The sequence below is a fragment of the Dipteris shenzhenensis genome, chromosome 7 (genome assembly GCF_047967505.1).
Source record: "Dipteris shenzhenensis isolate YYH24624 ecotype China chromosome 7, Dip_SZ_1.0, whole genome shotgun sequence".
Lineage (NCBI taxonomy): Eukaryota > Viridiplantae > Streptophyta > Polypodiopsida > Gleicheniales > Dipteridaceae > Dipteris > Dipteris shenzhenensis.
This window is the reverse complement of record NC_141602.1, coordinates 38,868,105-38,940,193: the sequence shown is the minus strand read 5'-3', so window position 1 is coordinate 38,940,193 and position 72,089 is coordinate 38,868,105.

Here is a 72,089-nt window from a genome sequence, read left to right as displayed (position 1 = left end):
CTATATCTTTGATGTCTAGTACATAGAAATTGATGGTGGTGGTCAACCCATTGATAGTGATGGGCAAATCCTCAATGACTCCCAGGGTGGCAAGTCATCGACCATCTGCTACCTTGATTCGAGTGGAGGAATGCCTTGTGCATTTCAAATTCAATTTCTTCATGATTTGGGGCACCATGATATTACATGTAGCTCCCCCATCAACACACACACTTTTGATGATGACATCTACTGTATGTGGGTGCCAATCAATTTCTTCAAAGATAGAAGAGACCTCTCCTTCCTTTCCCTTTTTCTTGCTCCTTGTTGAGAGCCCTTGCTGTAGCTCATGTCTCACGGGCTTAATGCTATTAGTTGAGGGAGCGTGATGCCCAAAGACCGATGAGCAAGGTCCTGAATGACCGAATAGTCCTCTTGCACCGAGCCGATGGGAAAATCCAATGGCGACCACTTACTCTTGTGAGATATTTTAGTCTTCTCTGTTGGTGGGTCTACCATCTCAGCATCTGAGGGCTCTGAGAAGGACACCTTCTTCCTGGGGCAGCCCGGTCCACGGCTTGGAGAGGGGTCCAAGGTGGTACGACTTCTTTTCCCAAGGTCAAGCATCTCTACATTAGAATCCTCGGTGCCTGATTCACTCAGAAGATTCACCCTTGGAATATTGGGACATTCCGTGCGATAATGACCCTTTCGGTGGCACTCGTAGCACACAACATTGGCATGTTCTCTTGGAGGGTGATTGGCTTGATTTCTAATGCCCACCATCTCAAGACGAAGATCAATCAGGGCTTTAGGTAGGTCATTGACTACAGGTTCCTTAGCAAGAGGGGCCGGGGGAGTAGGAAGGAGGGGGGCTCATGGGTGAGGCTAGGGAAATCTTCCAGGAAAAGGTTGAGGATATACTCCTCGGTGAGGGTAAGCATCTAAGGGAGGACCATACATTTGAGGTGGAGACGGTGGATACATCCCTAATGAGGGGTGGGGGTATGGCCCTCAGTTAGACCCCCCAGGTTGTTGTTGCAAGAATTGAGGGGGTTGCGGAGGGACAATCCTCTTCTTTGAAGTGGGGTCAGACTGAACTTTATTAAACTTTTAAGCAATCTCATGTGCTAGCACCATAGTTTCTGGATTCTCCTATTTAAGCTTGAGGCAGAATTTGTCTTTGACCATATAAGCAATATCTTTACACTTTCATCACTTCCTATTTGCTGGCCCATTGGTAAGTCTTCCTTTTGTGAATAGGGAGATCTTAGGTTCAATTCCCACTCCTTAATAAAAAGATAGGAGAGGAGAGGAGAAGAGAATAGAAAGAGAGAAGAAGAGGATAGGGGCACGAGATCTTTTACAGGAGCCTGAAAAGTCTGTCCGCGACACGTAGGTGCACCAAAAGACATAGGAACCTAGGAAAATAGTCGCGATCTATTCGCGATGTGCAGATGTACCAGAAGATGCAGGAACTCAGAAAATAGTTGTGATTCATGATGTGTCTGTGACACACAGATGCACTAGCTGCAACCAAGGGGCATGTGGGTGTTGTAGATGCGCATGAGCGGTTTTGCAGGCACAGTCGACTAGAAGATGCATGGCGCTGCAAAGGAACCTAGAAGATGCACAAGAACTGTAGGATAAAGGCACAAAAACTAAGAAGTTTTACAGCCACAAAGATGGAGAACTACAAGCAGAAGATATGTGGATTGGAGGCATAGAAGCAAAGGACCGCACACGGAAGGTGCTGCAGAACTACACCCAGCCATAGGAGCAACGAATTTTACACCACTAGCCCTGGAGATTTTGCTCCCAGTAGCCACACAAGTTCTATTAGCTAGAAAAGAATTCGAGACAAGGGGCTAGATGCTAGGCATGGCGATGCTCGAGGGCCATGTAGGAAAAGGGAACATGAGGGGAGAAGCATTAACATGGGTGGGAAAAAGGGATTAAGAGGGGTGGGAATGAAGAGGGAGACTATGGCACAAGGGGAGAGGGAGAGGGGAAAGAGGAGCATGTACATAATGGGATGAGGAATGTAGAGATGGAGACATCAAGGGAGGAGGGTCATGCTTTATTTGAAAGGAAGGATGGGGGGAAGAAATCAAGTACTAGCTAGGTGGCTTTACAAGAATGAGCGCATTCCATCAAGGAATAGCCCCCTCCTTTTATAGCCAAGAGAGGGGGTCTCTCCCAATAAATGCATTCTCCCACATGCATGGTGTGTGTGGAAGAGTGTCCCATGTGGGCTAGGCTGTTACACACTCTCAATTGTGTGCGACAACCCTTTGCCTCATTTTTCCACATACATCAACCCCCATATCCCAAGTCTAAGATACTCCCTTGGCCTCTTCCCAATTTTATAATATGTTCAAACATCTAGGAGGAAAAGTGGAGGCTTGGCACAAGGAATCTTTCCACCTCATCCTACTTTCCCATTATTTAACTCGCATTCTTGGACTTTCTACACCCCCCCCTACATGGGCCTATCCTACATGGAGGGAATAATCCAACATAATATCCATCTCCACCTATTTTATATTACTTCTCCCATGGTCCTTGGGCCATATCTCACTAAATGCAGGCATGGGACTGCCTAGGTGGAGGGGTGGTGCATGGAGGACCCATGCCACCTTATCATTTTATATTATTACTACCATGGATTATGTACAACACACCTTATGGGTCCTCTTACATGGAAGGGTGGCACATGGTCATGCCTTGCCACCTCAATCCTGGGCCTTATGCACACCATATTTTATTATACTATTTCCACACATACAAGCACACACACATATTTATGCCTTTTACTTTGGTCAAATTTATACATAACAATGTGTGACGGTCATAACAATGCCTCTCTCTCTCTCTCCCCTCCAACCTTCTGTGTGTGTGTGTGTGTGCATAATAGTGTACTGAAAAGAAACCGACCGATGTGGAGGGTTGGAATTTTCCAACCCCCCATATTGCTTTCTTTTGTACAATCTCTCTTCTCCCTCTCCTTCAACTCTCTCTCTCTCTCTCTCTCTCTCTCTCTCTCTCTCTCTCTCTCTCTCTCTCTATGTTTGTACACACCAAAGCGTGTATAAAAGAAAGCGATATGGAGGCTTGGGAAATTCCCAACCCTGTATATCGTATCCTTTTGTACAATCTCAATCTCTTTCTCTCTCTAGCTCGATCCCCTCCTCTTTCTCCCTTTCCCTCTCGTTCACCTCTCTCTTTCTCTCTCTCTCTCTCTCTATCTCTCTTCCTACCCCCTCTCCATCACCTCTCTATCTCTCTCTCTCTCTCTCTCTCTCCCCCTCTCTCTCTCTCTCTCTCTCTCTCTCTCTGCCTCTCTCTCTCTCTCTATCTATCTATCTCAAACACATTTTCTTATGTGTGTGTGTGTGTGACAGTCGTAACAATGTCTCTATCTCTCCCCCCTCCAATGCTTTGTGTGTGTGTGTGTGTGTGCGCACACAATAGTGTGTATAAAATAAACTGATGTGCAGTGTTGGAGATTTTCCAACCTGCCATATCGCTTTCTTTTGTATAATCTCTCCTTCGCCATCTCCTTCAACTCTCTCTCTCTCTCTATCTCTCTCCCTCGTACACCTCTCTCTCTCTTTCTCTCTCTCTCTCTATCTCCTACACCTCTCTCTCTCTGTCTCTCTCTATGGGTGTGTTTGTACACACCAAAGCGTGTATAAAAGAAAGCGATATGGAGGGTGGGGAGATTTCCAACCCTCCATATTGTATCCTTTTGTACAACAATCTCTCTCTCTCTAGCTCAATCCCCTCCTCTCTCTCCCTTTCCCTCTCATTCACCTCTCTCTCTCTCTCTCTCTCCCTTCCTCCCTCTGCCTCTCTCTATCTCTCTTCCTAACCCCTCTCCTTCACCTCTCTCTCTCTCTCTCTCTCTCTCCCTCTCTCTCTCATTCTCCCCCCCCTCTCTCTCTCTCCCTCCCTCCCTCCCTCGCTCTCTCTCTCTCTCTCTCTCTCTCTAGGTGTGTGTGTACACACCAGAGTGTGCATAAAAGAAAGTGATATGGATTTGAGTGAGTGTGCAACATTGTATGAGTGATATAATTAAGCCCTCTATCTCCAGTTGAATGTCCTACCATCTGTCTCCACCTGAATGTCCTCGCATAATTATGCGAGTGTGCAGAAAATTGAGAGATAGATAGAGAGGGAACGAGAGAGCATTGAGAGATAGAGACAAAGAGAGATTTGAGAGAGATTTTAGAGAGAGACAAAGAGACAGAGAGCGGGAAGGAGGGAGAGAGAGAGAACTGAGAGAGAGAGAGAGAGAGAGAGAGAGAGAGGGTGGGAGGAGGGAGGGAGAGAGAACTGAGAGAGAGAGAGAGAGAGGCAGAGAGAGAGAGAGAGAGAGAGAGAGAGAGAACATAGAGAGAGACAACGATGGAGAGGGCAAGAGCACCAAGTATCTTCGTCAATTAATGGTAGAAATTCCCTCAAATGGTCTACTGGATAATGTACTAGGAGCTGTGAGCTGAAAGGCAGGATGTGCTAACTTTTTAGAATGCATGTTGGAAAGAGTGGTTTAGAACTACGGCCTTCCATTACATTTTGGGCCAGCTTTTGGTCTATCCATCCAACTACATTTGTTCAATTAATGTGGCGAGCTTGGTTGCTTCTTTATTGCCTTTTCTATGCCCCTTTTTTGCCTTGATTTTGGCCCTAGCCTTGCCGTGCATAAGCTAGCCCTAGAGGACCGTGTAGATCTTCTACGACTTGCTTATGGAGAGCTTCAAACTTGCACATGGATGAGAGAAATACACAAATAGTCATTGTATTCCATGAAACCTCAAAACAATTTTTGATGTGTGTATAAACCCTTTTCCAAGTTGCTTTCTAGTCTTCCCTGGACATGATAGGCATTCACATCTGATGATCCTCCAATTGAGCATATCTAGCATTATTCTTGAATCTCTTCTCGACTCATGAAAGAGCCCATGCTTTGTATCGTCAGTGATATCACATTCCATTAGAGCACTTCACCATGTAGGCTAGTGGTGTTGAAATAGCACCAACTAGCAGGATAGTATTGCAGTCCCATGAAAGGCTAGGGTTGGTGGGTGAGGATGCTCGGCAAGCATGGTAGCTCCAGCCTAGCATCCACAAATTCCCAAGTATTTGTCATTGGCCCAAGCATGTTGACTTTGATGAATGAATAAATCTAGACTAATTGCACAGTTTACTCCATATTATCTATCAATAGTTGCATCAAAGGATAGAGGGGATAGAAAACTACATAAACCTTGATCATAGGATTTTAGTGAGAGAACTGAGAGAGAGAAGAGAGAGAGAGAGAGAGAGAGAGAGAGAGAGAGAGAGAGAGAGAGAGGGAGAGTTGAAAGAGATAGAGAATTGTGGTCTTTCATGCCTACACTGTGTTCCATCATGCCTTTCATGAGAGAGACAGAGAGAGAGAGAGAGAGAGAGAGAGAGAGAGGACTTATGACTTATTTTTAATGATCTTCAATGGTAATCCTATTGAGCATCACATTTCTGAAGAGAATAAAAAAGTAACAAATCTGTAGGCTTCTGGGCTTCTTTTAATGTCTTCCCATTGAATGGGAATGTCTTTTTTACAAAAGACCTACCTTGAACACTTTCTAGCTCAATTTTATCATTTCTCTCCTTCTTGCTTAAACTTCCCTCTCCCTTATAATGGAAAGATTGTACTTGCAACCTCCTTTTCATTGATAGAATTGATGATTCTTCTGCTAGCTCTTGCACCCAAAATTGAACTATCCCTTTCAATTTACTATCTTCAATTAAAAAAGAAATTTCAATAAAGTTACACAATCCAATTTATAAAAAGTAATTTACTCTCTCTCTCTCTCTCTCTCTCTCTCTCTCTCTCTCTTTCCACTTTTACCCTCCATGAACAAGAGGATTGGATGAACAATGAATGAAAATTAGTGGGCCTCGATGAAGCACCAACAATAAAATTACCCCACGATCTAAATTCTAAAATGTAGATTTCCAATTTATCATGACCTTAATGAGAAGCAAAGCTAAGTGGACACATATTACACAAAATATCATAATGCATATTCCACAAAAATATTTATATCATTGTTGGAAGTTTATCTTATGAAAATAATAAGGAAATTACATGCCTACATATGTCAGTTATTGATGGGAAATAGTAACCAAAAATACTTTTTCTTTGGGAATTGAAAGAGGGAAGAAGAAGGATTGAAAGAGGGAAAAAGAGGGAAAGAAAAGAGAGATTGAAAATGAGAAAGAGGGAAAGAAAGAGAGAAGAAGGGTGAAAGGAAAGAGGGAAAAAGAGACATATGCTCATGCTTATGCTTATGCATGAGCATATGTCTACTTATCTTATGCTCATGCATAAGCATAAGCATGAGCATATGCTCATGCTTATGCTTATGCATGAGCATAAGAGAAGGGAGAAAGAGAGAAGAAGAGGGAAAGGAAAGAGGGAAAAAGAGGGAAAGAAAGAGAGAAGAAGAGGGAAAGGAAAGAGGGGAAAAGAGGAGGAAAGAGATTGAAATATTGAAGGAGAGAGGGTTCCTACGCCCATCACTGCAGCTAGCGCTTAAGCAGGCCAATGCAAATAACAAAAATAACAAATGGAAAAAAAAGGAAGTACTTACCTAAAATAGTACGTCCCGCTTGGTGTTGTGGACTGGCCCTACAAAAGAGAGGAAACATACCATTTTTCAAATAAGATGTTAGAGGAAGGAGGAGATTACAAAAGTAACTTCTTGAAAGGAGGAGATTGAGGAGACAAGGAGAAAGAGAAGGAAGAGAAATACAAAAAAGGGAAAGAAGAGGTGAGTCTTCTTTCTTTCTTGAAATCTAGTTTTTTGTTTCAATCCTTTGAAAACAAGCATGAAAACTAGTTTACAAATTTAGCAATACAAGGAGAAGCACTCACAAAACTAAAGCTAACAAACAAATAACCTACATTGTTGAAACAGACTCACCTCTTGAAGAACTTCCTTTCAAGAAACTAAAGAGGGAGAAGGGTGGAGAGGGAGCACAAGAGCTAGGAGAAGGGTGAGGAGTGGAGAATAAGTGGGAGGTTGTTGGAAATAGGTGGGCGGTCGTCGAAAATAGGTGGGAGAAGAGATTGCCTTGCTTACTTGAAAGATTAGAGAGTGCTAAAGAAAGCATTGTGCATAGTGTCGGGTTTCGATTTTAACCCATAGCATCGCTATATAGCGATGCTTTTCCGTCGCCATGTAGCGACATTTTTAATTAAAAGCGTCGCTATATAGTAACGGAACAGAGCAAAACGTCACTATATATAGCGATGCTTTTCCGTCGCCATGTAGCGACATTTTTAATTAAAAGCGTCGCTATATAGTAACGGAACAGAGCAAAACGTCACTATATAGCGATGCTTTGAGACACTTTTTGTTCTAAGTTGAAGGGAAGCTCATAGATGCTATTTTATAACTGTTAATATATTTTCTTGCAACTTATGTTGTGATTTTATAAGTGTAGATGGAAGGGACGAGTGGAAGCTCGTCCAATGATGCGCCAATGCCCAGGAGCACAAAGTGGCTTACGGAGAGGTTATACTATCATTGCACTCATTGCAAGCGAGAAGTATGACATCAATGTAATATTATCATGCGCCACTTGTAGATGTATGGGGAGGAGCCCGAACCACTACCCATTGTTGGTGTTGCACGTGTTGATGGACTATCGGTAAGTCAAAGCTATTTAAGTTCATAGTCTTATTGGATAGCAGGAAATACAAGATCTTATATTTACACGAAATCTTAAAACAGGATGAGGAGGCTGACGAGGGTATGCATATACCTTCACACTTTGAGCAAGACTGTAGTCTCCCAAATGATGACGAGGGTATGGTCGACATGATGGATTCTATTTTTAGGAGCACTACATCCCATGTACACGTGATGTCAGAGTCTGAGTTCAAAATGCGAGAGTTGCAATCAACACAATTGTACGAGGGTGCTAAGATGTCTAAACTACGTGCTTGTCTCTCAATCTTGAATCTACAAGTAAAGTATGGGTGGTCGGATACAAGTGTCTCGACCTTAATGAGGTTAGCTCTTGCTTTAATTTGACTCATTATTTGGATATTGTTTGTTTTGAGAATCATCATGTTTGTTTTGAGAATCATCATTTGGATAGTGTATACCGAATCATCATTGTTTGAAGCCTATGTATGTTTGAATTGTCAAGATCTATGGTATTGTGAGGAAAGGAAAGAGGGAAAGGAATTAGTGTACCGATAATCGTGATACGTTAGCGTAATTATGATTATGTTATATTGTTGACATGACTTCTTTGTTGCTTTGATAGTTCATCCTCCCAATTACAATAAAAGGGTGCCTACACGAAGATGTTAGAAATGAATATTCAAGATCTGTGGTATTGTGAGGTATGCTTACTATCAAATCGGAATGATTGCATTTTCTTCAATTTAAGCTGATTAATCTGTAGACTGATTATGAAAATATCTTACATGGACATGTGAAATAGGTGGATATCTCAAAAAGAGATCTCCATATCAAGCATCGAGAAGGCCAGGGTGGAATCCATCGAAGCCATATGCTTGCTTGAGAAGCACTTTCCCTCGAGCATTATGACAACTCAAGTCCACTTGCTTGTGCACATAGTTGATGAGGTGGCAATTGCAAGTACCGTTCATAGTCGATGGATGTTTTTTCTTGAGCGGTTTATGAAAACTTTAAAGGGATTTGTAAGACAAATGGCAAGACCAGAAGAAAGCATGGTAGAGGGATGGCTTGTGCAAGAGTCATTGGTATATATCATAGAGTTTCTTGCATCCATGGATCCCAATATGCCGCAAGCTTGGCATAACAAGGATGATGATCGCATCGTTGGCGAGGTTCCCCAAGGAAAAGGGATTGAAAGAAAGATGAGCGAAGAGCAAATGGACAAATTCAATAAGTTTTGTATCCTCAATAGCCCTGAGATGCAGAAGTGGATTGAGAGATATGAAGTGGCCAAAGCAAAAAGAATAAATGCAAGGACAAGATTCAGAGTAATGTACAGGCGATCGCAACCATATCCACGGGGTCTGGCTCTTCTTGTTGAGAGTTGTGGTGCCATGAGCACATGTAGAGCAAAGGTATGAGCAAAGGGTAAGCTGCCACATGGCATGGAGGAGATATCCCACATGTGAGCAAGCAAAATGGATGTAAGTACCCTCACCTATAAAAGGGAGGTTCATTTGAAGGAAATCAATCAAGCACTTTGCACTATCTCAAGATTCTCTTTATGAGTCCAAGCTAATCTATCTTGGAACCTAATTGACTTGAGATACATGTCATGAGCACTCTCTTCATCATGTTTCCACATAGGTTCCATCCACCTTAGAGCGCTCCATAGATCCTGAGGCACTTTTGTCATGGTATCAGAGCGTAGGTTTAGCTCTCCTAGTTTAGCTCATTAGTAGCTCACTAGGATTGCTTCCATTCCTAGATTAGTTGTAGGCATGCCTTAGGAGCACATATTTTCTCATAGGTTAGTTTTAGTTTTAGATTGAGAGAATTCCGTCCATTGAAGGAAAATTCTGTTCACTGCTTTGAGATATTTCCGTCATTCTTGCTTAGAGAGAGAGAGAGAGAGAATCAGTGGTGACCTCCTGCTTTATTACATGCCATATCCTACACATCTGCATAAACCGAATTTCTGCAGCAACTCTGATAGCCTAAGCAACTCCAGCTCAACAATGGTGCTGCTTAAAGAAGTGTCGCAACTGCAAATTGTGTTGTTGCAATGGCAAAGCTCCAGGAAGGTGACAATCGATATTGAGAATGGAGTTGCGATACTGTTGATGCAGCGAGAACTCTGATGAGGGTCGCCTACAAGTTCTTAAGGAGAGCTGCATCAAGAAAGGAAGCAAGATGGAGTTGTGGAAAAGCTGAAGCAGTCCGTCAACGAGCTCTTATGAGCGCCTCTCAACAGTCGCAATAGACGGCTCACAGCAGCCTCTCCATCAAAGAGCTCCTTCCCGGGGCTATAGCCTCGACCTTATGCTCTAGAGAGCCATAGCTAGCTCCATCTTCAACGAAGCATCAACAAAGCTACAGCCCATGCACGGCTCATTCTGCAATGCCTTCAGCCTGGTAGATTTTCAACCCCTGCGACTCAACACAACCGTTGTACCAGTACGAATCCAACAACCAGGGCTCCGGGCAGCAGCGACCAAAACTCTACGTCTCCAGCAATGAACCTTCCATCAACGAGCGAACCAGCGACTTCTCCATAATGACAGTCTACAGCCTCCTCGTAGCGATCTCCTACAGCAAGTGCAACGGCTAGAGCTGAGGCAGCATCGAGAAGGCTCTCTGCATCGGACTGCTCCAAAAGCCAATACCACCATCGTCCTTCGCATCGCACGTCGTCGTCGCAAGATCACCGCAGAGAAGCTTCAAGCTTCTTCTTCCTTCTCTAAAGTCTCCAAAAAAAGACACGTGGCAGGATAAGAACTAACCGTGGTTAAGTTAATCTAACTACAGTAAACCTTGGTTGAGTTTGAAATCACTATGGTTAAGTTAACCTTGGTTAAAGTTAATGGTTAGTTGGACCATGGGAAAGTTAATGTAACCTTGAGTTTAACCAAGTGAGGTTTAAGGTCACCACAGTGCCACCTAAGCACACAGAGCCTCTTGCTAAGCACAGTATGGAATTCAGCATGTGAATCCCTGTGCCACATCATCAAAGGCCCCTCTTCTTCACAAAAGCTTCAACAAGCCATAACTTGCAATCCAGGAAGAATTTGGCCACGCTCCAAAAAGGAAAAGTGATCGTCTTTTTGAGCTCTACGCGCCTGTCTGATCAGAATCATTGTATGCAATTAGACACTGCCAATATTGAAAGATATCAATTGGTAAGACCTTTGCAACAAATGGAAAAGCAAAGCATGAATGCACAAATCATTGTCATAAGCATGCCAAAAGCACAAGTGCATGAGATGACCATAGCACGAAGCATGGCATCCACACAAAAAGCATTAAGGCACATGGAAGAACAAAGCATCATGCATCAAGCTACACCAAGCAAAGAAGCAAACGACATCGTCATCAAGCCATGAGCCAAAAGGTGACATCAATGAAATGTATTGAAAAGCAAAAACCTTGCCAACCTTGCCTATGTTTTGTAATCAAACCTGACCACCTGAGAGTAGCTATGAAAGCACCCAGGGGAGGTATTGACATGTAGAAGCCACACTTGACCACCTTAAGTAGCATGCATGCACTAAGGGGAGGTGATGGATTTGTAACTCACATCTGACCACCTTGCAGTAGCCAAAGAATTATGGCACCAAGGGGAGGTGTTGAGAGTTGTGGTGCCATGAGCACATGTAGAGCAAAGGGTAAGCTGCCACATGGCATGGAGGAGATATCCCACATGTGAGCAAGCAAAATGGATGTAAGTACCCTCACCTATAAAAGGGAGGTTCATTTGAAGGAAATCAATCAAGCACTTTGCACTATCTCAAGATTCTCTTTATGAGTCCAAGCTAATCTATCTTGGAACCTAATTGACTTGAGATACATGTCATGAGCACTCTCTTCATCATGTTTCCACATAGGTTCCATCCACCTTAGAGCGCTCCATAGATCCTGAGGCACATATGTTTTGTCACTTCTCCCCACTCACATGTCACTTGATTGGCTACAACTGGCTCTATGTAAAGCCAAAAGTGACGGAGAGACAATAAACGAGCACGAGCGAGAGTTATCATCTGGATGTATGGTGCATGTAAGTTTCTTACCTTTTGACGTAATTAAGTAATTATTTGTGGCAATATACGCTATAAAATAGATGCGTCTTCATTGTTATAATGATGCTCTTTTACAATACAAAAAGTACAGTGCATTATGGTCATATGGACAACATTTTCATGTGGAATGCATCGATTCAAAGAGAGTCACATATGATTGTGGAGTCATGGCTAACTTCACACAAGATAGCCGAGCAAGTGCTTCGGATACCAATCTTCTCTCCTCACAGTTGGATTATTGTGGAACCATACACGATATCTATGAAGTTGATTTCAGATGATTTAGTATTTTCATTGTTGATGTAAAATGGTTTAGAACTATTTACAACGGTCCCCATGCGATAGTGAGAAAAGATAGTAGTGATTTCTTTGCAATAGATTCCACCAAACATTGGACGATGAAAGTGATACTTTTGTTCTTCCCAAGCACTGTGAGTAGGTGCATACTAATGATTTAATTAATCAAAGCTTTCGTTTTTAAAGAGCCATTGATACATGTACTTGAGCATAATTTCATATATATAATTGACAACATTTGCCACCCATCTTCAATATAGGTGGTTTTTCATCCGGATCGTTTTGATCCAAGATGGTGGTACGTGATCCAAGTTGCACCACAAAGTAAGAAAATTTTTGAAGATCGAGATGTGGATATGGAGATGCCACTACCAATGCCGAATCCAATTGATCCCAATGAATCTAGCCAAGAAGATGAATATCACAATATGAGCCAAGAGGAATATGCGCATAATGACATCGCACGGGAGGAAGATGGAGATCACGATATTGAGGAAGAAGACAACGATCATCAAGAATCACCACACTTTATTGAAGAAGATGATCAAGTACTTTTAGGTGAACGTACGATGCTAGAGTACGATGATGATATAGGAGATCGACTCAATATAGAGCTGGAGATAGACTTGTTTGGCACCTTAGAATTGGCTCAAGATGAAACAGTTGATGTAAATGCTCTTAATTGATTTTTTTCATCTCAAACTTGGACATGAATATATGAGTTTCAAAGGCTTGATGTACATGCTCTCATATTTTTATTCTCTATGAGATCAAACATGTATGAAAATTTAAAAAAAATTGTCATTGGAAAAAACTAACTTTTAAGGCCTATATGAGTAAAAAACCTCTCCAGAAAATGTCGCTATAACCTTTTTTCATAGTCGCTATATAGCTACATTTGTCTAGCGTCACTATATAGCAACGCTTTACGGAACGCGCTTTTCATATCGATGATTAGCGCCCCGCGCGCTAAATGTCGACATGTAAACGTTGCAATAGGATCCATGTGTAGTAGTGAGAGGAGATTCTCAACTTATTATAAAGCAAATGCAAGCGCATTACAAGACAAGAAGTCCTCATTTGAAGGAGCTTAATCAAAAGGCTATGGCACTATGTAGTTAGTTTGATTTTTGCAAGTTTGTTCATATAAACAGAAAAGAAAATCAAAGGGCAGATGAGTTAGCTACTCAAGCCATTGTAGTACAAGCCCAATAATTCTAAAGGTATCTATGAAGGAGGTGCAATGTTTCCCCGAAACCTATCCATCTGAACCAATTAGCCCCTTCAAACTCTCGATAGATATCAGTTCATGTCATGTTGAGCCGCAAGATCTTCTTTCAACGACATATCGCTCTTCTTTTTGGTGTAGACTGCCGGCTTGCTAAGATTACAGCCTCTGCTGATCCTTTCCTTCTCCCTATGCTTGAGTACAACATCACTTGGGATGTTACTATCTTCAGTCTCATGTAGGAAAGTATGGTGTAGTATCTTGGCATAAAAGCTTCTTTTTAATGTCCCTTTCTCAATGATAAATATCTTTGTCACTGAGTTCAAAAGCAGTAGGAAGTGAAGAGGTGCGTGAAGTTTATTACCCCCAACTTCATGTCACAGTAGTATTTAAACTTGAAGGAAACATGGCCCTTGAGGGGTCCCATTTAGGGGCAAGGGACATATTCCAACACAGCCCTTGTCCCTAGAGGGGACCCCTCAAGGGCCATATTTCCATTGGTTGTGTTGGAGTCCAGATGTAATTGGTACTAAATAGTAATAAGTGGTAAGTGCTACTAATAGTGCTAAATACTGCTAATACTGCTAAGTACTGCTACATAGTACTAAATACTACTAATACTGCTATAAGTACTAAGTAGTACTAATGCTAATCCTAATACTACTAGATAATACTAAGTGCTAACTAAGGTACTAAATACTACTAATACTAAATAGTAATAAGTGCTAACTCGTGCTAACTAGTGCTAAATACTACTAAATGCTACTTATTAAATAGTACTAAATGCTAACTTAGAGTGTTGAATAGTAGATGATAAATAGTATTAAATGCTAAATAGTACTAAATGTTGAATAGTACTGTGACAACAAAAAATGATACTTTGTTTTAAAACTTATGGGAGGATTTGTGGGGCGCACAAGGTGACAAAAGCTAGCCATGGAGACAAAGAACCAGGAAGTGTGATGGAGAAGCTAGTGGTGAAAGACGGCTCTTTGTGGCTACTCTCATTGCGGCTTGTCAATCATTTGATGTCGACTACTTTATTTCATGTAATCATTAATGTGGATTTGATGCTAATTAGAATAATTATTAAAAATGATTGCAAATGTGATTATGAGTGGAGTGCATCATTGTAAATACCACAGGTATGAATTATAAATACCTTGGTATAGGGATAGAATGGTTTGGGAGATATATTATTTGCTTTGTAATTGGGAAATAGAAATGAGTCATATATTTACTCTATATTTAGAGTGGGCCAAAAGCCTACACAGACTCAATAATGTACTAAAATAATAGGGAGTGCACATGGAGAGCATGTGGAGGGCATGCAAAAAATTAGTGTGGAGGAGTGTGGAGTCAAAAGGAATCCTTCTAGAATTCTTATGTGGAATGTGGAGGATGTTGACATGTGGAAAAGAGGAGTGTCCTCTTGGGCTCCATATGGGAGGACTATTGATTTTTCTACCCAAAAGGATAAAGAAGCATCTTGTGATGGGACACTTGTCAAAATCCTCCTAAAAGGACAATTGATGGTGACCCATGCCCTTATGTCATGAAGAGGTGAAAGAATCTACTACCAGCAAATGTAATAGGGTGAAGGTGAGAATTGCACTATAAAAGAAGCCACTCCCCTCTCTCTCAAGCATCTCATTTTCTCCTTGTAGCCTTGTCATTGCCTTGTATCTAGCTCCTTCTATGCCTCTCCTTTCCCTTGAGCCTTAGCCCTCTCTTCTTTACAGTTCTCTCCCATTGGGAAGCTTTCCTGGCTTCCAGAACCAAGATCTTCCCTTCTTTTCCCATTTTCTCATATTTCTTTCCTCTTTGCTTGGGAGCTCCGTTGGTGCTCATGTATGGCTTGTTTTAGGATCTGTTTTGAGGGGATTCTCTAACCTTTAGGGCGACCTCAATCCAATATGTACTGTGGAAGCAACCCCTTTAGTAAGAGAAATCCTTGCCTTTTCCTATTGCTCAAGTCGCTCTTGGACTATTTTAGTACCCTATCGTAAAATGGGCATAACTTTTTTCTCCCTATTCCGTTTTGGTCGAAGCCTATATCAAAATCTTTGTCTCTTTGAGCTCTATCCATTTATGTCTTTACTTCCATGTTCTAATTTACTGAGAAAATGTTATAATGTGTAGAACAAGGTAGACTTGGATTTGGGATAGTTTTGGAGTCTGTTACTAAAATGGTCCTAACTTCTCATCAATTGTTCCATTTTTCATGAACTATATGTCAATATTCTTGTCTTTTAAACCCTACAAGCATGTGTTCTTTGTTTTGAATTTTGTTAAAGGAAGAGCTATTCCCATGCTATCATAGCTGTATTTTTATTTCCAATAATTGTGGGTTCTCTTGTGTTGAGCTTTATCAAAATGATGCGACCCAACAACCCCATACATTAGAATGAGCCCTATCAATTCATCCCCTTCACTTCCATCCATGTAGTTCTTAGTATGAAAATTTTCTTCCAACAGAGGTTTGCTCTTACATTTGGCACCGAACGCTTGGTAGAAATCAATGCTTCCCCTCAACCTTTCCTCTTTCCCATGTTGAACTATGATCTCACCTTTGATGTTTATATCTTTATCTTGCTTTGATTCGTCTATTTTCATTTCCCTCTTGTTCTTTTGACTCTAATAAGTGACTAGAATTAAGCCCCCAAATTCTGTCACATCTTTTGGTGGAGATGCTAGGTAGGTTTTGCCTAGGATTTTCCTATCATAACCTCATGATCTCAGCTTGTTTACAAGCAAAGACTTTCTTCTTTGTGCTCATTTTTTGTGCAAGATGTTGTACAACATTTTAGTGTTCCATGGATCAGAAGGAGAAGTCTCGAGGAGTTACCTTCGAGAATTCAATCGAGCATGCCACTTGACTGGTTGGTCATCTATGAAGGAACGTGTTGAGATACTTCCAGATTTCTTGGAGGGTGTGGCCTTAACTTGAGGCCTTGCCAAAAGATACCAAGGATGATTGGGAAAGCTTGGTCAAGGCAATGAAGGAAAGATTTGGGACAAGTCACCAAATTCCTTGTTATTGTAGCTGGAGAAGATTTCCCAAAAGGAAGGAGAGTCACTTTTGACCTTCGCTACTATGAGATATGAGGATTTATTTATCAACAACCAACAAGTTGCTTTGCATGTGGTTGAGACTTCTTCATCTTCTATGGGAGATTCTAAAGGTTCATTCATCTCAAGATGAGCAAATTTGTTTATGGTTTGGATTCTACCTTGCGTGGAAAGGTTCTAAGCAAAAATCCCATTAATTTCAAAGAGGCTCTTTGCATTGCTTTGAAGAAGGAGTGGGGGGGTTAAAGGTCTTTGTGCCTTTACCCCGGTTATGTACAATACTCAAACACATATATAAATGAATGAAAAAGAAGATTAGGGTCGTTTTGCACCCACCAAAACATGTGTGGCTCTCTATTTCTCTCTCTCCCTCTTCCATTCTTGCTTCCGTTGAGAGCATTCTCAACTGGTATCAGAGCCCGGGTGATCTAGCTGAGCATGCATGAATGCTTGAAGCTCAGCAGCTCTGTGGGAGGAAGGAGAAGCTCTGTGGGAAGCTTTGTGGATGACTTTACTTGCATCCAAGTGTGTAGAGACCTTGGAGGAACCTTTGGAAAAGTCACTTTGGTTTTCAAAGTGACTTTTCCAAGAGACTTTGGAAAAGTCACTTTGGTTTTCAAAGGAACCTTTGAGAGCCTGTTAAGTGTTTTCAAAGAAAAAGTCATTTTTTGAGCTTTTCCCTGTTCCGCCGTTCGATGACAGAGACTCCGTATTGACTTGTAGATGAAACTCTGTGTATTCAATTTCGTCTCTCTATTATGCATTTTTCATTCTAAGGTTTTGAAAACTTAGATTTATGCCACATGGAAGTGGATAAGTGTTGACTCCCATTTCTCACTCATCGGTTGGGATTTTGGAGTTCTAGCAGAAGAGAGATATTTGCAGATTTTCTTGTTGAGTCCGATTATGCAATGGCACCCATGTTTTGAGGCATCTCAGGTTCTATTTTCAGTAGCGGTCTTTTCCATGGGACCATGATTTCTTGAGCATACCTTATGTAGATCACTCTGGTTGCAGTTTGAGTAGTGTGCGCTCATTTGTGGTGTGCATTGGGTTGTAGTGTATGATTGATAGGCCATTTGGATGCATTGTAGTCCTTATTGGATGCGTTGATAGGCCCAAATTGCCTTGTGAGATGCTATTTTTATGGACGCTTTGCACATGGATGCTATTTTATGCTGAGAGACAGCTTTGACACATTGCAAGTGATGCACTGATAGTGCTATGCTCTCTTGGATGAGATATTATTAATGCATATGCCATTGGACGGTGTTTATGCTTGAGTTATTTGGCACTTATTGGCATTTTGGATTGCCATTGCAGTTTGCATTTTCTTTTGGGCTAGATTTGCTCATATGGATGCATAGTATATGCACATGAGTCAGATGCTTTGAGACATGAGTTTTGGTGATATTTCACTCTATTGTGGCATACACATTTGGGTGCACCTGGTATTTGGTGTGATTCTCTCTTGTAGGCACTAGCATTTGGGCTTTTTGCTTCATTTGCATCATGGCATCCTCTTCCATGTCTGAACAGGAGTTTTTTTAGCATTAAAAAGTTTGATGGGACAAACTTTTCTTTGTGGAAAGAATAGATAAGGGATGTGCTTATTCAAAAGAAGCAGATTAAACCCTTGGTAGGGATTGAAGCTAAGCGTGCAAATATGTTTGAGGATGATTGGAATGAGTTGGATGCATTTGCAAAGTCTACTATTAGACTTCATCTTGCAGAGTCAATTTATTTCATAGTATTAAATGAGCAGACTACGGAAGATTTGTGGAAGAAACTGTGCGCCACTTATGAGAAGGAAAAAGCCTCTAATAAAGTTTACCTCATGAAGAGGTTGTTTGAGCTGCAAATAAAGGAAGGGGTCTCCATTGCTTCTCACTTGAATGAATTCAATATTATTTTCAGCCAGCTTTAGGCTCAGAAAATGAATTTGGATGCGGAGACTAAGGCAATATTTCTCTTATGTTCATTGCCATCCTCATGGGATACCTTCCGTACAGCTGTCAATAACTCTGCACCTGGTGGAGTACTGAAATTTGATGATGTTGTGGGTAGCTTGTTGGCCGAGGAGATTAGACGGAAGTCTATGGATGGCAACAAGCAAGATGCAGCCTTAAATATGCAAAGGGGCAGATCACAATTTAGGGGGAAGTCCCAAGAAAGAGGGAAGTCTCGTAGCAAATCCAGGGCATGGAACATTGAGTGTTACCACTGTGGCAAGAAGGGCCATATGAAAAAGGATTGCTACAAGCTGAAAAGAGAGCAAAAGGATAAGAAAAAAATGCAAATTGGGGTGCAAGTCAAAAGGAAGAGAGTCCAAGGGAGAACAAAGGAAAAGTGAAGATCAAGGAGATCAATGCAATCACACATGATAGTGACAATGATGTCCTCTTCATGTCTAGTTTATCTATAGAGTTGCTTACCACTTCAGATGATGCATATTCCCAGGATTGGATTTTGGATTCTAGTGCTTTACTTCATGTTACTCCCCATAGGGAATGGTTCTCCACTTATGACAGTGGAAAGATAGGTTGTGTGCATCTTGGAAATGACTATGCATGTGACATAGTGGGAGTAGGTGACATAAAGTTTTCTTTTGCAAATGGGTCTGCATTTATTTTGAAACATGTGAGACATGTGCCTAAGTTGACCACGAGTCTTATTTCAGTGGGTCAGCTAGATGATGCTGGTTTTCACACCACTTTTGGCTTTCAGAGTTGGAAAATTCAGAAGGGCTCTATGCTTTTGGCCAGGGGTGCCAAGTGTGGGACTTTGTATCCCTTACATGTATCAGGGGTATTTTATCATGTTATTGCAATAACCGAGCAGCCAAGCACTTCTTTGTGGCATTGTAAGTTGGGGCACATGAGCCAGAATGGAATGAAACTCTTATGCCATTTGGGTTATGTACTGCATTTGAGTTTCTCTAATTTTGAATTTTGTGAGCACTGTCTCTATGGGAAGCAGACTAAATCAGCCCATAAAAGAAGGGGAAAGAAAGAGTTTGAAAAGCTTGATTTGGTGCATTCAGACGTATGTGGTCCCATGCCTACACGCACGGTCATTAGGCAGGACTGAATACTATGTGACATTCATTGATGATGCAACTTGGAAAGTGTGGGATTATGATATAGCTCGGAAGAGTGATGTGTTCTAGGTATTTCAAAAATGGCTGGCCTTCAGTCAGGTAGAACGCTTAAATGTTGATGGACTGACAATGGTGGAGAGTATCTCTCTCATGACTTTCAGCATTTCTGTGATACATGTGGGATTAAGAGGGAGCTCACATCCCCTCGTACTCCAAAGCAAAATCCAATTGCAAAAAAGATGAACCGTACCATTCAAGAAAGGTTGCAATGCATGCTTTCCAATGCAAGTCTTTCTGGTGGTTTTTGGGCTGAGGCAATGAAGACTGCAGTGCATGTGATCAATAGATCACCTAGTAAGAGTTTGGATGGTGGTATTCCTGAAGAGGCATGGAGTGGCAAGAAGCCCTCTTACTCTCATTTGCGTATATTTGGGTGTGAGGCATATGCACATGTGCCAAAAGAGCTTCGAAAGAAGCTAGATCCTACGATTCAAGAAAGGTTGCAATGCATGCTTTCCAATGCAAGTCTTTCTGGTGGTTTTTGGGCTGAGGCAATGAAGACTGTAGTGCATGTGATCAATAGATCACCTAGTAAGAGTTTGGATGGTGGTATTCCTGAAGAGGCATGGAGTGGCAAGAAGCCCTCTTACTCTCATTTGCGTATATTTGGGTGTGAGGCATATGCACATGTGCCAAAAGAGCTTCGAAAGAAGCTAGATCCTAAGTCTAGGAAATGCATCTTTCTAGGTTATGGTGAAAGTGGAGAGATGGGCTATCGTCTCTGGGATCCAGAAGCAAAGAAGATCATACGCAGCCATGATGTAGTCTTCAATGAGAAGAAGATGCATAAGGCACCCATGAGGATGTGGAAATGAGGAGAATCACTTTTCAGAATGTGAATCCACCTGCATATGTTGATAGACAGCAAGCTGTCCATGCATCAAATGTGCAAGAAATGGTACCACCAAGTACTCCCACAGGTATACAATCAAGGGTAGATGATGGATCATCTATTGGTGGGAATGATGAGCCAAATTCGGTTGATATGCAGGTGGGACAACATGCTGAAATGCCCTTGAGAAGATCATCTAGAGTGTCTAGACCACCTGATAGGTTTGTTCCAGGGGTAGAATATGTGATGCTTACTGATTGTGGGGAGCCTTCTTGCTACAGAGAGGCTATGATGCACGAGGATCAATGCAAGTGGGAGTATGCTATGCAATCAGAGATTAGTTCACTTATGAAGAATAAGACTTGGGACTTGGTTTCTTTGCCACATGGAAAGAAAGCATTGCCATGTAAATGGGTCTATAAAATGAAGGTCACAGGTGATGATGTGCCTAGGTACAAGGCCCGTTTGGTCGCTAAAGGGTTCAAGCAAGAGAAGGGTGTGGACTTTGATGAGATATTCTCTCTAGTTGTGAAGATGACCACACCTAGATGCATGCAGCTTGGACTATTGGCAGTAAAGGATATGGAGCTTATGCAGATGGATGTCAAGACAACTTTCTTGCATGGGGATTTGCATGAGGAAATTTACATGGTGCAGCTGGAAGGATTTGAAGAAAAGGGCAAAGAGCATTTAGTTTGTAAGCTGAAGAAGAGTCTCTATGGTCTTAAGCAAGCGCCTAGAGAATGGTATCAAAAGTTTGATGCTTTCATTCAGTCCCATGGTTTTAGAAGGAGTGAAATTGATCACTACCTCTACACTAAAAGGGCTAAGGATAATAGCCTGATAATCTTGGCACTATATGTGGATGATATGCTATTGGCTAGCAAGAATACTTATGAGCTAGATGCATTAAAGGCCAAGTTGCATGAGGCCTTTGATATGAAGGATTTGGGACTTGCAGGTCATATTCTTGGTATGCGCATCATGCATGATTGGAGTAGGAAAGTCCTTTGGCTTTCACAAAAAGAGTATGTTACAAAAGTATTGCAGCGTTTCAATATGGAGGGGGGAAAGGCAGTGAGTACTCCATTGCCTCCATATGTGAAATTGAGTCATACAGATAGTCCCAAATTAGATGAGGAAAGGGCCATGATGCCCAAGGTTCCTTATGCATTAGCAGTTGGGAGTCTTATGTATGCTATGATAGCTACTAGACCAGACATTGCATTTGTAGTGGGAGTTGTTAGCCGGTATATGGCTAATCCAGGAAAGAGGCATTGGGAGGAAATTAAGTGCATCATGAGGTACATGAAGGGTACCAAAAAGATGTGCATCTGCTTTGGTAGAGGAGACATGGGTGTACTTGGGTACACAGATTCAGACTATGCAGGGCATGTGGATAGTAGGAGATCCACTTTTGGTTATGTGTTCACCTTTGCAAGTGGTGCACTGTTGTCGATGTCTTGTGCACAGAAGTGTGTTGCTTTGTCTACCACAGAGGGTTGCAAGGAGGCTATATGGCTTGATTAGCTAATGGGAGATTTGGGGATTCATATAGGTGTACCGACATTGCATAGTGATTCCATGAGTTCTATTCAGCTAGCACGGAATCCGGTCTTTCATGCAAAGACCAAACACACTGAGGTCAAGTACCATTTCATCAGGGAGGTACTTGAGGACAAGCGTATAGAGCTTGCCAAGGTTCATACAGATGATAACCCTACAGATATGCTGATGAAGTGTCTACCTAGTCAACGGTTTGAGTATTATCGTGTATTGATGGGCATTGGATAGTATGCTCACTAGTTGTTCTCCCTTAAAGGCACATTGTCCTTTAAGTGGGAGGTTGTGGGGGTTAAAGGTCACTGTGCCTTTACCCCAGTTATGTACAATACTCAAACACATATATAAATGAATGAAAAAGAAGATTAGGGTGGTTCTGCACCCACCAAAACTTGTGTGGCTCTCTGTTTTTGTCTCTCCCTCTTCGATTCTTACTTCTGTTGAGAGCACTCTCACGGAGGCGGCCCATCAAATTGAGTCCGCATTTCAACCATCTACAAGTGTCATGACTCCGGCACATCGAGTAGAGGTAGCCACATCCCAAGTATCGGCTCCCTCACTGGATCATAATATTGCACAATTGATGGTAGAATTTGCTGATTTGAAGTTGCACTTAGTGAATGCCAAGCCACCTAGGGCTCCATGAGCTGAGGATAAGCCTAGGGATAAAAGAAATGTTACCTGTTATGAATGTCAAGAGAAGGGACACTATCATCCCGAATGTCAAAAATTGAAAAAAAAAAGAAAACAAGAGTGTAGTACTCTTAGAAAGAACATGTTCAGAGGAGGAAGATGAGGAAGAAACTTTGATGCCATTGATGACAAGAAGTCATAAAACTAGGAGTGACGAGGAAGAGGAGGAAGAGAAAGAACAGAAACATAAGAACAAAAAGTCATCCCGAAGAAATATTGGACAATCTAATTTTCCTCATGGACAAGGGACTCTTAGTTATGATCTATTGACAGACCTTAGAGAGAATACTACACAAATCACATTCGGGCAACTTTTGGCACTCTCTCCAAAACTTAGGAAGGAATGGCGTAAATTGGCCAACACTAGGGAGTCTAAGAAAAAGAAGAAAAAGGATAATGGGACACCTATGGCACAAAGGTAGACATCGATGTGGGAGATGATGTACCTGTTGTTGATGTTATCATAGATGGCTAGACTATTTCTAATGCATACATTGATGGGGATGCATCGATAAATGTCATGAGTGAAATGATAATGAAAGATGATGATTTGAAGTTATCTTCTCTTAACTCTCCTTATCATATTAAGTTGGCTGATAATACTAGAGTGAAAACTCTAGGAGTGGTGAAGAATTTGGCAATGTGGATGTGTGTGGAATTTCTGTACCTATAACATTTCAGGTTATTCCTACAAAACTAGATGCTAGGGCTTACCCATTGATCTTGGGAAGGCCTTGGCTCTGTCAAGTGAAGGCAGTACAGAAGTGGGAGACAAGTGATCTTATTCTCCAAGGAGGGAATAGGAAGGTGTGCTACAACATCAAGAGTTGCCACAAGAAGGTGGTAAAGGAGGAAACTTCAACTTTCAAGAGATCAAAGTCCGAGTCATCCGATCACGAGACAAGTGGCGCCTCCAAGGAGTCTATATCAACAGAAGGAGAGGTGGAAGGAGTGGTGTTTGGTCTTTGCCTTGATGTTGATTGGGGGGACAATCAAGGAAATGGAGCTTCAGAAGGAGAATCATCTTCAACCATGTATGAGGAAGTGGTGGATCACACTAGTCTTCACCAACAAAATGAAATTCTTCTTGATGAGACTATAACAGGTACTGAAAGAGATGAATACCTAGAAATTCTTGATGGGTTTCCTAATATGTTTGCAAATAGTTACTCATAGGTGCGCCAAGTTACCTTAGTGGAGCACAAAATGAGCACAAAATTGACTTGAAGCCTCAAAGCAAGCCAGTGGTGCAAAGGCTTAGACAGTTGGGAGTGGTACAAGAAGAAGTATTTAGGAAGGAGGTAACTAACTTGCTCCAAGTTGGATTTATTTTTCCAGTTGCGAATTCAAAGTGGGTTTCTCCAGTGGTGGTTACTCCCAAGAAAGGAAAGAAATGGCATGTTTGTGTGGACTTTCACCCTCTGAATGCATGCACAAAGAGGGATTATTTTCTTCTACCATTTCAAAATGAGATATTGGATCAAGTTGCAGGCCATGAAATATATTCAATATGTGATGGGTACTCCAGATACTTCATATTTGTGAGGAAGATCAAAGGAAGACTTCATTTGTTACACCATGGGGGGTGTATGCATATAGGGTGATGCCATTTGGTTTAACTAATGCACCAGCAACTTTCCAATGTTTCATGAGCCAGGTATTTGCACCCTACTTGGGAAAGTTCATAAGAGAGTTTTTGGATGAGTTTTGCATTTATTGAAGCCATGTTGATCACTTGGAAAAGTTGAGGATTGCATTGAAAAGTATTGATGATGCAAAAGGTTGCCTTAATCCTGCAAAATGCCATTTGGCTAGGAAGAAGGTGGCTTTGTTAAGACATGTTATCTCGGAGGAAGGTATAGAAATGGATCTGAGAAGGTACAAGCAATCATGGCCCTTCCACCACCTAGTAATGTCAGAGAGGTGAGGGGCATTTTGGGTAAAACAAAGTATTACCAGCACTTTGTTGATATGTTTTCTAAAAAGATGTATCCTATAAATTTATTGACAAAGAAAAATGTATCTTTCCAATGGGAACTAGAGCAAGATAAGGCATTTTGTTTGCTTAAGGAATGCATGAGCCAAAGGCCAATTATGCAACCTCCTAGGTGGGAGGATGATTTCTATATGAATCCAAGTGTGTCAAGTCATTCAGTGGGAGCTATACTACTTCAGAAGGGTAAGCAAGGATGCATGCAACCAGTGTATTATGCAAGTTGGCAACTCACGGAGGTTGAGGAGAGGTACGATGAAATGGAGAAATAAGGTATATCTTTGGTCTTTTTAGTAGTGAAGAAGTTTAGGTCATAGCTGCCTTTCATCTGCAGAGAGGGGAGAGATGTAGAGGGGAGTGGGCCTGAGTAATGCAAGGGGGAGGGGGGGGAGAGAGCGTAGTAGCTCCACTGAAACATTCGAAGACCAAAGCATGGAGGGGGGGGCAACGGTGAGGGGGGGGGGCTAAGCAGATCATAGCATAGCAACTCCACTGAAACATTCAAAGACTAAAGCATGGAGTAGATCATAGTGAGACGAACGGGACTCGAGAGAAGCGAGCGGGTGGCGAGGCGGGGGGAGTGAGGTGGAAGGGGAGGGTTACCTCATATTAGTTTAGAGAGGGTTAATGTAGATTAGATGGTTAATTTATATTAACTTAGATTAGGGGGTTTTAGCTTAGAGTAATGTTTTAATTCTATCACCAATGAATTTTTTCAATGAATCATGCAAAATTTCTAACTTTTATTAGTCCAATCCAGCTTCTGAATGCCAAGACAATTGATTGCAAAAAATTACAAACACAATGCAAAAAGTTTGATGCAAACCAATGCTCAGGCACAAAGTTAAAGAATTTGTAGAATTAGTAGAGCCATTTAGTAGCTGCATTAGTCAACCCGAAATAGAAAAAAGCTGACGCACTTTTTCAATCCACACCCACAAATCAAACACAATTCATAGGTTATAAAGATAAACGTTTAAGATTATGACACGTGGCTTCATGAGGGATCCCACGATATAAATTTTATTAAATTTTAATATATTTAATCACCTCTAATTCAAATAATACAAGTTTAATAGTGTTTGATGATAAGTAAATATTTTTTTGAATTTGTAGATTTCAGTCATTAGATTTTGCATGCAATTGGGGTTTTCATTTTTGCTTGGTTTGATGCTTTTCTGAAACATGTCATGTTTGTATATTATTTGTTGATGTCAATGTTATATTATATTAGGTGGAAAGTGCATGAAATCATGCAACCCACTTGGAATAAAGAAAAGGTGGATATCCATTTTCAAATAGATGCAAAGAATGCACCATTTTTGAAGAGAAATGAATCCTCCTTAGCAAGTGAAAGTGATTTAGTAGCTCTTTGAAATCAAGGAAAAGCACATATGGATTTGTGGTTAGAAGGGAAAATATATCCAGTAGATCCACAAACTTGTCAAATTGCTCAATTCCATGGAATGACCAGCTTAATAAAGTCCTTATGTAAGGGTGAGAATGGTTTGTTAGGATACTGTCGAAGTTGATTGGTCATGGAGCAAGTAGCCTTCAGAGCCACCAATATCAATCTTTTCTTAATGAAAGAGACAAAAGGATCGCAACATTGGAGGCTTGGAATCAACATTTGGTATCATCTATGCAAGCTACAAGTGTTCAAATGTCTGCATATGATGGCATAGAGAAGAAAAATCAAGAATTACAGGTAAAGGTTCAAACATTAGATGCTCAATTGGAAGAGAGCACTATAAATGCAATTCACTTATAGATGCAAAACACATCTCTGAAGGATGATATCAAGAAGTTAGAAAAAACATTATCATTCATGAAGGATACTCCAATGGGTCCAAGGCTATGTAAGAGGAAATTGCATCCAATGGATGAAATATCCAAGAAAAGTGGTCACTAGAAACGTCGAGTGAGAGCTTGTAGGAGTGTTTCAGAACTCATATCTATCCATGATGAAACCGTGGTGCTATGGGTGAAGTGTTTAAAAAAAAATGTTGGAGTCTGTTATACAACATCCAAAATTCAAAAGTCTAAAATTAGAGATAACATCTGAGTCAATAAAAAAAGTTGTGGAGCATTTCAATGCAACTAGTGCACAAGGAGTTTGTGATACGACAAGGATAAGTACAAGGGCATATCGGCTCATATTTAAGAGCTTAAAAATAGAGTGTCTTTTTGTGGGAGCAAAAGTTAAAGCCTCGCTTCCTAAACCAACTGATGTTGATAAGGCCAGGCATGCAAAATTTTTGGGCATACTTGATTTAGTCGGTGAGCCCTAGCATGTATGTAGTACCTTAACTTTGAAAACAAAGGTTGGAGAGACTAAAGAATTGGAATTGACAATCAACAATAACTTTGTGATGGATGTTCAAAGAGTTATGCAAGCCATGCCAGTGAAGTTTTATGATATGACTATGGGGGAATGCAATGGTACTCTAAAGATTGTACTAAAGCTTGATGAAAGTGAGGTGGTCAAAGGTCAAAAATTAGAAAGAGTTAGTTCGACAATGATGAATAGAATACTGGACAATTCAGTGTGCAATCAAAACAGGAGATTTGGTGGTTGGCTACCTTTGAGGTATGATGAAAATTTAAATTTTAATGCAATAATGGCAAAAGACTTATAATATTTTGAAATAACATGTGAGTTTTTTTTGTAGGTGCCGAAAGAGTCACATTTTATTTTGAAGTGGTTTTTTGACCAAACCGATATCCCAAGTGTGATCAAAGGTCATAACTATGTACTAAAGCTTTTGTTACATCAAAACTAACTATTTTTTTAAAGGACAAGTAGGTTTCCAATCCTTGCCCTTGTTTAAAACAATTAGTTTTGTGTGTGTGTGTGTGTGTGTGTGTGTGTGTGAGAGAGAGAGAGAGAGAGAGAGAGAGAGAGAGAGAAAGAGGGAGAGAGAGGGAGAGAGGGAGAGAGAGAGAGAGAGAGAGAGAGAGGGAGAGAGGGAGAGAGAGGGGGGGATCGAGTCGGAGAGGGAGAGAAAAAGAGGGGGGGGGATGGAGCTAGGGAGAGGGAGATAGGAACACACTATTCAAAAATTTTGGACTTTCTCTCCTAGTTTGGATTTTTTTTTGGAGCATATCCTCTCCACTCAACTTCACTTTAAAAATTGGGTTTTTGAGAGCACTAAATGGGTAAGTTATATACAAATATGGCCTTATTAAGTGAAAAAGTCAATTGTTGACCTCTAATCAAAAAAATAATGGCTCAATGAAGCTATAAAAATTGGGTTTTTTAGAGCACTAAATGGGTCACTTATATAAAATATGGCCTTATTAAGCATAATTTGGGTTTTCTAGATGCTAAATGGGTCACTTATATACAAATATGGCCTTATTAAGCAAAAAAGTCAAATTTTCTTTGCTAAAAGTTATGATATTTTGTACAGTGTTTTGAGATAATTGTAAAGGTATCTATGAAGTAGGTGCAATGTTTCCACAGAACCTACCCATCCGACCCAATCAGCTCCTTCAAACTCCTCGATATATATCAATTCATGTCATGTTGAGCCGCAAGGTCTTTTTTCAACAACGTATCACTCTTCTCTTTGATGCAGACTGGCTTGCTGAGATTATGGTCTTAACTGATCCTTTCCTTCTCCCTATGCTTGAGTACAACATTACTTGGGATGTTACCATCTTCATTCTCATCTAAGGGAGGAAATTATGGTGTGGTCTCTTGGTATAAAAGCTGCTTTTCAATGTCCCTTTCCCAGTGATAAATATCTCTATCATTCAGCTCGAAAGGAGTAGGAAGTCAAGAGCTGCATGAAATTTACTACCCCCAACTTCATGTCACATCTTTTGGTGGAGATGCCGGGTACATTTGGTATTGGATTCATCCCACCTTACTAAATGGGGTCTTGGGTGTACTTGATTGCATGTTATGCCTAGTATAGGCATGTGTTTTCTGATGTGATAAAGAAGATTCCTGGAAGAACTCCGTTAGAAGAGATTGCGGCCCGTTTAAGAGAACTAGAAGATTGTGAAGGTGATGCTCAAGCTATTCGCATGGTCATCATGACCATATATGTTTGCACTCTTGAATATGTTGGTGAATCAAGAATGCCAGAAGCAATCACAATGATAGAATGGGGATTGTTTCATGCACTGGCAACTTGGTGTGAATAAGAGTTGAGTCTTTGGGTAGTTTTTGACTATAACAGTGGAGTGGTGATTCTCAATGTTTTCTTCTTTTGCTATGCAAATGATGAAGAGTAGAATATCTTGAAGCTGTTATGTGCACTTCCAATTGTGACAAGGGTGATTCTTGAATACATGTATACATAGTGTTTTCATGGTACTAGTTGGTCACTTAATTTTTGAAGATTTTATTGACGATCACATTGTGGAGGGTTTTCAACAAGTGGTTATGCATAATAAGTTGTTTTTGGTATACTAAGGCTATGTGGGATCTTGTTTGGGATATTATTTGGATCTTGGTGTTTCCTTTTTGGGTTTCATCATGGTGAAGATTCTAGTGTTTCGAGGGACCGAAGGGGAAGACCCGAAGTCTTATCTTCAGGATTTTATTCCAGGATGCCGGATTTCTAGATGGTCCATGAAGGATTGGACGGAGATTTTACCTGATTTTCTTGAAGGTGTAGCCTTGAGTTGGCATGAGGCCTTGCCAGACTCTACCAAGGAGGACTGGGACCAAGTGGTGGCTGCAATGAAGCAGAGATTTGGGGCAGTGGAGTCGCCAAATGCCTTGATGTTGTAGTTGGACCGGTTAGATCATAATATCTCCGAATTGATGGCAGAGTTTGTTGATTTGAAATTGCATTTGGTTAATGCATGACAACCTAGAGCACCAAAGAATGAGGATAGGCCTCGAGATAATAGTGGGGTCACTTGCTATGAATGTAATAAAAAAGGTCACTATCACCCTCAGCATCCTACATTGAGAAAGAAAGAAGAAAAACAAGTATCCTTGTTAGAAGCTTCTTCAAGGGATGAGGAAAGAGAGGTAATGATGGCTAAACAGGGGCATGGCAAAGCAAAAGAAGAAGAAGAAAGCAAGGAAGAAGTAGATGAGGAACATAGGAAGAGGAATGTGGTAGTAAGAAAAAGAAGGCATCTAGAAGGAGAATTAGGACAGTCAAACTTTCCTTTAGGAAAAGGCATTGGAAGCTATGACTTGTTGTTCGAACTTAAAGAAAAGGAAGCTCGTATCACCATGGGTCAATTACTTGCTTTGTCTTCAAAACTATGGAAAGAATGGGGAAAGTTAATAACAAGCACGAGTGTCAAAGAAGAAAAAGAAGAAAAGTTCCATTCCTGTTTTTCAAAAGGTAGATATAGATGTTGGTGATGATGTACCTGCGGTTGATGTGATCATTGATGGTCAAGTGATTTCTAATGTTTACATTGATGGAGGTACATCGATTAATGTCATGAGTGAGAAGACCATGATAGATGCTGATTTGAAATACTCTAGTACTACCTCTCCTTATTGCATCAAATTGGCTACTGACAACACTAGGGTAAAGACCTTGGGAGTTGTGAAGAATCTAGAAGTGGATGTATGTGGAATGTCTGTGCTAACTACTTTTCAACTGATCCCTACCAAGCCAGATGCACGTGCCTATCCATTGATTTTGGAAAGGCCTTGGCTACGCAAGGTGAAGTTTGTTCAAGAGTGGGATACTAGAAAATTGATTTTGCAGATAAATGATAAGAAGGTGCGCTACATCATCATAAGTTGTAAAAAGGAAGTTGTCAAGAAAGAGTCTTCAACATCAGAGAGTTTGAGCTCTCTGAAGAAGAAGAGACAGGATGTAGCTCTGAGGAGTCCAGCTCAGAGGAAGAAGAGACAAGGTGTAGCTCTGAGGAGTCTAGCTCAGAGGGTGTGGCGGAAGGAGTGGCCTTTGGTCTTTGTCTTGGTGGTGATCGGGATGAGTCAGGAGGGAACAAGGTGGTGGTACAAGAAGATCCTATCGAGACACTTCATGTGGAGGATGTGGGCTCGGGGGGGTCACTATGTATAAACCCTCTATATCACGTGCGTTCAAGGCCTATATTTGAAGTCCCTTATCTGTAAAAAATTTCATTAATAAAATGTACCCCTTTTCTATACAAATCTGTGAATTTTTTCCAAAACTATTTTAAATAGTCCCTTATGTATATTTATTTCTGTAAATTTTAGAAATTAAAAAAATCCTTCTGTTGAACTCACGTGATAGGGTTACATATGATGAGTGACCCCCCCGAGGATGTGGAGCACACTAAATGATGCCAACACAATGAAGAGCTTCTTGGTGATTCTGTATCAGGTAGTGAGAAGCTCCAGTACTTGGATATGCTAGATGATTTTCCATATCTCTTTGCAACAAGCTTTTCATAGGTTTGATGAGTCTCTCTTGTGGAACACAAGATTGAGTTGAAGCCCAAAAGCAAGCCAGTTGTGCAACGCTTAAGGCGATTGGGGATGATCCAAGCTGCGGCACTAAAGAAAGAGGTAGTAGCACAACTACTTGAGGTGGGATTCATCTAAAGTTGATGATTCAAAATGGATATCTCCTGTAGTTGTCACACCAAAGAAAGGAAATAAGTGGTGGGTTGGTGTGGACTTTCGTCCTTTGAATGCATGCACTAAGAGGGATCATTTTCCTTTGCCATTCCAAGATGAAATACTAGACCAAGTAGCAGGGCATGAGATATATTCTATATGTGATGGGTATTCTGGGTACTTTCAAATTCATATTCGGGAGGAAGATCAAAAGAAAACATCATTTCTCACACCTTGGGGAGTTTTTGCTTACAGAGTGATGCCTTTTGGGTTGACCAATGCACCGGCTACATTTCAAAGATTCATGAGTCAAGTGCTCGAGCCTTACTAGGGAAAGTTCATAAGAGTGTTTTTGGATGATTTTTACATTTATTCTCAGTGCATAGATCACATGGAGAAGTTAAAGATGGCCTTAGCTAGGATTAATGAAGCAAAAGGATGCCTAAATCCTAGCAAGAGTCATTTGGCTCAAACAAAAGTAGTATTTTTAGGGCATATTGTGTCTGAAGAAGGCTTGCAAATGGATCCTAACAAGGTTCAGGCAATCATGGTCCTGAGATGGCACACCGCCAACTAGGCTACATGCAAGTGTGGGAAGGCATCCCTTGACTGACTGCACTGAGGGTAGACGAGGGGTAGATAGAGCATTTCCCGGGGCAGCCCACTCTCGGGTTGCGAGGCTTGTTTGGAGCCTCAGAGGATCTCGGATGGCTCTGGGTCAAACAGAGACCATATTGTGTCTGAAGAAGGCTTGCAAATGGACCCTGACAAGGTTCAAGCAATCATGCTCCTGAGAGTGTCACTCGTGTTCATAGAATTCTAGGAAAGAGCAAGTATTATCAACGCTTTTTTGAGATTTCATAGAGATAGTGCATCCCATGAACTTGTTGACAAGAAAAGGAGTTTCTTTCCAATGGGATTGGAGCAACGAGTGTCTTTTTAGCAACTTAAGGAGGCCATCAGTAAGGACGACTTTTATGTAAATCCAAGTGTATCTTTGCATTCAGTTGATGCTATATTGCTACAAAAGGGAGAGGCAGGTAGAATGCAACCCATCTACTATGCCAGCTAATAGCTTACAGAGGTTGAAACAAGGTATGAAGAAATAGAACAACAAGCTCTCTCTTTGGTGTTTTCAATCAGAAACCCCCAACTTAATGTCACAGTAGCTCAATTCATATGAGAAGTTATGAAGATGTTTATGTAGACCACCTTTGTAAGAGATTTGGTGATGCATTGACGTTCTTAGTATGTAAATGTAGGTCAATATGTACACCATCTTTTAAAGAGAATTGGTGATGTATTGATGTTCTTAGGTAATAGTAGTTCAATGTAAACATTGAAAAGTTTTTGAATGAAGGCCAATACATGTACACCACCTTTCAAAGAGAATTGGTGATGTATTGATGTTCTTAATAGGTAAAAGTAGCTCAATGTACTCACAAATACTTTAATAGCAAGATTTTCATGATCATATTAAGCAGTAGAAGAGTATACTATCCATCCTTTAGTAAGATATGCATCATAAGAAGTATGTGTTAAATATCAATGCTCCACTCTTGTGTAACTATGTGGGAACCATCTAACTCTACTTCTAAGCCCCCCATGTGAGGACAAGGCATTTGAGTAGCTCGGTTATCTGGTAGGTCCTCGTTTGGACACCAGATGGGGGCCATGTGTGGCCTGATGGCTGGACGGCTTCAGATAGAGTTGGCACACCGCTAACTAGGCTACATGCAAGTGCGGGAAGGCATACCTTGACTGACCGCACTAAGGGTAGATGGAGCATTTCCCAGGGTAGCCCACTCTCGGGTTGTGGGGCCCCTTTGGAGCCTCAGATGATCCCGGATGGCTCTGGGCCAAACGGAGACCATATTGTGTCTAAAGAAGGCTTGCAAATGGATCTTGACAAGGTTCAAGCAATCATGCTCCTGAGAGTGTCACTGGTGTTCGTAGAATTCTAGGAAAGAGCAAGTATTATCAATGCTTTTTTGATGATTTCACAGATATAGTGCATCCCATGAACTTGTTGACAAGAAAAGGAGTTTCTTTCCAATGGGGTGTGGAGCAACGAGTGTCTTTTTAGAAACTTAAGGAGGCCATGAGTAAGGGCCCAATATTGAAGCCCCCTGATTGGTGTCAATACTTTTATGTAAATCCAAGTGTATCTTTGCATTCAGTTGGTGCTGTATTGCTACAAAAAGGAGAGGCAGGTAGAATGCAACCCATCTACTATGCCAGCTGACAGCTTACAGAGGTGGAAACAAGGTATGAAGAAATAGAACAGCAAGCTCTCTCTTTGGTGTTTTCAGTCGGAAATGCCCAACTTCATGTCACAATAGCTGAATTCATATGAGAAGTTATGAAGATGTTTATGTAGACCACCTTTGTAAGAGATTTGGTAATGCATTGACATTCTTATTATGTAAACGTAGGTCAATATGTACACCATCTTTTAAAGAGAATTGGTGATGTATTGATGTTGTGAGGTAATAGTAGCTCAATGTACACATTGAAAAGTTTTTTAATGAAGGCCAATACATGTATACCATCTTTCAAAAAAAATTGGTGATGTATTGATGTTCTTAGGTAATAGTAGCTCAATGTACTCGCAAGAAATTTAATAGCAAGATTTTCTTGATCATATTAAGCAGTAGAAGACTATACTATCTATCCTTTAGTAAGATATGCATCATAAGAAGTATGTGTTAGATATTGTGATGCCAAAAATTGATATTTTTAATTTGGCATTGGTATTGTTTTTCTCTATGTTTGATAAGAGTTTGAGTATCAAGTGATAGCCTAGCGGCTCTCACTTATTTCTATTTTCTATGATATTGTATGGGATTGAGAGGATGAGTGGAATGGCTCATTGTAAATACCATAGGTATGAATTATAAATACCTTGGTATGGGGTGAGAGTTATTTGTGTATGGGATCTTATGAGTTTTTTAGAAAATAGGAAAAGTGAGTCATATAAAGAGGTGGGCTCATGTCCATGTGTTCCAATAATATAAGAGAGGCCACATGCCAAGCGTGTGGAAGGCATGTGGAGGAGTGTGAAGTCAAGAGGAATCCTTCTAGAACTCCTATGTGGAATAAGGAGGATGTGGACATGTGGAAAAGAGAGGGTCCCTATGGGCTCCATGTGAGGAGACTCTCGACTTTCTCAATATTTTAAGAGTCTTGAGCATCCTTTGATGGGACACATGGCAAGAGTAGCCAAAAAGGACATGGATGGTGACATACGTGCTTATGTGATTGATGGGGAAAGGAATCTACAGGCAGCAATTGTAAATGGGTGAAGGAGGGTAACAAAATCTCTATAAAAGGAGCCCTCCTCTGCCTTGTTCATCAGAATCTCTTCCACCATTGGGCCTTATGTTGCTGTAGTTCTAGTCTCCCCAAGCCTCTTCCATGAGCCTTCTCTTCCTCTTGTAGATATTCTCTTATGTAGACTCTTGAGTCCTTCTCTCTCTAGTTTATTCTCTCTCTATGAGTAGTCTTGGAGCTTCCGCTCACTCTAGTATGTCTGAAACCTCTTCTTCTCCCTTGTGTTTATAGTGTTGAGGTGGATTCTCTCTATTTGTAATGAAGGTCACTTCAGGTTCTCTCTCTCTCTTGAGTGTCTCTTCCCTTTTCTTTCTTTCAAAGCCTTAAAAGTTCTTTCTATTCGGCTGCTCACTGTGCACACATGGTCCATTTGTTTTTCGAGCCACTATGCAAAATTATTCCCCTCTTCTAGGCGAAATCTATGAGGGGTGGATCGGTGATGAAGGTGGAGTCTTGAGGGAGCATCCTGCTCAGGCGAAATTAGCCTGGGTGGAGGGTAGTTTTCATGATAGTTTGACCCCCTGTTAGTATTTTGCTCATAACTTTCTGCTCGATAGTCCGATTGTAATGAAACTTATATCAGCGCGAAGCCCTCTTCAAGGCGCATGTTCGTGTGTGATCAGATTTTGAATCAGATATTGTTGCAAAAAGTTATGAGTCTATGTGTCTGACAGTCTGTTTTCATGACAGTTTTTACCCCCGTCTAATAAACTATCCATAACTTTTTGGCCGCTGCTCTGTTTCTTACGAAACATATATCAATGTGAAGCTCTCTTTAAGGCGCATGTCTCTATGTGCTTAGATCTTGAATTAAATATTACTGCAAAATGTTATGAGTCTCTGTGTTTGACAGTTTGCTTTCATGATAGTTTTTACCCCCTTTTAGTAAACTGTTCATATCTCTTCAACCGTCTGTCTGTTTTCAACGAAACTTATATCAACGCGAAGCCCATCTCAAGGCGCATCCCTTTTGTGTTTAAATCTCTGATATCATATCTCTACTGAAAGTTGTAGGCCTTTGTGTCTAATGATAGTTTGTAGAGTGTCTTGAGCTAAGTGTGAAGGTGTCTATGAAGGAGTTGCAATGTTTCCTCGGAACCTACCCATCCGACCCAATCAGCCCCTTCAAACTCCACGATATATATCAGTTCATGTCATGTTGAGTCGCAAGATCTTCTTTCAGCAACGTATCGCTCTTCTCTTTGGCGTAGACCAGCTCGCTGAGATTATGGCCTCTGTTGATCCTTTCCTTCTCCCTATGCTTGATTACAACATCACTTGGGATGTTACCATCTTCATTCTCATCTGAGGGAGGAAAGTATGGTGTGGTATCTTGGCATAAAAGCTTATTTCTAATGTCTCATTCTCAATGATAAGTATCTTTGGCAGTCAGTTCGAATGCTGCAGGAAGTGAAGAGGTGCGTGAAGTTTATTACCCCCAACTTCATGTCACATCTTTTGGTGGAGACGCCGGGTACGTTTGGTATTGGATTCATCCCACCTTACTAAACGGTCTCGGGTGTACTTGATTGCATGTTATGCCTAGAAGAGGCATGTGTTTGTATGAGATAAAGAAGATGCCTGGAAGAACTCCGTTAGAAGAAATTGCAACCCGTTTAAGAGAACTTGAAGATTGTGAAGGTGATGCTCAAGCTATTCGCACAGTCACCATGATCATATCCTTTATGTTTGCATTGTTGAATATGTTGGTGAATCGACAATGCCGGCAGCAGGCACAATGATAAATTGGGGATTGTTCCATGCACTGGCAGCTTGGTGTGAAGAAGAGTTGAGTCTTTGGGTAGTTTTCGACTATAACAGTGGAGTGGTGATTCTTAATGCTTTCAACTTCTTTTTCTATGCAAATGATGAAGCTTACAATTTCTTGAAGCTTTTATGTGCACTTCCTATTGTGAGAAGGGTGATTCTAGAATGCATGTATACACAATGTTTTCATGGTGCTGGTTGGTCACTTATTTTTGAAGATTTTGTTGAGGATCACATTGTGGAGGGTTTTCAACAAGTGGTTATGCATAATCAGTTGGTCTTGGTATACTAAGGCTCTGTGGGATCTTGTTCGGATCTTGTTTGGGATATTATTTGGATCTTGGTGTTTCCTTTTTGTGTTTCATCATGGTGAAGATTCCAGTGTTTCGAGGGACCCAAGGGGAGGACCCGGAGTCTTATCTTCGGGATTTTGTTCGAGGATGCCAGCTTTCTGGATGGTCCATGAAGGATCGAGCAGAGATTTTGCCTGATTTTCTTGAAGGTGTAGCCTTGAGTTGGCATGAGACCTTGCCGGACTCTACCAAGGAGGATTGGGACCAAGTGGTGGCAGCAATGAAGCAGAGATTTGGGGCAGTAGAGTCACCAAATGCTTTGATGTTGCAGTTGGACCGGTTCTGTCAAGGAGAGGGTGAGTTGGTCTCTGCGTTGGCAATCCGATATGAAACTTTATGGACAAAGTATGAAAGGGCAGCTTTGCAAGCTGTGGCATCTGCATCATCGGCCCCTCAAAGTCTCTCAGGGATGGAGCACTTAAAGATGAGCAAATTTGTTATGGCTTTGGAGCCTCGTCTTCGCTCAAAGGTAATGAGTAAAGATCCAACAACATACGTGGAGGCACTTCGCATTGCGACCAAGAAAGAAGCTTCTCTAAAGATCGAATCCTCTTTTGTGTCTTCAACAGCTTCAACTTCTAAGGTGGAGGTAATGGGCACTCCTCAGGTACCAAAGTCCTCTGAGTTAGATCATAATATCTCCCAATTGATGGCAGAGTTTGCTGATTTGAAATTGCATTTGGTTAATGCACAACAACCTAGAGCACCAAAGAGTGAAGATAGGCCTCGAGATAGGAGTGGGGTCACTTGCTATGAATGTAATGAAAAAGGTCACTATCGCCCCGAGTGTCCTAGATTGAGAAAGAAAGAAGAAAAACAAGTATCCTTGCTAGAAGCTTCTTCAGGGGATGAGGAAAGAGAGGTAATGATGGCTAAACGGGGGTGTGGTAAACCAAAAGAAGAAGAAGAAAGCAAGGAAGAAGTAGATGAGGAAGATCAGGAAGTGGAACACCGTAGTGAGAAAAAGAAGGCATCTAGAAGGAGAATTAGCCAGTCATACTTTCCTTTAGGACAAGGAATTGGAAGCTATGACTTGTTGTCCGACCTTAAAGAAAAGGAAGCTCATATCACCTTTGGTCAATTACTTGCTTTGTCTCCAAAACTATGGAAGGAATGGGGAAAACTAGCAAGCACAAGGGTGTCAAAGAAGAAAAAGAAGAAAAGTGCCAATCCTGTTGTTCAAAAGGTAGATATAGATGTTGGTGATGATGTACCTGTGGTTGATGTGATCATTGATGGTCAAGTGATTTCTAATGTGTACATTGATGGAGGTGCATCGATTAATGTCATGAGTGAGAAAACCATGATTGATGCTGATTTAAAATACTCTAGTACTACCTCTCCTTATCGCATCAAATTGGGTGACAACACTAGGGTTAAGACCTTGGGAGTTGTGAAGAATCTAGAAGTGGATGTATGTGGAATTTCTGTGCCGACTACTTTTCAGGTGATCCCTACCAAGCCAGATGCACGTGCCTATCCATTGATTTTGGGAAGGCCTTGGCTACGCAAGGTGAAGGCTGTTCAAAAGTGGGATACTGGAGAATTGATTTTGCAGGGAAATGATAAGAAGGTGCGCTACAACATCAGAAGCTGCAAGAAGGAAGTTGTCAAGGAGGAGTCTTCAACATCAGAGAGTTCAAGCTCTGACTTAACCGATGAAGATGAAGAGACAGGGTGTAGCTCCGAGGAGTCCAACTCAGAGGGTGAGGTGGAAGGAGTGGCCTTTGGTCTTTGTCTTAGTGCTAATCGGGATGAGTCAGGAAGGAACAAGGTGGTGGTGCAAGAAGATCCTGTAGAGACACTTCATGTGGAGGATGTGGAGCACACTAAACGATGCCAACGCAATGAAGAGCTTCTTGGTGATTCTCTATTAGGTAGTGAGAAGCTCGAGTACTTGGATATGCTAGATGATTTTCCATGTCTCTTTGCAACAAGCTATTCACAAGTTTGGCCAGTCTCTCTTGTGGAGCACAAGATTGAGTTGAAGCCAGAAAGCAAGCCAATTGTGCAACGCTTAAGGCGATTGGGGGTGATCCAAGCTGAGGCACTAAAGAAAGAGGTAACACAACTACTTGAGGTGGGATTCATCTTTCCTATTGATGATTCAGAATGGATATCTCCTGTAGTTGTCACACCAAAGAAAGGAAATAAGTGGCGAGTCTGTGTGGACTTTCGTCCTTTGAATGCATGCACTAAGAGGGATCATTTTCCTTTGCCATTCCAAGATGAAATACTAGACCAAGTGGCAGGGCATGAGATGTATTCTGTATGTGATGGGTATTCTGGGTACTTTCAAATTCGTATTCGGGAGGAAGATCAAAAGAAAACATCGTTTGTCACACCTTGGGAAGTTTTTGCTTACCGAGTGATGCCTTTTGGGTTGACCAATGCACCGGCTACATTTCAAAGGTTCATGAGTCAAGTTCTTGAGCCTTACTTGGGAAAGTTCATAAGGGTGTTTTTGGATGATTTTTGCATTTATTCTCGGCGCATGGATCACATGGAGAAGTTAAAGATGGCCTTAGCTAGGATTGATGAAGCAAAAGGGTGTCTAAATCCTAGCAAGTGTCATTTGGCTCAAACAAAAGTAGTCTTGTTGGGGCATATTGTGTCTCAAGAAGGCCTGCAAATGGATCCTGACAAGGTTCAAGCAATCATGGCGTTGCCAAGTCCTGAGAATGTCACTGGTGTTCGCAGAATTCTAGGAAAGAGCAAGTATTATCAACGCTTTTGTGATGATTTCACAGAGATAGTGCATCCCATGAACTTGTTGACAAGAAAAGGAGTTTCTTTCCAATGGGGTATGGAGCAACAAGAGTCTTTCCAGCAACTTAAGGAGGCCATGAGTAAGGGCCCAATATTGAAGCCCCCTGATTGGTCTCAAGAATTTTATGTAAATCCAAGTGTATCTTTGCATTCAGTTGGTGCTGTATTGCTACAAAAAGGAGAGGCAGGTAGAATGCAACCCATCTATTATGCCAGCCGACAGCTTACAAATGTGGAAACAAGGTATGAAGAAATGGAGCAGCAAGCTCTCTCTTTGGTGTTTTCCGTCAGAAAGTTTCGCTCCTATTTATTACCTCGACCATTTTTCTTCCTTACCTCTCAGTCTATATTAGCATATCTAGTTCGCAAGCCTAATCCTGGGGGGAGATTTGCAAAATGGTTGTCAGAGCTTCAAGCGTTCTCTTTCTCTTTTTTGACATTGACAATACCACGAGGTCCACTATGGCAGATTTGCTCACAGGACGGGAGGATCTAGGAGAAGAAAAGAAATGTAAGGAGAACATTAAAGATGAAAGGGATAGACCACCGACAGCTTTTGTTTTGTATTTTGATGGGGCTTTTAGTCCTTCATGCCAACAAGGAGCCGGGGGGATAGTCTTGATGAATCCTGAAGGTCAAGAGGTATGGGCAAGAGGACAAGAGCTTCCAGGTATCACAACTAACAATGCAGCTGAGTATAATGCTTTGATTCTTGGTTTGGAGGGTTGTCTTCAAAGTCAAGTTAAAGAATTGGAAGTAAGAGGAGATTCTCAGCTTATTATAAAGCAAATGCAAGGGCATTACCAGACAAGAAGTCCTCATTTGAAGGAGCTTAATCAAAAGGCTATGGCACTATGTCGTCAGTTTGATTTTTGCAAGTTTGTTCATATAAACAGAAAAGAGAATCAACGGGCAGATGAGTTAGCTACTCAAGCCATTGTAGTACAAGACCGGGGGGTGGTTTCTTTGGTAGACACTGGATGGCCAGAACTGCAAGATGTTCAGCAATATGTGGAAGAAGGCATGTTTCCTCAAGGGTTAACTCCACAACAGAAGCAGAGATTAGTAAGGAAGGCTTGTCCCTATACTATTGTTGATGACATTCTTTATAAATTGGGAAAAGATAAGGTGCTCCGTCGGGTGGTCCATCCCATGGAGACTAGGAGAATCCTAGAAATGTGTCATGAATGCTCTGGTCATTTTGCTTCAGCAAGCACAGCTAGGAGAATTCTTAATGCAGGATACTTTTGGCCACGCCTCCATAAGGATGTATATGAATGGTGTCGAAGTTGTAAAGTATGCCAAAAGTTTGGAAGGCGACAGTTGATTCCTGGGCCCTTGAAGCCTATTCCAGCATATGGACCATTTGAGAGGTGGGGGTTGGACTTTGTGGGACCACTCCCTTGCTCATCTCAGGGCAAGCATTATTTATTGGTGGCCACAGATTATGCGACTCGATGGGCAGAGGCCAAGGCCACAGTCAATAGCAAGGCAAGCACAGTTGCAAAATTTCTCTTTGATCAAATTTGTTCACGCTTTGGTTGTCCTTTGGAAATTCTCATTGATGGAGGAACCTCTTTTAGAAATGAACTAATTGAAGATGTGGTGCATAAGCTAAAGATAAATCATAGCATGTCCACGCCATACTATCCTCAATGTAATGGCTTGGTTGAGAAAACAAATGGATTGTTGTGCAATTCAATGGGAAAGCTTGTTGACACCAAGAAAAGGCATTGGGATAGGCACTTGGCAGAAGTTTTATGGGCTTATAGAATCACACACAAGCTAGCTATTGGGTTTACACCATTCCAACTAGTGTATGGAATAGAAGCCATTTTACCCATTGAATTGGAGATACATAGTCTTCGCACAGCTGTTGCAAGAATAGAAGGACAGGAGGATGCCTATGCTCAACGCTTGGTACAGCTAGAAGCCTTGGATGAATGCAGATTACAGGCCTTACAAAACTTGGAATCTTCTCAAAGAAGGCGCAAGGCCCGTTTTGACACCAAATTACGCAAGAAGAAAGATATTGCAGAAGGAGATTTGGTAATGAGATTTGATAGCCGTCTGGACAAGCGGCTAGACAAAAAGTTTATCGGCCGATGGGAGGGACCATATCGAGTAAAAAAGAAGTTCACGAATGGAACCTTTCAGCTTGAGGATGTTGATGGCATGGTGATACCCGGACGCACCAATGAGTATCGCCTTAAATTCTTCTATGCTCGACCACCTTGAGGGCCAGCAGACCCTCTCTGTACTAGAGAGGATCTGCTGGGGGGGAAAGATGTGACGCCAAAAATTGTTTTTAATTTGGCATTGGTATTGTTTTTCTCTATGTTTGATAAGAGTTTGAGTATCAAGTGATAGCCTAGCGGCTCTCATTTATTTCTATTTTCTATGATATTGTATGGGATTGAGAGGATGAGTGGAATGGCTCATTGTAAATACCATAGGTATGAATTATAAATACCTTGGTATGGGGTGAGAGTTATTTGTGTATGGGATCTTATGAGTTTTTTAGAAAATAGGAAAAGTGAGTCATATAAAAAGGTGGGCTCATGTCCATGTGTTCCAATAATATAAGAGAGGCCACATGCCAAGCATGTGGAAGGCATGTGGAGGAGTGTGAAGTCAAGAGGAATCCTTCTAGAACTCCTATGTGGAATAAGGAGGATGTGGACATGTGGAAAAGAGAGGGTCCCTATGGGCTCCATGTGAGGAGACTCTTGACTTTCTCAATATTTTAAGAGTCTTGAGCATCTTTTGATGGGACACATGGCAAGAGTAGCCAAAAAGGACATGGATGGTGACATACGTGCTTATGTGATTGATGGGAAAAGGAATCTACAGGCAGCAATTGTAAATGGGTGAAGGAGGGTAACAAAATCTCTATAAAAGGAGCCCTCCTCTCCCTTGTTCATCAGAATCTCTTCCACCATTGGGCCTTATGTTGCTGCAGTTCTAGTCTCCCCAAGCCTCTTCTATGAGCCTTCTCTTCCTCTTGTAGATATTCTCTTATGTAGACTCTTGAGTCCTTCTCTCTCTAGTTTATTCTCTCTCTATGAGTAGTCTTGGAGCTTCCGCTCCCTCTTGTATGTATGAAACCTCTTCTTCTCCCTTGTGTTTGTAGTGTTGAGGTGGATTCTCACTCTATTTGTAATGAAGGTCACTTCAGGTTCTCTCTCTCTCTTGAGTGTCTCTTCGCTTTTCTTTCTTTCAAAGCCTTAAAAGTTCTTTCTATTCGGCTGCTCACTGTGCACACATGGTCCATTTGTTTTCCGAGCCACTATGCAAAATTATTCCCCTCTTCTAGGCGAAATCTATGAGGGGTGGATCGTTGATGAAGGTGAAGTCTTGAGGGAGCATCCTGCTCAGGCGAAATTAGCCTGTTCATGATAGTTTGACCCCCTGTTAGTGTTTTACTCATAACTTTCTGCTCGATAGTCCGATTGTAATGAAACTTATATCAACGCGAAGCTCTCTTCAAGGCGCATGTTCATGTGTGATCAAATTTGAATCAGATATTGTTATAAAAAGTTATGAGTCTTTGTGTCTGACAGTCTGTTTTCATGATAGTTTTTACCCCCATCTAGTAAACTGTCCATAACTTTTTGGCCGCTGCTCTGTTTCTTACGAAACATATATCAGTGCGAAGCTCTCTTTAAGACGCATGTCTCTATGTGCTTAGATCTTGAATCAAATGTTGCTGCAAAATGTTATGAGTCTCTGTGTCTGACAGTTTGTTTTCATGACAGTTTTTACCCCCTTCCAGTAAACTATCCATATCTCTTCAACCGTCTGTCTGTTTTCAACGAAACTTATATCAGCGCGAAGCCCATCTCAAGGAATCTCTTTATGTGTTTGAATCTCTGATATCATGTCTCTACTGAAAGTTGTAGGCCTCTGTGTCTAATGATAGTTTGTAGAGTGTCTTGAGCTAAGTGTGAAGGTGTCTATGAAGGAGTTGCAATGTTTCCTCGGAACCTACCCATCTGACCCAATCAGCCCCTTCAAACTCCATGATATATATCAGTTCATGTCATGTTGAGCCGCAAGATCTTCTTTCAGCAGCGTATCTCTCTTCTCTTTGGTGCAGACCGGGACAACGCTTGGGACCTCGTGGATCGACCACCAAAATGCAAGGTAATCAGAACCAAGTGGGTGTACAAGACCAGGTACAAGTCCGACGGCACATTGGATAAGTACAAGGCTCGGCTTGTGGCAAAAGGATTTGCACAGGTACGTGGTTTTGATTATCAAGATACTTTTGCTCCCATAGCTCGACTAACCACAATTCATAGTGTTTTGGCTTTAGCTACCCACGGAAGTTGGCTCGTGTTTTAGATGGATGTGAAATCCACCTTTCTATGTGGACGACCTTGTCATAACAGGGAACCATGAAGAGAAGATCTCACAGACGATGAAATGACAAACCTCAGACTGATGCATTTCTATTTTGGGGATTGAAGTCTGGCAGGAGCCGAAACAGATCTTCATTTCACCGGTGAAGTATGTTGGAGAGATACTGAAGGCATTTGGCATGGCTGAGTGCAAGATAGAGTTGGTACCCCTATGGAGGTTGACGCGAAGCTCTCAAATGAGGATTCATCATCATTGGTGGATGAAGCGAAGTAAAGAAGGTGTGTGGGTAGCTTGATCTACCTGTGCAATACACGGTCGGACATTAGTTTTGCGACTGGTGTACTAAGCAGGTTTTCCAATAAGCCCCGGAAGAACCATTGGAGGGCAGGGATGCAAGTGCTGAAATACATCAAAGGCACACTTGGATATGGCATCACCTATAGCAAGGGCAACATCTTGACCAGATTCTGTGACTTGGATTGGGCAATAGACGTGGATAGCAGGAGATCAGTGACAGGGTACTGTTTCTCACTTAGATCTAGAGTTGTGTCATGGGTCAGCAAGAAGCAACCCACAGTTGCTCTTTCTTTTACCAAGGCCGAGTACAAATCTGCATGCTTTGCTTCTTGCGAGGTAGTGTGGTTGAGGAGGATTTCGGGGGACATGGGTGTAGTGCAGAACAAGCCTACGCAAGTATCATGTGATAATCAAAGTTGAATGGTGATTGCAAAGAACCCGGTGTTCCATGCTTGCACAAAACACATTGAGATTCAATATCACTTTGTATGTGAGCTCATCATGGATGGAGAGGTCGACTTGGTGTACTGTTTGACTACAGAGAATGATGCGGACGTCTTCAGGAAGGCTCTTGGAAGAGACTTGTTGGAGAGGCATCTTCATTGATTTGGCATTGGGCCGAAAAATAAGTTCACTTGCGGCTGGACATTGAGGGGGGGTGTTAGATATCAATGCTCCACTCTCGTGTAACTACCCGGGAGCCAGTTAACTCTACTTGTAAGCCCCCCATATGAGGAGAAGGCATTTGAGTAGCTCAGTTATCTGGTAGGTCCTGGTTTAGACACCATATGGGGGCCATGTGTGGCCTGATGGCTAGACGTCTTCAGATAGAGTTGGCACACCGCCAACTAGGCTACATGCAAGTGCGGGAAGGCATCCCTTGACTGACCGCACTGACGGTAGATGGAGCATTTCCCGGGGCAACCCACTCTCAGGTTATGGGGCCTGTTTGGAGCCTCAGATGATCCTGGATGGAACGGGGACCCTAGGTTAGTTGCTCTATTTTGTGCACCGGTTCTATCATATGGTCAGTGGCCTATTTCGAGACTGACCCCCAGTCGATCGTTTTGGGTGGACTAGGTCGGCCACCCAATTGAGCCTAACTGACTACGACTGGTGGCTATATAAGAGCAATCCCGTGAAGCCCATTTCATCACTGGCTACAACAACCCTGATTCCTTAGCATCCAGCCTCTATCTTCTACTGTTTCCAGCACACCATCATGTAGTCACATAGTAACTGGCCATCTCTAGGAAGGAAAGTGAGGGAGCGATAGGGAGGGAAGGACAGTGAGCTACCCCAGCCTCGAGAGTGACAAAAAGTAAGGGAACGACAGTGACAGAAAGTGAGGGAAGCACCCTCTTTGAGGCACTCCTGTCCTTGATTACTTTTTGTCTATTCTTTATTTCACTTCAAGCTAGAATTGTGTATAATTTGAAAACCGCGTCTATAGTCGCATCTAAAACTGCATCTATAAGCACGTCTATAAGTGAGAGTGCTCTCAACGGAAGCAAGAACGCAAGAACGAGAGAGAGAGACAGAGAGCCACACAAGTTTGGTGGGTGCAGAACCACCCTAATCTTCTTTTTCATTCATTTATATATGTGTTTGAGTATTGTACATAACCGGGGTTAAGGCACAGTGACCTTTAACCCCCACAACCTCCCACTTAAAGGACAATGTGCCTTTAAGGGAGAACAACTAGTGAGCATACTATCCAATGCCCATCAATACACGACAATACTCAAACCGCTGACCAGGTAGACTCTTCGTCAGCATATCTGCAGGATTATCATCTGTATGAACCTTAACAAGCTCTATGCACTTGTCCTCAAGTACCTCCCTGATGAAATGGTACCTGACCTCAATGTGTTTGGTCTTTGCATGAAAGACCGGATTCCGTGCTAGCTGAATAGCACTCATGGAATCACTATGCAATGTCGGTACACTTGTATGAATCCCCAAATCTCCCACTAGCCGATCAAGCCATATAGCCTCCTTGCAACCCTCTGTGGCTGCAACATACTCAGCCTCTGTGGTAGACAAAGCAACACACTTCTATGCATGAGACATCCACGACACTGCACCACCTGCAAAGGTGAACACGTAACCAGAAGTGGATCTCCTACTATCCACATGCCCTCTGCATAGTCTGAATCTGTGTACCCAAGTACACGCATGTCTCCTTTACCAAAGCAAATGCACATCTCCTTGGTACCCTTCATGTACCTCATGATGCACTTAACTGCCTCCCAATGCCGCTTTCCTAGATTAGCCATATACCGGCTAACAACTCCCACTGCAAATGCAATGTCTGGTCTAGTAGCTATCATAGCATACATAAGACTCCCAACTGCTGATGCATAAGGAACCTTGGACATCATGGCCTTTTCCTCATCTGATTTGGGACTATCTGTATGACTCAGTTTCACATATGGAGGCAATGGAGTACTCACTGCCTTCCCCCCCTCCATATTGAAACGCTGTAATACTTTTGTAACATACTCTTTTTGTGAAAGCCAAAGGAGTTTCCTACTCCGATCACGCGTGATGCGCATACCAAGAATATGACCTGCAAGTCCCAAATCCTTCATATCAAAGGCCTCATCCAACTTGGCCTTTAATGCATCTAGCTCATAAGTGTTCTTGCTAGCCAATAGCATATCATCCACATATGGTGCCAGGATTATCAGGCTACTATCCTTAGCTCTTTTAGTGTAGAGGCAGTGATTAATTTCACTCCTTCTAAAACCCTGGGACCGAATGAAAGCATCAAACTTCTGATACCATTCTCTAGGTGCTTGCTTAAGACCATAGAGACTCTTCTTTAGCTTGCAAACTAAATGCTCTTTGCCCTTTTCTTTAAAGCCTTCCGGCTGCACCATGTAAATTTCCTCATGCAAATCCCCATGCAAGAAAGCTGTCTTGACATCCATCTGCATAAGCTCCATATCCTCTGATGCTACTAGTCCAAGCATGCATCTAAGTGTGGTCATCTTCACAACTGGAGAGAATATCTCATCAAAGTCCACACCCTTCTCTTGCTTGAGCCCTTTAGCAACCAAACGGACCTTGTTCCTAGGCACATCATCACTTGTGACCTTCATTTTGTAGACCCATTTACATGGCAATGCTTTCTTTCCATGTGGCAAAGAAACCAAGTCCCAAGTCTTATTCTTCATAAGTGAACTCATCTCTGATTGCATAGCACACTCCCACTTGCGTTGATCCTCACGCATCATAGCCTCTTTGTAGCAAGAAGGCTCCCCGCAATCAGTAAGCATCACATAGTCTACCCCTGGAACAAACCTATCAGGCGGTCTAGACACTCTAGATGATCTTCTCAAGGGCATTTCAGCTTGCTATCCCACTTGCATATCAGCCACAAAGGCTCATCATTTCCACCAATAGATGATCCATCATCTACCCTTGATTGTACACCTGTGGGAGTACTTGGAGGTACCATTTCTTGCACATTTGGTGTAGGGACAGCTTGCTATCTATCAACATAGGCAGGTGGATTGACATCCTGGAAAGTGATTCTCCTCATTTCCACATCCCTCATGGGTGCCTTATGCATCTTCTTCTCATTGAAGACCACATCATGGCTGCGTATGATCTTCTTTGCTTCTGGATCCCAGAGACGATAGCCCATCTCTCCACTTTCACCATAACCCAGAAAGATGCATTTCCTAGACTTAGGATCTAGCTTCTTTCGAAGCTCTTTTGGCACATGTGCATATGCCTCACACCCAAATATACGCAAATGAGAGTAAGAGGGCTTCTTTCCACTCCATGCCTCTTCAGGAATACCACCATCCAAACTCTTACTAGGTGATCTATTGATCACATGCACTGCAGTCTTCATTGCCTCAGCCCAAAAAATACCAGAAAGACTTGCATTGGAAAGCATGCATTGCAACCTTTCTTGAATGGTACGGTTCATCTTTTCTGTAACTGGATTTTGCTCTGGAGTACGAGGGGATGTGAGCGCCCTCTTAATCCCACGTGTATCACAGAAATGCTGAAAGTCATGAGAGAGATACTCTCCACCATTGTCAGTCCGTAGGCATTTAAGCGTTCTACCTGACTGATTCTCAACCAAGGCCAGCCATTTCTGAAATACCTGGAACACATCACTCTTCCGAGCTATAGCATAAGCCCACACTTTCCTAGTTGCATCATCAATGAATGTAACATAGTATTCAGCCCCGCCTAATGACCGTGTAGGCATGGGACCACATACGTCTGAATGCACCAAATCAAGCATGGTCGATTCCACATTATACCACATTTTTCCGGTAGTGATATGCACATCGACAAAAAAACACACCCTTAGGTATGTTATCTGACCAAGTACTTATCGGATGGGTGTGCCTCTTTGAGAACATTTCAATACCACCTAGGTTAAGGTGTAGGAAAAGTATTGTGCCCATGGGATATGCTTTGCATGGTTGAACGAGCATTAAATACCATTTTTGCCTTAGTGTCATGCACATCCGTAAAAAAACACGCTGCTAGGTGTGTTATCCGATCAAGTACTTATACGATGGGAATGCCACTTTGCATGTAATCCAATTCCACCTAGTTGAAGGTGTGTGCAAAGTATTGTGCCATCAGATATGCTTTGCATTGTGGATCGAGCATGGATATGCTTTACATTGTGGATCAAGCATAAAACACCGTTTTTGCCTTAGTGTAATGCACAACCATAAAAAGACACGGTCCTAGGTGTGTTATTCAAATAAGTACTTATCCGATGGGGGCTCCACTTTGCACACAAGTATCTTTTAACTAGATTGAGGTGCGTGCAAAGTATTGTGACCATCGGATATGCTTTACATGGCCGATCACGCATTATACATCGTTTCTCCCCTAGTGATATGCACATCCAAAAAAAACACGCCCTTAGGTGTGTTATCTAACCAAGTACTTATGGGATGGGTGTGCCTCTTTGAGAACATTTCAATACCACCTAGGTTGAGGCATAGGAAAAGTGTTGTGCCCATCGGATATCCTTTGCATGGTCGATCGAGCATTAAATACTATTTTTGCTCGTGTCATGCACATCCGTAAAAAAACACGCTACTAGGTATGTTATCCGATCAAGCACTTATGGGATGGGAGTGCCACTTTGCATGTAAGTCAATTTTACCTAGTTGAAGGTGTGTGCAAAGTATTGTGCCCATCGGATATGCTTTGCATTGTCGATCAAGCATAAAACACCATTTTTGGCTTAGTGTCATGCACAACCATGAAAAAATACGGTCCTAACTATGTTAATTGAACAAGCTATGTCACATGCATAGTCATTTCCAAGATGCACACAACCTGTCTTTCCACTATCATAAGTGGAGAACCATTCCCTATGGGGAGTAACATGGAATGAAGCACCAGAATCCAAAATCCAATCCTAGGAATATGCATCATCTGAAGTGGTAAGCAACTCTGCAGATAAAGTAGACATGAAGAGAACATCATTGTCACTATCATGTGTGACTGCATTGATCTCCTCGATCTTCACTTTTCCTCTGTCTTCCCTTGGACTCTCTTCCTTTTGATTTGCACCCCAATTTGCATTCTTTTTCTTATCCTTTTGCTCTCTTTTCAGCTTGTAGCAATCCTTTTTCATATGGCCCTTCTTGCCACTCTGGTAACACTCAATGTTCCGTGCCCTGGATTTGCTACGAGACTTCCCTCTTTCTTGGGACTTCCCCCTGAACTGTGATCTACCCCTTTGCACATTTAAGGCTGCATCCTGCTTGTTGCCATCCATAGACTTCCGTCTAATCTCCTCGGCCAACAAGCTACCCACAACATCATCAAATTTCAGCACTCCACCAGGTGCAGAGTTACTGATAGCTGTACGGAAGGTATCCCATGAGGATGGCAATGAACATAAGAGAAATATTGCCTTAGTCTCCGCATCAAAATTCATTTTCTGAGCCTGAAGCTGGCTGAAAATAATATTGAATTCATTCAAATGAGAAGCAATGGAGACCCCTTCCTTCATCTGCAGCTCAAATAACCTCTTCATGAGGTAAACTTTATTAGAGGCGATTTCCTTCTCATAAGTGGCACACAGTTTCTTCCACAAATCTTCCGTAATCTGCTCATTTACTACTATGAAATAAACTGACTCTGCAAGATGAAGTCTAATAGTAGACTTTGCTAATGCATCCAACTCATTCCAATCATCCTCAGACATATCCGCAAGCTTAGCTTCAATCCCTGCCAAGGGTTTAATCTGCTTCTTTTGAATAAGCACATCCCTTATTTGTTCTTTCCACAAAGAAAAGTTTGTCCCATCAAACTTTTTAATGTTGAAAAACTCCTTTTCAGACATGGAAGAGGATGCCATGATGCAAATAAAGCAAAATCCCAAATGCTAGTGCCTCAAGAGAGAATCACACCAAATACCAGGTGCACCCAAATGTGTATGCCACAATAGAGTGAAATATCACCAAAACTCAAAACTCAAAGCATCTAACTCATGTGCATATACTATGCATCCATATGAGCAAATCTGGCCCAAAAGAAAATGCCAATAAGTGCCAAATGACTCAAGCATAAACACTGTCCACTGGCATATGCATCAATTATATCTCATCCAAGAGAGCATAGCACTATCAGTGCATCACCAACAATGTGTCAAAGCTGTCCCTCAGCATAAAATAGCATGCATGTGCAAAGCGTCCATAAAAAATAGCATCCCACAAGACAATTTGGGCCTATCAGCGCATCCAACAAGGACCGCAATGCATCCAAATGGCCTATAAATCATCCATTGCAACCCAATGCATAACACGAATGAGTGCACACACTACTCAAACTGCAACCAGAGTGATCTGCATAAGGTATGCTCAAGAAATCATAGTCCCACGGTAATGAGCGCTACTGAAAATAGAACCTGAGATGCCTCAAAACATGGGCGCCATTGCATAATCGGAATCAGCAAGAAAATCTGCAAATATCTCTCTTCTGTCAGAACTCCAAAATCCCAACCGATGAGTGAGAAATGGGAGTCAACACTTATCCACTGCCATGTGGCATAAATCTAAGGTTTCAAAACCTTAGAATGAAAAATGCATAACAGAGAGACGAAATCGAATACACAGAGATTTATAACTCTGAAAATCCTCCACCGAATCACGCAAGAACTGATAGGTAGGGGTTTTTGGGCGTCCGGAACGCAATGGGACAAACGGTTTTGGAAATCGTGGTCTCAATCACTAGGTCCAACACACGGACTGAAAAACGTTTTTGGAAACAGAGCGATCTGTAAACTCCACCGTAGTGCGAATGATGAGCAACATAGAAGTTTTGGGACCTCCTGAGTCCACCAGAACTGACAGATCTGCAAATGGTTACTCCAAACTTGAGTTCCAACACCCGATCAAAAAACGCAGGAACTGACACAGTGACTCAGAAATCCAATGAAATGATCCCAGATTCAGGAATGAAGGTGTTTCCAGGCTCCTGAAGTAATGTGGACACCAAAAGCAAGCAATAGTTGCCTCTACAAGTCAATATGGAGTCTCTGTCATCGAACGGAACAGGGAAAAGCTCAAAAAACGACTTTTTCTTTCAAACCACTTAACAGGCTCTCAAAACCACTTTGTAAAGCCAAAGTGACTTTTCCAAAGGTTCCTCCAAGGTCTCTGCACACTCGGATGCAAGTAAAGTCACCCACAAAGCTTCCCACAAAGCTTCTCCTTCCTCCCACAAAGCTGCTAAGCTTCAAGCATTCACGCACGCTCAGATAGATCACCCGGGCTCTGATACCAGTTGAGAGTGCTCTCAACGGAAGCAAGAACGGAAGAAGGAGAGAGAGAGACAGAGAGCCATACAAGTTTGGTGGGTGCAGAACCAGTCTAATCTTCTTTTTCATTCATTTATATATGTGTTTAAGTATTGTACATAACCGGGGTTAAGGCACAGTGACCTTTAACCCCCACAATAAGTGCATGTAATTTTGCATCTAAATACATAGAGCAGATGCAATTTTAGATGCGCCTATAGACGTGCACCACAAAATAGATGGATGCGGTTTTAGATGCACCACAGAGTTTTAAAATTAAATATTTGAAGAAAAGCAAATATTTTTGGGTTGTTTGTTTGTAGGATGTCTTCATCTTCAACAAGTAGCTCTAGTGAGGATGAATCCCTCCATATCCACCATCGCAAAATGTGGTTGGAGCAAAAAATCAAATGTATGTGTGATCAATGTCGAGGAAACATGTATCCTGCATGCAGGATTACACTCAATCACATCTCAAAGTATGGAGAATGGGATGCGATCATAAACATGGTAAGTGTTAAAGATTTAAGGTTGATTGAGATACTATGGCGGTGAAGCGCGCTATTACTACAATTCGTACTCCCATTGGATGCATGAGGTGTTTGAAGGGAGCCTTTAAAAGAGCAAGAAAAGAGGTGTAGAGCAATTATATGGCTTGAAATCTCATGATGGGCACAAGATGCTCCAAGTAAGTATTTTATGTGCATAATGTCTTTTTCCTTTCAAATTTGTGAGTGAATAATTATAAGCAACTAATCAACCACCTCCTCGTGGGTTTAGTTCATACTACCTACTAGCATTTCTCGTAGTGCATCGAAGGACATGAAAGATTGTATTTACAAGATGGGCGAGCTTGTGAGGTACTTTACATGATACAAAGTATGATGCGTATGAATGCTCCATGCAAGGTGTTCATATTGCTAATATGATGTACTTTTTCATCTTCTAGGTATGTGAGCTCAAAGGAAATAGATCCCACCACGCTTGAGAATGCTCGAGTTATGTCAGTGGAGGTGGTTTATTTAGTGGAGGAGACATTTCCATGTTCTATTTTCACAAGCCAACTACATCTTATAGTGCATTTGGTGGATGAGATTGCTATATGCAGCACTATACATGCACGATGGTTGTTCTTCCTCAAGCGCTTCATGAAGACCTTGAAGGGCTTCGTGAGACAAAATGCAAGACCCAAAGGTAGCATGGCCGAGGGTTGGTTGGTACAAGAGTCACTTGTATATATTTCTGAGTTTCTTGTTGATGTGGATAGCTCTCTCCCACGACTACGGAGAGATGATGAAAACCTAAGGATGACCTCTATTGTGCCTCAAGGAAAAGGACGGAACAAAGTAATAGACACAGAGTTGCATAATAGTATCAACCTCTATTGCGTGCTTAATAGTGATGTGATGAAAAGATGGGTGACAAGATACGAGGATGCAAAGGCAAGAAGACAAGAAGAAAGGGCCCTCTTTCATACACACCACGGATCTCATGTGCCATACCCTCAGTATCTAAGAGCACTTCCAAAGGATATTCATGTGGATTGGCTACTTGATGAAATGGAGAAAGCAAAGAAAGACAAGGGGATGCATATCACAATGGAAGAATGGGAGTATGCTAGGGGATGCATGAGTAAGGTCAGTATATAGAATGTTATGTATAAGTTAGGAGTTGTCAATAATTTAGATTGCTTATTTAATTAATTTTTTTTTCGTGTAATGTAATATGTTCAATGCTATATGGTGTGAGGGCAAGCATTTTCGAACACAATGGATTGATGATAAGAGAAACACACAAGATTGCGGCATCATTGCTAGCTTTGAGGGAGCCAATGGAGCCATGGATGATGATTGTGGCATAATCCAAGATATTATTAAGCTTGACTTTCGACACTTCTTTGTGTATGTTTTGGATGTAAAGTGGTTTAAGGACGTGGTGGAAAGAGGCCCTAATGCAACAATCAAACGCCATGCAAGTGGCTTTGTAACTATTGACTCCACAAAGTTTTGGCAAAGTAGGAAGGATACACTAGTACTACCGCAACAATGTGAACAGGTATTGTGCACACATATATAAATACTCGCTTTTAAATATTTGATACCTTCGATGCAAGGAAAATAACATGATTGTATTTGTGTTTGAATTAGGTTGTCTATCAACCAATGGTGGATAATAATAGATGGTGGCATGTCATACCTATTATGCCACGTTCCAAAGTCATGTATGGTACATTTACCAATATGGAGTATATGGAGGATAATCATGGCCATGGAGGTGATGATGACTGTGATACAAGAGAGGAGGAGGATCATGAGATAGGAGATATAGATATTGAGGCCATTACTCGTGAGGACGAGCCTACCATTGGTGATGCTGATTTCGATGAGCACATGAGTAGCACAAGTAGTAGTGGGTTGAATGTATTTGTAGATCTAAACACTTGTTTGGATTTTGAAGTAGATAGTTTGGCAAGGGTTGATCTCATTGAGGATGAGATTGAACCGTAGCCCCATCATTGATATTGGCAAAACTATTTTACATATTGTCTCATTCTCCTCGCCTCACTTAATTCTTGTATATATGGGCTTGCAAAAAAGCATTGTTGTTTTTGTTAAAATTATGTGCTTTGGTAATCATGGGCAATGTTTGGAAAGCAGTGATGTACACCAAAGTCTCACTTCTTGTATTCTCTGTTTAGCATCTAAATATGCGTCTAAATACGCATCTAATTCTCAGTGTAGATGCGCAAATAGACGCGCTAATACACATGCAAATAGATGCGCTGATAAATGCAATGTTAGATGGGCCCGTATTTTCTCAATGTAGATGTGCTAATAGACGTGTTAATACACGTGCAAATAGACGAGTTATTGGATGCACTATTAGACACGCCTGTAATTTATCTAGTCAAGCAACACCTATAGACGCGCCCGCTATTTTGCACGTCTATAGTTGCTTTGTGTTGTTGTGTCAGTTTGATTTTTGCAAGTTTGTTCATATAAACAGAAAAGAAAATCAAGGGGCAGATGAGTTAGCTACTCCAGCCATTGTAATACAAGACTGGGGGGTGGTTTCTTTGGTAGACATTGGATGGCCAGAATTGCAAGATGTTCAACAATATGTGGAAGAAGGCATGTTTCCTCGAGGGTTAACTCCACAACAAAAGCAGAGATTGGTAAGGAAGGCTTGTCCCTATACTATTGTTGATGACATTCTTTATAAATTGTTGATGACTTGGATCATTGATGAAGTCTAATCATGGAGGTAGTATTCTCCCAAGTTGGCACTAGTAGAAGGAGTAGGTGTTTTTCATGACAGTTTGACCCCATCTCAGTATTTTGCTCATAACCTTTTGCTTGATGGTCTGATTTGAATGAAACTTATATCAACCTGAAGCTCTTTTCAAGAGCATCATCCTATGTCTTCAGTTATTATACTAGATCTTAAACCAAAATCTATGACTCTCTGTGTGTGACTATTTCTTTTTCAAATAGTTTTTACCCCCACCCAGTAAACTGCCCATATTTTTCTGACTGCTTCTCTCTTTCTTACGAAATGTATATCAGAGCAAAGCCAGCACCCATATACACACACACAGATGCATTTACTAAACTAAATAAAAAACTTACGAGCGCATCTATTTGCGCATCTGGAGACCCGCGTCTAACAGTGCATCTATATAGCAAACACACGCACATATAGACGTGCATTTACATGCTTAAATAGACGCTCTGCTTAAAAATTTTAAAAATAGACAGATGCATCGTTAAATGTGTGTATAGATGCATTTTTAAATGGTCTTATAAACGTGTTTATAGACGCACTAATAGATGCTTTTTGAACAGACAGATGTGTATATAGATGCATTTATAGACGCACTGATAGACGCGCTTTATAATATTTTTTTTTAAAATTTACGGAATGCTGTGTATGTTGTGTATGCTATAAAGTTACAAGAATCCCATTTCCACATTGTGTAATTCAATTCTTATAGCCAACCGCATTTTAATTACAATTCCAAATAAAACATTACAACTCCAAACGCAATAAAATTGAAAGCTCAAAAAGTGCTTGTATGTACATATAGCACGAAGCTAAGCCACGTCATGTGGCTTCAAGTACAAAAAATAAGGAAGCTAAGCCACGTCATGCGGCTTCAAGTACAAAAAATAAGAGGAGTGTATATACAAGAGGCACGAAGCCAAGCCAATGGCTTTAAGTACAAAAAAGAGTAGCTAGCACTACTTCTACGACTAATCTATGTTCTCCATGTCCTCGCTTCCTTCCATGCTCCCTTCTGTGCTCCCTTTTGCGCTCCTTTCTGCGCCTCCTTCCTCGTCTTCTTCCTCGTCGTCTTGTGCACGGGCCTATAAACAAGGGACAACATATATCAATGTATGAAAAATCAAATCTTTACGTATAATATTGACATTATTTAATTACTTTCAAATACCTCGGGGGCCGCTCCAGTTGCCCGGATATACTACTCCTCAGTAATCAACCCGTCATGATAGAAGTGCCTCCATGTATCTCCTCTATGATGGTGGTGGTGGTAGGCTGTCTCGACAGGAGTAGGGTATTCGCCCACGATCTCAAGCTACAAGATGACACAATTTGCAGAGGGATTAGTACAAAGAAACAACCTCCTAATAAACTACATAAGCAATATAATTTGAGATCGATACTTACAAATTGGGCCTCCCATGATTCAACACCACCTGCTCCAAAATGCACGCTTCCATATTGCTCCATCTGGATCCTTCGTGCCTCCATGTGCTGCAGACTGGGGTCCTCCCTCACTAACTTCATTGCTTTCTTCCACTCACGCTTGTGAGCGGTGTGGGGCGGGCCCCTTGGTGGTTGACCTCCCTCGAGCCTGGCAAGCTCCGCTAGTGCCTGCCTCTTAAATGAAGATCTTTTATTGCCAAGTATAGTAACAATCTTTGACTTGGCCCATTTATCTGTGAACTGGCGATTGGGGGGATTAGGATACCTAGAGCGAACAGCAGCGAGGGTCTCATCGGCCAACCTCTTTGGCTAGTCTTTGAAGTGGATAAAGCAATCTTTGTAATTGTTAGCAATTACAGAGTGCATGAAGGCCATGATGTCCTTCCCCCGTGAATCCATCAAGATGCCTCCTGTCTGAGTGATGTCATAGAATATTGTACCATCACCCGGAGGCACGTCTAAATCATTTGAATCATCATCGTCCCCACCGCAACCCCTCCCAAAGCACTGTGCCATGCATCCCCCACCGCTCTCCCTGCTACTACACCTGCTACCATGTCGTGTCGAGCTAGTACGTTGGCCACTCGTAGCTGGAGATTGCACGGGACTACGTGGGCCACTCATAGCTGCAGAACCGAGTCTCGACTGCACAGGAGTATGCCGATGGCTCTGTGAGATAGAAGGACCTCCTAACGGCATGGGGGAAGGGGCATAAGACGGAATGGCAGAAGGGGCATAAGACAGCATGGGGGAAGGGGCATAAGACGACATGGGAGATGGGCCTGCACTGTGTAGCCGGCTCGACTGTACTGACTCCGCTGGGGTGATCGCAGCTGGTGTGGGGTGGTTTGGAGTCTGTAGTGCTGACTCTTGGGGGGTGTTTAGAGTACCCGTCATATACCCGTATAACTCTGTAGGACTAGGAGGGTGCCCTAAAAGGTTATATAAGTCCCTAAAAATAGACTCCTGGAGATCACATGAACCGAAGCGCTTCCTGGCCACATGATGTACTGGAAAAAAGAAAAAAAGACAATTACTGATGAGCTGAGAAGAAAGGGGAAGGGAAGAGAGGATTACTATCGGAGCGCGTTTATAGACGCATCTGATTAGCACGTCTATTTTTGCGTATAATAGTGTGTCTATAGACGCGGCTATCTGTGTCTGCAAACAGGTTAGACGCACGTTTAGATGTGCCTGTAGATGCGGTTTTAGATGCACTCTGAGACATGCCTATAGACGCGCTCCGACAGATGGACTTTTCTAAAACGTAGAAAAGGACATGCCCCCGACACACAAACGTAACACTGATACCCAAATCATGCGTTTTTTGGATACGAGAAAGTACAAATCCAAAGAGAGCAAACTTCCAAAAAAGATCAACTGCAAAAAGACTTACCTTGGATAGAGGTATGGAAGGTTCTTCTCCTTTTTCAAAGTTGCTTCTCTTCCTTGTTCGCCCTCTTCTCCTTTAAGCTTGGAAGTAAGTGTGGGTGCCTTCCTCTTAAGTGTGAACTTCGAAGTAAGTGTGGGTGCCTTCCTCTTAAGCTTCGAAACTATGGATCTGCTAATAATGAAGCAAGCAAGCCGCATGAAGTATAAGTAATGTGAAGAAAAGCAAAGCGAGTGCGCTAAAAGCAGGTTTAAAAGCCGTGTCTATAGACGCATCTAATAGCGCATCTATATACGTGTCTAATTACATAGATCAGATGCGGTTTTAGATGCACTTGTAGACGTGCACCATAGAATAGGCAGACGTAGTTTTAGACGTGCTTGTAGATGTGCACCACAGAATCGACAGACGTGTTTTTAGACGTGCCTTTAGATGCGCCATAGAGTTTAAAATTAAATATTTGAAGAAAAGCAAATTTTTTTGGGTTGTTTGTTTGTAGGATGTCTTCATCTTCAACAAGTAGCTCCAGTGAGGATGAATCCCTCCGTATCCACCATCGCAAAATGTGGTTGGAGAAAAAAATCAAATGTATGTGTGATCCATGTCGAGGAAACATGTATCATCACAACAAGACAAAGCACCCATAGACGCGCGCACAGACGCGTTTCATGAACTAAATAAAAAACTTATGGGTGCGTCTATTTGCGCATCTATTTGCGCGTCAGGAGACCCGCGTCTATTAGCGCGTCTATATATCAGACTTACGTGCGTATAGACGTGCTTATACACGCGTAAATAGATGCGCATATAAACGCTTTGATAGACGCATGTATAGACGCAAATCGAATAGACAGACGCGAATATAAACGCGTTTGTAAACGCACTGATAGACGCACCTTTTTTTTTTTTTTAATTTTACAGAATACTGTGTATGTTGTGTATGCTATATAGTTACAAGAATCCCATATCCACATTCTGTAATTCAATTCTTACAGCCAACCTCATTTTAATTACAATTCCAAATAAAATATTACAACTCCAAAACGCAATAAAATTGAAAGCTCAAAAAGTGCTTGTATATACATATAGCACGAAGCTAAGCCACGTCATGTGGCTCCAAGTACAAAAAATAAGGAAGCTAAGCCATGTCATGTGGCTTCAAGTACAAAAAATAAGAGGAGTCTATATACAAGAGGCACGAAGCCAAGCTAATGGCTTTAAGTACAAAAAAGAATAGTAGCACTACTTCTACGACTAATCCTCGCTGCCTTCCACGCTCCCTTCTGCGCTGCCTTCTGCGCTCCCTTCTGCACCTCCTTCCTCGTCTTCCTCGTTGTCTTGTGCAAGGGCGCCCTGTAAACAAGGGACAACATATATCAATGTATGAAAAATCAAATCTTTACTTATAATTTTGGCATTATTTAATTACTTTCAAATACCTGGAGGGCCTGTCCAGTAGCTCGGGTATACTGCTCCTCAGTAATCAACCCATCATCATAGAAGTGCCTCCATGTATCTCCTCTGCGATGGTGGCGGTGGTAGGCTGTCTCCACTGGAGTAGTGTATCTGCCCACGATCTCAAGCTGCATGACCGCGATACACTTTGTGGAGGGATTAGTACAAAGAAACAACCAACCTCCTAATAAACTACATAAGCAATATAATTTGAGATCGATACTTACAAATTGGGCCTCCCATGATTCAACACCCCCTACTCCAAAATGCGCGCTCCCATACTCCTCCATCTGGATCCTCTGTGCCTCCATGTGCTGCAGACTGGGCTCCTCCCTCGCTGACTTCATTGCCTTCTTCCAGTCACGCTTATGAGCGGTGTGGGGCGGGCCCCTTGGAGGTTGACCTGCCTCAAGTCTGGCAAGCTCCGCTAGTGCCTGCCTCTTAAGGGAAGATCTTTTATTGCTAAGTATCGTAATTGGCCCATTTATCTGTGAGCTGGCGATTGGGGGGGTTAGGATACCTAGAGCGAACAGTAGCGAGGGTTTCATCAGCCAACCTCTTTGGGTGGTCTTTATAGTGGATAAAGCAATCTCTGTAATTGTTAGCAATTACAGAGCGCATGAAGGCCATTATATCCTTCCCCCGCGCATCCATCAAGATGCCTCCTGTCTAGGTGATGTTATAATAAATCGTACCATCACCCAGAGGCACGTCTAAATCATCGGAATCATCATCCTCCTCACCGCCACATGGCCCAAAGCACTGTGCCATGCATCCGCCACCGCTCTCCCTGCTACTACGCCTGCCACCCTGTCGTGTCGAGCTCGTACGCTGGCCACTCGTAGCTGGGCACTGCGCGGGACTACGCTGACCACTCGTAGCTGGAGAACCGAGTCTCGACGACTGGGGAGTACGTCGACGGCTCACTGAGGCAGAAGGACCTCCTGAAGGCATGGGGGAAGGGGCATAAGACGGGATGGCAGAAGGGACATAAGACGGCATGGGGGAAGGGGCATAAGACGGTACGGGGGGAGGGGCATAAGACGGGGCATAAGATGGCTGTGCGGACTCCGCTGGGGTGATCTCAGGCGGTGTGGGGTGGCTCGGAGTCTATAGTGCCGACTCCTGGGGAGTGTTAAGGGTACCCGTCATGTACCCGTATAACTCCGCAGGACTAGGAGGGTGCCCTAAAATATTATATAAATCCTTCCATATCGATTCACGCGGATCAGGTGAGCTAGAAGCACTTCCTCCCCACATGTTAAACTGGAAAAAAATAAACAAATCTATTACTTTGAACACAGTATTAGATAAGGTGGGACGAAAGTTGCATTTTGGGAATTTCGAAATTGGGTGGATTTCATTAAAATTGGGAAAGGCTTCATTAAATTTGGGAAAATTTCCATTGATTGTGGGAATTTTACCAATATTGAATAAGCTAATATTTGGAATTCCAATGATTATGAAAAACTTCATTGGTTGTGAAACAGTTCATTGCGTATAAAAACCGGAACAAAGCATTTGTGGCAGAGTTTGAAAATCATGTATTTGGTGGTGTTAATAAACACCGTCTAGGGACAACATGTATATTTTACTTGAGGTGTTAATAAACACCAGTTGGTGGTGTTAACAAACACCATGCATAGTGAGTTCCACTAGAAACAAAGCAGTTGTTGGTGAAGGTCAGCTTCTGAAAATTATCATATTAATAATATGCAAATACCCATTGACAAGATAACAACAATTGAGAAACATCACATGCCTTACAATGGAAGTTTGGGAGATTAAGAGGGAGAAATTCGACACCATTTTCTATGCTCTGATACCAAGCAAGCTCTCCTGTGCTTTGATACATATGCTCTGTGGAATCTTGATCTTCTTGGGTCTATTTATGGATTTTGATGTCCATGACCAGACAATTGCATCAATACACTCCCATACCTGTGGATCCAACCTATTCTCTGCCCAATACTTGTTCCAGCAATCAACATAGGCATCTGCATCACTGAGCCCCTTTCTCTTAACTGATGGTGCCCAATACTGAATTAATAATTTCTTGAAATTAGGAGAAGCAGCATCCATCTCGGCACTTGATATGGCAACCCCAAGCCATATGGGGTATATAGGATCTGATGGCCTCACCAAGATGAAGTCACCTTGCTTAACATCCACCATTGGTCTAAACTCTTCCCTCGGCTTACCTTTTAGAGGCCCACAATAGTGATCATTCCATTCCTCATAGCCTTGGAAATCATTAATGCAGGCATCTATATCATCCTCCTCATCAGGAGATTGTGTTCTTGGCCAAAACTCTCTGTACACTCCTATCTCTGAGATGTTTTCCTGTTCGAGCTCACCGATCATGGTTTTCCAATAGTCTATCACTGGCCTAATGTAGGACTCATAGGATGCATTCTTTCCACTTGCACATTTCTCCCAAAACTTAATGTACTCCTTTATCCCTGATATTACTTGCAAGTGATCTCTCACAAATGCAGCCATTGGCAGTGTATCCGGACAACCTGTTGGCAACAATGATCGACCCTCACTATCTTTCTTCCATAGCTCAATTCCCCCTTCAATGGGCATCCAGTTCGGGGATTTTGGATGCACCTTGTACTGCATCATTGGTATGTCACCTTGCATGTAAAATCGAAATTGTAATGGCTTTGCATGTCCAACTAGCATTTCTTGCCCATCACATAGGTAGCCATCTACATAATCCTTGAAGTTAGGAACCCGTGTAAGAACAAATGGTGCCGGTGAAGATGATGTACATTTTCTGAATGTATCCATCAGATGCGGGAAAGTGAATGTTTGTCCCACTCGCAAGCTCTCAGAAAACCTGCTAAACATTGCATCAATGTCCTCATGTGTGTGCCCTACCATCAAGAAGCCCAATTGAACTGTCTTGAAAATGCCCCTTGCTACAAGAAGAGAAAGGTATGCAAACAAGTATCTATTTTTGTTCTCAGACCCACAATTATCTAGTTGGAGTAGCAAGTTCTCTGGCAACTTTTGGAATGGTGGCTCAATAGCAACACTCCCCTCTAAAGAGGGTGGGTTTTCTCTTGTATTTGATGGAAAAAAATTCACACATGTGTCTGTAGCCCTTGCAATGGAAGTTGTCATGGCCTCCGTGACAGACTTCGGGTCACTTTCCGATACAGTTTCTAGATTTGCATTTGTGATGGTGACATCTACATTTTCAGACAAGCTAGCTCCACTTGTGGAAACATGTGCACCTTTAGAATTGTAATGGGAGTCCAAAGCGTTTCTTGAACATAGAGCATTCAAAAGGCGAGCATTGCTTCTAGGAATCCCATTGGTAGCAAGGTCTCCAAGGTCATGCATATCCATCCTCTCGAGGTTGCGCAAACAAATTGAGAGCGATCCAATCGTCAGGTTGGGATCAGATGGCCACAAACCATTGAGGGTGAAGTGTCCATAATGACCGTTTCCATGCCCATGGGTAATCATTCCAATGAGTGAAACCTGTAATTGCCATGCAGAATCGGTGTCCTTGGACCTCACCCGAAGTCTTGGAATTGCCATCTTTTTTTGGTCCATCTTATCATGGATTATGCATACATAATTTTTTGGATCCATCTCAGAGGACCTACGCCATGCATAGTATAAGTTCCTACAACTTTGTTGCTGTATCATATGCATCTTTCTCTCTTCCATCAGCGAATTGCGCTCATCTTGACTTTTTGTGGCTACCAATTGAGCCTTGATCCGGCTGCACAAGCTACATTTAGAGAATTTGCTCGTCTTAGCAAGGGCTACATTTTTTAAGTCTGATTTCCAAATCCTACCAAATGTGGATGTGGATAGGCTCTGATAACCACGTTGATTAAGTGAAGTGTTGACCTCACGTAGGACGACTATCTTCTTATACACTTCAGGTATCACTTGCTGTGTCTCTCTAGAACCATCCTGCATGGTTCTACTCTTGTGAGGCATATGCTCTGTGCTATTATCCACAAAGTGTTGAATGAGAGCCCTTCCCATACCTATGTGCTCCCTGCTCCTCCTCACAATCCCTGAATTGCCATGCACATATCGCTGCACACCACTCTCAAATTGCTCCCTGTATCGATAAGATGATGTCCTTGGAATTCCATGCATCTCATACCATGCTCTACAACAGACATCCTGACCGTTTATCCTGAAGTTGTAGCATATCCTCCCTGTGTAGTCATGATGCCAAGCCATTGACAACACATCGTATATAAAGTTTGTACGAGACTCCAAGGAGCTGCCCCAAAAGTTCTTCCTTAGATTCATTAAGAGATCTCGCTCTGCATGTTGGCAACACCTACTCCCACAACAATCGATGGAAGAAACCGGCTGCACCGAATCTAGTGACATTTTGTACATTGCTGTTGGAGGCTCTCTTTGTTTAGGCACCCTGTTAATGAAAGTGTACCTTCTTTTCTTTGATGTTGGATCATCCCTTTTCAACATTTGATCATTGACCAACTCATCTATACCAGCAACGTGGTCCATGGGCACATATTGTTGCAATGGGCTTCCTTCAAGTAAGGTAATCTGCTTGATGGGCCACTTTACTAGGCTGAGAGAGCCGACATCTTGCATAGAAGACCCTGAGTCACTTCCTCTAATTTGTTCTTTCTTTTCAATACCCACACCAATGCAATCGTTACCCAATAGGTCAAAGTTTATAGAGTCTCCCGGGAAAACATATAAGATCACACCTTCCCCCACAGTCTTTGTTTTGCTCTCATCCCATAAGACAACCTTTTTCTCTTTCCAAGATTCACGGATGAAATTGTCAGTTTCCAATGAAGAAACTGGCATTGCCTCAACATAAGGTTGCTCAGGCTCACTTGGTGCAGCTTCTTCAGTTACCGCATCATGTAAAGAATCACCAACATGTTTTAGAGAGCCCTTAGGCCACTTGACAACGCTCCAAATTGCCTCACCAACAAGCACTGCATCCATAGTGGGAAATGGCAAGAGCATTTCAATATTGATAGACTTCTCCACTATCACCGATACATTTTCTGTTCCAATCTTCACACCACTACAGCAGGCCTCCGGATCTATTGCACACACTCCACCAATTCCAACCACTTCATTCCCCACCATCATCATGACCTTCTCCCCGCTTCTGATAGCCATCCCCTGTCATTACGATTACGGAGAATTAATTATGAACAAATTACAACCAAAGAATTTCATAAGACCATCAAACATGTCCTAGAGGGGAAGAATGGCATTGGTGCAAATCTCTATAAAGCATGAATGAGTCTATACAAAATTTTCATGAAAGCATGAATTATTTCCCTAAAAATTTTAGCAATTTGATAAAACTTTTTCTAAAGCATGAATTATTTTCACCATCGTCATGACTTGATTCATGCATCTGATAGTAGCCATCCCCTCTCATTACGATGACAAGAAATTGATTATGAACAAACTACAACCAAAGAATTTCATAAGACCAACAAAGTTGTCCTTGTAGCGGGGGGAGAATGGCACCAGTGCCATTCTCCATGTGAATTTGGCTAACCTATGGAGAATTGCATATTTCTTATCTTTGAAAAGGGGAATGGCACCAATGCCATTCTCCCCATGCATTGACTTGTGAAAAACATTTGTCTTCATAAGAGGAGAACAGACTAGTGCCATTCTTCATTTGGAAGACAAAATTTTGACTTGGGACTTTGCCTTGGGAGAATGCCAATGGTGCCATGCTCCCTTTGCAAAGCCAAAATTTTATATTAGGAAATTGCAATGGGAGAATGGAACTGGAGAATAGGAAAATGGAGAATGGCACTAGTGCCATTGTCCCAATGGAAAATGGAGAATGACACTAGTGCCATTCTCCCAATGGAATGTCCTAATTTTTTGGCTTTGTAATAGGAAAATGGAGAATGGCACTAGTGCCATTCTCCCAATGGAATGTCCTAATTTTTTGGCTTTGTAATAGGAAAATGGAGAATGGCACTAGTGCCATTCTCCCAATGGAATGTCCTAATTCAAAATTTTGGCTTCACAAAGGTTGAAGGGCACCAATGCCATTCTCCCATTGGAGTTAGTGGTATGTCAATCTATAGGTTTAGTGCCATTCTCCATTGTAATAGGAAAATGGAGAATGGCACTAGTGCCATTCTCCCATTGGATGCCATTCTCCCAATGGAATGTCCCAATTTTTTGGCTTTGTAATAGGAAAATGGAGAATGGCACTAGGAATAGGAAAATGGAGAATGGCACTAGTGCCATTCTCCCAATGGAATGTCCCAATTTTTTGGCTTTGTAATAGGAAAATGGAGAATGGCACTAGTGCCATTCTCCCAATGGAATGTCCTAATTTTTTGGCTTTGTAATAGGAAAATGGAGAAAGGCACTAGTGCCATTCTAATGGAGAAAGGCACTAGTGCCATTGTAATAGGAAAATTAGTGGAATGTCAATCTATAGGTTTAGTTTGTCTAGATTACCACTAGGGGAGAATGGCAGTGATGCCAATCTCATGCTGGCACCTACATAATGACACTGAGATCATCAAACTCACATGTGCCATTTTGACTCTGTGAAGCCAAAACTTTGAATCTGGGAGAATGGCACTAGTGCCATTTCCCCTTTGCACAGCCAAGATTTGAATCAGGAAATCATAATGGGAGAATGGCACTGGTGCCATTCCCCCTATGCAATGGGAGAATGGAAGTGGAGCAAATTAAAAAAAAAATTAGCCTTGTAAAATGGGGAGATTGGAGGATGGCAGTGTGTGTGTGTGTATGTGTGTGTGTGTGTGTGTGTGTGTGTGTGTGTGTGTGTGTGTGTGTGTGTGTGTGTGTGTGTGTGTGTGTGTGTGTGTGTGTGTGTGTGTGTGTGAACGTGGTATTCATTTGAAACCATACACTATTTTACTTCCATTTATTCATATATGTGGTAAAGTTGATCGATATTACTTTATGAAACCTAGCTCGTTATGTGAGTTTATTCACGCTAGTTTGGTTATGCTAGGTTGGTCAAGTTACAAATTTTTATGTTAGAGTATGTTTTTCTTGATCAAGGTCCAAGTAATGTAAAATTTTGCTTTTCGTATATCTCGCCGTCCTTGCTGTCTTGACTCAAGAGGTAAACTTACCGCCCAATACAATATTCTCCTATACATTTTGTTGCGCTCTCTCTCTCTCTCTCTCTCTCTCTCTCTCTCTCTCTCTCTCTCTCTCTCTGTGGCTTTGACCTCAGCTCAGACGTGCCCCTCTGTAGGCTGAGGTGCCCTTAAGTTGGCAGCTTGAATGCTTATGCTGTTTTCACACTAGAGCTTCCTAGGTCCCTCTATGGTGCATTGAATGCATCTGTGCCATGGGTTGGATGGGGCGGGCAATCTTGCCCATCCATGATGTGTGGGTGGTGCCCATGGTGCGCCAGTGAGAGTAACTCCTTTTGAATAAAGGTGCACTTGAATTATGTCCTTAATCTACTTGATCTAGATGCTTAATGTTTTAGAATTATCATCCTTAACCCCTAGCCCATCAATTTCTTAAGAAGCACTCTTTAAGGAAATCATCCTCAAGCCATTGTTGTCTTCCGTGGACGACTTCTATGTTCACCTTCTCAAGCACTTCTCATTCTCTCTCTACTATGCCAAAATAACTAATGAACTTCACAAGTGGTCATGCTTGCATTTCATTTAGTAGAAATAATTATAAAGTTTTCATAACATGTATCTTTTTGGGAGGCCTATTACAAGAGGCTTCTAGAGCCTTGTGTGGTTTATGGAGCCCAAGTGTATACTTGAAGCTCAATGACACATCTCTAACTTCGTATAATATCTCGCCGTCCTTGCTTATTTCTCTAGAAGGATTTTAACGTCCCTCTTGTTCTCTGATCATAAGCCAATTTTAATATCCCTTGAGAAGGGTGTAGTTATTGAACTTATTTCAAGCTAAGTAGTTATTGAACTTATGATCCTAGTTTAATGAAATGCAAAAGGTAGGATATATTAAACGTGTTAAATTTCATCCAAAACTGCCATTTTGGGAATTGGGTTTTTCCCGAATTATCTAGTACGGTCTTGAGTGTGCAATTCCTTTGAAGGCTGTAGCATGGAAGTTCTACAACAAGCTTGATCCTCTTTGTTCACAATCTCCCTTGTTTGCTATTTGACTAGGCCCTAGGTTGAACTGACTAAGAACATCTAGGACAACCTAGATCTTGGGGTGACTCTGTTGGATAAGCAACCTAACAAGTTCTAAAGACTAACAATATTTGACCTAATATTCAATTTAGATGTCTAACCGTTAGGTAACCATATGCAAGCTTTTAAGTCGGTCATACATATGTATATGCTTGCTCCTTATAAACCTCTTGTCCATGCCTTGAGGCCTCTATGGTTGTCAATCTTTTTAGCCATACAATAGCCATATATGCTACTCCATAGCCAAGCATGTGGGTACCTAGGATGCAAAATGAGATACCAAGGTGTTGTTAGAGTTAGCTCAAATGTCCACCTCTCATGTAACCCACCAATATTCTATGTACCCAATGTTGTAAGGCCCCCATATGAGGAGAAGCCATGATGGGTATCGGATATTGGGAGGGATCCCCAGTTTAGACACTGGAAGGGGTCTTAGAGTAGACCCGATGGTTATGAGACAGCTTAGGAGCCAAGAGTAGATACCCGTCTGCAAAAAGGGGGGGTTCGGGGGGGCGATAACCCCCCCGATAGCAGGGGGTCCGGGGGGCGCAGGCCCCCGGTGGGGGTCTGGGGGCAAAGCCCCCAGCAGCAGGGTCCGGGGGCTATGCGCGATCCTTCATCTGCCCGCCGGCATGTTTTCTGAAGGGTCGGCTAGTCTTCCAGGCCGACTGTCTATTAGGCCGACTACCTATTACAAGGCCGACCATCAACCGACTTACACTATATAATAGTGGCCACCCCCTATCATCAGATCACCAGTTCTTCACGCTCATAGTCCTCCGTCCAGCATCTGTCTAGATCACCATCGAAGCTCTGTCTGTAGAGCGCACGGGTGGATAGCCAACCATCAGTTGTATCAGCAGTTTGGTATATCAGAATTTTTTGTATTCTCTCCAGCTTTCCATCGTGTACTTGCGTTTTGTTGTTATCTTCCGCTGTGTACTATTTTCTTTCAGGTGTGAAATTATCTCATTGCTCTCCTAGTTTGGAGACTTACAACTATGAATTGATCTTTTCCTTTTGCCATATGTAAGTTAACAAGAGTGCATTTCTTAACACATCGTAGCATGCTAAAAGGAAAAAAATGTAGAGATGATAGTAACCTTGAGAAAGGCACATTACATAAAGAATAATTTGTTTTTAACGAAATGCAAAAGATATCGATTTGTTCTTAACGAAATGCAAAAGAAATGCAAAAGTTAAACTTACGAAGTAAAAAAATGGAAAACCCTAGATCCTTCTAATCATTACGCTCGTTGCCCTAAGTGGATCGCATCGCAATGCGTGCTAGTCTCCTTGCCGTAGCTTTCCATAGCTTTTCGCCAATCCGTAGCTTTTCGCCAGCTTTTTCTCATCATGCGTATCTTTTCGTAAAGCTTCTCCTTATCTCTCATTCGTATCATCTTCCCAAGCTTCTCCTCATGCATATCTTCGTTCAAGCTTCTCCTTTCCTCGTCACTGAAGTCGTATCATCTTCGCCAAGCTTCTCCTCAAGCGTATCTTCGTTCAAGCTTCTCCTTTCCTCATCACTGAAGTCGTTTGAGAGCTACCTCTTCCCGGGACAACGATGACGGAATAGCTGTCGGTTGGTTAGGGCACGCCATCTTGAAGGATAAGGAAGGTCATGAGTTACAATCAAAAGAGCTCGTAACCGTTCTTGAATAACTCCGTATTGGCGACACCAATTCACCTATTTATTCTCGAATAACGCTGTAAAAGCAAGCGATTGGAGGCTCATCCTTTGGAAATTCAGTAGTGGCAATTCGGGGTTCCTTGCGAGCAAGTACTTCATCTAATTAATCGAGCAGTCTGAGTTCCAAGCGTGAAATAGAGAATTACCTTCGTTCCAATCGACGCCTCTGTTCCAATCGAGCAGTCTAAGTCTGTCACGGGTATATCTCTCCTCTCTTTCTTTCAACCCTCTTGTTATCTTATTGCATAGATGGTGGAGGAGCTTTCCTCTCTTTCTTTCAACCCTCCTGTTGGAGGATGAAGCCAAATTGCAAGAAAGAAAGCAAAAAATCTGAAAATTAAAGAGAAGCTACCGAACTGATTGAGCTTCACTTGTCAATTGTGTTGTTTCCTTCCAGCTTCAAGCTGTCGAGCCATTGGTTGTCTTCTTGCCTCAAGACTCTCCGTGCGAGCTGTGGTGAGTAAAACTCTGAGACTCTGAGACTCCTCTCCAATTTGTTTGGAATGAATAGAAAGTGAGGAGGGAAAGGCATCAATTGAAATGAGAGAAAAGGTCTTGATTTGTCTGAAATGTAGATTTGAAAGTTGAAAGTGATAGTTTGAAACTACTAAATAATTCAAATTTGGAAATATAGGTCTTCCCGCCATTGTGCCCTTTTGAATTTTGGATATACAGAATGGCACTTATGCCATTCTCTCCAAATCTAAATTCAAATTCAAATTCATATTGATAATTTTAATTTCAATTTGTATTTCAAATTGAAATTATGCTTATGAAATTGTATTTCAAAACCTAAATTCTAGTTTTCAAATTTTGATTTCAAGTTAAACTTCAATCTCAATTTTGATTTTCATGATTGAATGGCAAATTTAGAGATCGAATTTCTAATTTTAAATGGAGAATGGCACCAGTGCCATTCTCCAAGACCTCATAAGAAGTCCGTGAGAGTGGCACCAGTGCTCTTCCCGCCATTGTTCCCTTTTGAATTTGGATATTTAGAGTGGCAAGTATGCCATTCTCTCCAATATTAAATTTAAATTCAAATTCAAATTATTCTGTTTGAAATTGTATTTCCAAAACGAAATTTATATTAGGACATTGCAATGGGAGAATGGCACTGGAGAATAGGAAAATGGAGAATGGCACTAGTGCCATTCTCCCAATGGAATGTCCCAATGGAATGTCCTATTTTTTGGCTTTATAATAGGAAAATGGAGAATGGCACTAGGAATAGGAAAATGGAGAATGGCACTAGTGCCATTCTCCCATTGGAAAATGGAGAATGGCACTAGTGCCATTCTCCCAATGGAATGTCCTAATTTTTTGGCTTTGTAATAGGAAAATGGAGACTGGCACTAGTGCCATTCTCCCATTGGAAAATGGAGAATGGCACTAGTGCCATTCTCCCAATGGAATGTCCTAATTCAAAATTTTGGCTTCACAAAGGTAGAAGGGCACCAATGACATTCTCCCATTGGAATTAGTGGAGTGTCAATCTATAGGTTTAGTGCCATTCTCCATTGTAATAGGAAAATGGAGAATGGCACTAGGAATAGGAAAATGGAGAATGGCACTAGTGCCATTCTCCCATTGGAAAATGGAGAATGGCACTAGTGCCATTCTCCCAATGGAATGTCCCAATGGAATGTCCTAATTTTTTGGCTTTGTAATAGGAAAATGGAGACTAACACTAGTGCCATTCTCCCATTGGAAAATGGAGAATGGCACTAGTGCCATTCTTCCAATGGAATGTCCTAATTCAAAATTTTGGCTTCACTGAGATCGTCAAACTCACTTGTAGAATGGAATAGGGCACCACTCTCCTATGATCACTGGAATGCCCCTCCTAGAATAGTAGGCTAAGCATTTGTACAAGTGGAGAATGGCAGTGGTGCCAATCTCTTATTAGGCCCTAAGAAACGGCATTGAGAAGCCTAAACTCACATGCTCATTCTTCTATGTAGTGATCACTGTCTCCGCTATGTAGAGATCACATGGAATTGTGTCAATCTTTGTGGAGAATGCCACTAGTGGAGAATGGCAGTGCTGCCAATCTCGCATGCGCATTGAGAAGCCTAAACTCACATGTGCAGAGATCATATGGAATTGTGCCAATCTCTGTGGAGAATGCCACCAGTGGAGAATGGCAGTGGTGCCAATCTCATACCATGACCTAAAAACATGCACAAGGAATCCTAAACTCACATGTGCATTCTTCTATGTAGTGGTGCCAATCTCATACCATGACCTGAAAACATGCACAAGGAATCCTAAACTCACATGTGCATTGGTACTTTTGCCATTATCCTAGTACCATTGTCCGCTAGTGGCAATGTGCATTCTTCTATGTAGTGATCATTGTCTCCGCTGTGTAGGGATCATATGGAATTGTGTCAATCTCTGTGGAGAATGCCACCAGTGGAGAATGATAGTGGTGCCAATCTCATAACATGACCTGCAAACATGCACAAGGAATCCTAAACTCACATGTGCATTCTTCTATGTAGTGATCACTGTCTCCGTTGTGCAGAGATCATATGGAATTGTGTCAATCTCTTATCAGGCCTTGGAATGTCAATCTATAGTTTTAGTTTGTCTAGACAACCACTAGTGGAGAATGGCAGTGATGCCAAACTCATGGTGGCACCTAGATAATGATGCTGAGATCATCAGACTCACATGTGGTTTTAGCCGGAAAAGAAACCGAGACCAAAGGCGAGAGACTAAGTATGGCGATGCTCAAAGGCCTTAGAGAAAAGGAGATCACGAGGGCGAAGGGATGTCATAGGGGTGAATAAGGAATTAGAAGTGGAGGGAAGGAAAAGGGAGACTA